Below are 63,907 nucleotides of genomic sequence, written 5' to 3'. Positions count from 1 at the left end.
ATTGCTTCACATATCAATGATGTAAATTTCAAGTTGACTATCAAGCATCATCAAGTCACATGGTGAAAACTCACATAGATAAAACTTGGCAAATTCAATTAACCTTTCCTTATCAAAATGTTGGATTGAATTTTTTTGACCTTCAACTGAACATATTTAAAATTCTGTTGGAATACAAATATCTTCAAAGTTAAACTAAGGGATGAAAAATATTTAGATCAAAGGGTGCAAAACAATAAAACATATGGCCCTTCATTATAATCTTTTCCAAGTCTGGGGGGGCAAATTCAAGGGGTGCATTTGGCCCTGCTAAACTTAGAGTAGTGTCGCCCATGATTCCACATGATTCTAAGTATTCGAGTTAGATAACTAGCTTGTGTAAATAAGGAGAAATAATCAAGTTTGTCAATGTAGAAGATAATTTGAGCTGCCTCAAATAAACTTGGTAAACTTTGAGATTGAGTTAGAAAAAACCACACTTCTCATAATAACCAGGCTTCTTGAACAACTTGGACATGTTTGAAAAATTTGAACCAAAACTATTTGTGTTTGGGCTTGCTCAGATACATGAACTCATGTTTATTTTTTAAAACATTAACAATAAAATGATTCCTTCTAATAAAAAGAGTACTTATAAGCAATGGAAAAATATTAAACTGGTAGAGCTACCTTATTTGAAAAAGGCAAGAAAACCCTTATAGATCATTTGGTTTGATTTTAGCACAAGTCATCTATTCATCCCTAAAATGCCGGTGCCATTCCTAGTCAAGATTGTCTGGCTTGCAAAAGTAAGAAAACTAACTATACAAGTCAGTTGTGCCCCCGCTTGCATGGGAACGAGATATCCCAAGTTAAAGGTGATTACCCTTCTAGTCTTCCACTCTAATTCTTCTTCCTCTCCTATCTCTCATCCTTTACTTTGACGCTTCATCCTCCACCCCTTCTATCACGGTCGATGACTCCAATGTTAAAGCCTCATTAGCTCTCATCCATAAATCATCTCTACTGATACTGTCAAAAATCTCATCAATGTCACTTTTAGCGGTTCACCTCTATCTCCATCCACACTATTCTTCCTTTACCCCTTTCCAATGGTAAAGCCAAGCCAGGCCCTGTATATGGGACAAATTCCTTCTAAAAAATTAATAATTTTAAAAATAATTTGATAATTAGAAGTTCAATTATATAGATTTACTGTTATTGGATTTTGAGTTAAAAAGGCTAGACAATTTATATTCAAATTTAGAGAAAGAATCAAATGCATTTAATGTGCAAAATATGAAAAAGATAGGGTATAAAATATGAAAAGTAAGGAAGTGAAAAATCCAAGGGAATGTTTATTTTCTGTTTTTAAAAATTATTTTTTGTTTTGAAAAGCAAAAAAAAATTGTTTTTCATTTAATTATTTTCAAAACTATTTTCTTTTTTTTGTTTTTTAAAAACAAAAAATAGAAACAACTTCAAGCTAGTTCCATTTTTTTTTCTTATTTTCAAAATACCCTACATTTTATTATTGAAACTATGGCCACCTTAACCAATTTTTATTACTCATCATCATTATTAACTGCTTAAAAACATCTTTATTAGTCCATTTTTTAATTTTAAAAATGTTTTTAATTGAATAATCAAGTAAATTTTTATTTTATTTTGTTTTGAAAAATAATTTTAAAAACTATATTGCAAGACAAATTTAAAAAATAAAAAATGAGAATAAAAACCAAACATATCCTAAAATTCTATACCTATCATGTGTATTTTTTCCAAACAAGGGTGGGCATGTGCCTAGCCACACCTGTACGTGGCCTTACCATCACTGCATCCATCATAGTCAACACATCTCTGCTAAACTAGTTGCTAGCCCCTTTACAATTTTTCATTTGCCTTGCCCAGTCCATGTCGTTTGAACACCTGTGGTGGCTTTCTTTCTCGTTTCTTCTCTTTCTCCCCTGTTGGGATACAGGGTAAGGGAACAAAATTCATGTTTCCCCTTCTAACAAAATATACAGTAAAAGATATCTAAATATATGAATACTTTATTGCCCCGTGTGTTTTCACATTCCATTAAGACGTGATGAGAATTCTCAACTTTCAATAATACCTCCTCTATAATTATTTATTTATTTTGATCCCATCTTAATTTACTAATTTGCATTTATTAATTATTTATTCATTTGAAGAGAAAAACCAAGAAAATTTAAAAAAAAATAAAATAATGGTCATCTAAAATCACACCCCATCACCTCTAATCCAAGTGGACAGCCAGCAATACACACATACAGTGCACATGATATTTTTATTTTTATACAATATTATACAATAGTTTTATATTTGCACAGTCATTAAACACTAATGTTTGTATGAATATATTATATAATTGAGATATTAAAACTTTCCAATTATTACTAACTAGGGCTGCGTAAATGACTGGATAAGACTGGACAAGACTGAACTTTGGCCTAACTCAAAGTCTAGTCTCTTTTATGAAAAGGACTGGGTTAGCCAACTTATAATCCAGTCTGCTCCAATTATAACTCAAAGATTAATAAGACCGGATTTAATTCATAGGATTATGAGACTAGCTCTAGTAGTCCAATACTTAGCTTTTTTTTTTCCTATATGATAGGTAACAATTCATTTCATCCTAACAAGCTCAATTAAAATGATAAAAATATTTATAATCATAAAAAATTCATAAACAACAACAATAAAAAAATATTTCAATTACAATCGAAATGATTTAAATTCATAACTTCAACAACAGCAATGACAATATTCAATAAACTTTAGCAATATATCTATTATACATTACAGTAACAATTTAACGACAAATTAAATTAAATAGAAGGGTAAAATGTGAATGAAGGAAACACTGCGTTTCAACTTCAAATGATTCAAATATATTAAAAATAATTTAAATTATATTAAAATAATTTCACAGTACTGAACTAGGCCAAGTGGTCTGAGGGCTTGATCTCCTACATTGTCCAGCTCAAGAAGTTAATTTGGTCTTTTTAGTCCTTCAAACCAATTTTTTTATTAGATCTGACTGGACCAAACTTGTTTGGGTTAGATTAGGTTGGACAGGATGACCAGGCTTTTGCACAGCCTTAGGCATTACTCCTAGTGGATAGGTCATATAGCCATTTAAATGTGAGGTGCCGACTTCAAGTGTGCATGGATGCATAAGACATCTTTGGAAGAGTAATCCCCAATTAGGCTCGACAATACTTGAATTTGACTCAATCATATAGCCATATAAAAAACTTATCAATTGTCACTTACTATCATCAATTTACAATACAACATGTATAAGCACGTTGAAATGTATCTCCCACCTACCATAATTATTTTATCCTTTTAAATTAAAGTCCAATATTAAGTATAGTGCCTACTTGACATGAATAGTGGTGTGGATAGTAAGGATATTTAAGGGACGAGATTGTTTCAATTCTATCTTGTGTCCAATCATGAAAAATTATAAGGAGTGAATTTTTATCTCATATCCCTGTCTCTCCCGTTTGGGATCCAAATAGAATTGGAAAATCCATAAAAAATGGAAATAGTTAAATTTAAAGAAACGATGGAAAGACTCTAGAGATTTTCAATTCATTTTACAGTGTATATAATTTCTGTCAACTCATCTTACTTATTAACAAGATTTTTTATCAACTAAATTGACCGTGCCCTATGTGCTTCATCATTAATTACATCCATATAATTTAATTTAATATAAAAGTATGGATCTTCTTAATTAAAAAAAATATCTAAAACAATGCACTCAAACATATGTGCAATCTCTGCGTACAAAATGAATTAAGTGTGTGTTTACTTTTCCGTTGGATAAAAGTCAGTTTGTCAAAAGTTTATTTGACGAAAGTTAGTTTAGTAAAAGTTAAGTATTATAATGAAATTTGTGTTTGGATATATTTTTTTAAAAATTAGTTTAGTAAACTAAAAGTTGTTTGGATTATGTGCAGTGGAATGTGCTTTTGAATATATAATTACCAATAAAGACATTAACTTATGATAATTTGTATTTTTTATTATACAAATATAATGTATTAGAAATGTTTAAAAAATATGATAAAAATTTTAAATAACACAACATTTTATATGTTGAATAATAAAAAGTAGAAATTAATATAAAGTTTGATATATTGAAAAAAATATATATATATATATATATATAATGTTCATTTAAATAAAAAATTTAAAAAGTAACTTTTTTTAATGGTACTATGTGAAACTAAAAAGATACAATAGAAGAAATTGAAAAAAAAAAAAGGAAGTTCCTGTTTGAATTTTAAATCTCAAAACTACTGATCGTATAATGAAAATGAGAATATTATAGGTAAAATTTTAAAAACGTTTTGAAAAGGACTTTGAAAAGCTACTCTTTTTTATTTTTGGAAAAGCACATTTAATAGGAGTTTAAAAAGTATATTTGAAATGGACTTTTTAAAAAAAATTTATAACCAAACAACATTTGAGTTCAAATTACATTTGAAAAGGACTTCTTAAATGGTGAAAGTGAAAACCAAACGGGCCCTAAATTTCAAGAGATTAATTAATATTTAGTATAAATATGTTATATATCTTGGCCATATTTTTTCTTAGGTCTAGTGAAAAAAAATCAATCTTCCTAAACTCAACTTTAAAAATTTTCAAGCTTATTTAAATCGGGAGTTGGATTCCACTAATATTATCCCTAAGAATATTATCATTTAGGTGTGCCATTGATTTTTCCTATGTCAATATTAGTGAGATAGTATCATATAATAAATGCTCATTATAACGCATTTAATGCAATGACATTATAAATTACCAAATACAACTTATTTTTCTAATTAAGTATGTAGTAGTTTAATCATTTATTTCATTTTAAATTTTAACTGTCTTAAACTATAAACAATGTAAACCATTCAGGAAAAATATTTATATATAGTTTCATTTACAAATTAAATAATATTATTTTATTTTAATTCTTTTTATGAGCCAAATTCAATTTTTATCTAAAAAATTAAAATTTTTCAAGAAACATAACACTATAACAAACCTTTTTTCTATCATTATTAAAATGAGACCAAGCATTGAAAGAATAATAAGAATGAAAGCATGTGAAGTAAGATCTTGTGTTTATTTTGTCCTTAGTATTTTTAAAAAATATTTAAAATAAATAATTATTCTAACATTAATACTTCATTCAGGACTATGAAACGTGCGAATTTAATGTCTAAGAGAGTATCTAAATCTAATCTAAATGTCAAGTAAAAGTTGAAATAAAAGTTTATTTTATTTTATTACAAATTTAAAAAATAATTACAGTATTCAAGTTAAGTTCATTTGAGTTCGGCTTAAATAAGCTCAAAGTAAAGTAAATTTTCTAAACTCTCAATTTCAATCTTAAAACTTTTTAGGTTTATTTAAACTAATTCATCAAGTTTGGTCCAAATTACCAACTATAACTAACAACACTTGATCAATGTTCTCCTGTGTAAATTTTCATATATTTATTTAAAATTAATTATGAAACTTTAATTACTTAATGATGTCAAAGCATATAATGAAGGCAAGTTTTTTATCTCTCATACTATTTTATTTTTAGTGAACCCCTTAAAAATTATCATAGAAACAAATATTCTTAAATTTTTAAAATTTGAGATTTATTACTTTCTAAGTATTATATAATAAAATATTTAATAACCGTTTGATTAAATTGAACAATTGTTATACTGTAACACCCTAAATTTTAACACTCATTTTTTGCAAATTAATAGTTTGATAAACTATTTTAATAATTTTAAACTCAAACTGTGGTAAAAAAAAGGGTTATAAAAATATTTTACAAATAGTCTACCATGATAAAAAAGGTCTATCATGATAGAAAGATTTAAACATAATAAATTTACTTTACCATGGTCATTGAGAAAAGTAATTATTAAATACTTCAAGTGTATACCCTGTTATAATTTCAAAGTGATGGTCAATTGAGCAACACTTCACAAATCATGCTTTTACTATGGGTACCCAACTTGGGTCCAATTACACCTTTTCAAAGACTGATTACCATGCAAAATTATCAAATAATGGCATACTTGATTGAAATTTTACTTCACAAATACTCAAGGTTATGAGAGACAAACAAAATTCTCTTGGCATATAAAGTATAATAATAAATAAAATCTACATGCTCAATATATTTGTATTTATGTATATATACAATATCCCCATCTTAGGTTGGTATAATATACATCATTAATAAAAATAAAGAGGTTGAAATAGAATACGGTGTCTAATACATCAAATTACACTCAGGCACTTCTTCAACTGAACTCACTCCTAACAAATTAATAACTATGGGAAATGAGACTTAAAAGTGTAAGTAACTAAATATTAATACGTAATAATGTACATGAGGTAGTTAATCATGCGATTGCTAAGTGGAAAAAAAAATAACAATCCAAACAATTATTTAATTAGCATGACTACACTTTATATCCCTCCTTATGCCATGCTTGGATGCTAAGTCACCTGGCCAAAGGTGAGTTGAATCAAGTTACAAGCCATACATTAGTTCAAATGAGAGCTTACCATGTGATAACTCAACCAAACAAAAATTCCTACCGAACAATTTTTAATATATTCCGACTAGTCATACATTTATAACAGCCAAAAAAAATTATTTAACACATTTTTTATATTAATTAGACAATTTTTCTCATGTTTTCAACAGTACCAATATTCACAAAATATTTATAATTAAAAATTCAACCTACTTGACAATTATTTCTAAATAAAAATATACATATATATTATTTCTCAACAAAATCAAGATTTCTCGAATAACAAAACAAACGCACAATTAATCATACACACATATACTACTACACATTAATAATGGTTATACCATGTATTGGATAACATGTTTTCCTATACAACACCTCTTTCACCACTCTCCTGGACAATACAATCTACATAATCATTTAATAATATGTATAATATTAATTTCATAATACTAAATATTAATTTTATATTGAATTAATAAATAATTTTAATTTAAAGAGTTAAAAAGTTTAGGCATAATTTAGATATTAACACTAATTAAAAGTTAGTGTCTCAATTAATTTTTAATTTTTTTTAAAATTCTCACACCTCAATAGATTATATCTAAGTCTTAAATCAATCATGATATCAAATTTTCATCAATTTTTTTTTCAAAAATTTATCCAAAAATAAATTAAAAATTTAAAAATTTAAAAATTACCCTCAATTCTTAAATTATCATTTCATAGCCTCTAAAACATTTATTCATACTCAAATAAATATCTAATAATTAAAAACCTATCGTAACATCTCATATCTAATATAAATTTAATCATATAGGTTTAGAGTTTAACTCAAAAATTTTCAAATATGAGTTTTAACCCTAAAGAAATATTTTATTACATCTATTATACCTCCAACAACTCCAACCTTTATTTTTGAATTATCATAATCTGATATTGCCTATCTTACAGAAAAATCTTGATCAAAAATTTTCTCTATTCATCAAATTAATGTTACTATTAGATAGCTCTTCATGAGTGAAAAATATTTATGAAAAGATATTAAAAAATAAAAGTCATTTTGTACACCTAAACGATATAAAAACTTAGAACTTGACCTGAATAAAATGAACAACATTACGTAAAAGTTCAGATGGAAAGAAAAAAAAGGAGAAGAAAACTGTGTGAAAACATGAGAAGAGGAGGAGGGTATTTATAATAAGACATAAGTCTGACAATCATTTATTAATTGTTATTATTTATCATCATCATTATCATCATCATTTTTCAAACTAAGGGAGCAAAAGTGCCAACCACTTTTTAGTGGTTTGGACTTCCCCCCTTTATATATATAATCATAACTAAGTTAATAAATATCTTTTATATAACCTTGAGTTTAAATTTAATCCATATTTGAATATCTAAATATGTAATTAACTCTAATTAACCTCAAGTATGAATTTATTTATTATAAATCTTAAAACAATATGAATTATTAATTTTGAATCCTCAACAAAAATTTAAATTTTATAATTTATTTATTATTTAAAAATTAAGATGTTACATATATCATGTCACATAAAATACTTTTGAGTTAGTGGTCTCAAGTCAATCATCGAATTTAAATCTTTCAAGCAATTGACCCATTTCACTTGGCCTAAATTACCATTTCTTGGAAGCATAATTTATTTTCAATGTATCATGAGACTACACACACATGTGTTTGTGTGAATCGAACTAACTAAAAAGGGGAAATCTTTAGGACAAAACACATTAATTGAATCTTTTTAATAACGGTACACATGGGTAGCGCTACATGGAAGCCAAGGGGGACAACTGCGCCCTTGGGTTTGGAAAAAATTACAAAAATGTCCATATATTATAATATTTTGCACTCTTTGATCTAAATATTTTGCACCCCTGAGCTTAATTTTAAAGATTTTAGACTCAATTTTTTTAATTATTTTAAAATTATTAATTTTAAAAATGTTGTACCCCATAGTTCAGGATCCTAACACCACCACTAATGTTACGATTAAAATTGACTCAATCAAGTCATCAAAAGTTATGTTAGCAATATTGAGAAAATAATTTTATCATGAATTAATGCAAGAGGTCAATAATATATTGCAATTTAATTTATGATATATTGCAATTTTTTTTGTCAGAAAAAAATGCATTTTACTTCCCAGGAAACTATTTTCAGGATAGTTGCACTAATATGTCTAAAATAATCATTAAGGATCCAAAAACAATTTACTTGGTATATTTATAGTTTATTAAAAAAATTAAGATTATTTTTTCAATATAGATATTTTCAATTTAATCATAAATTTTAAATTTAGATCCACTATTAATAAATTTTATTTAAAAAATATTGTTGTAATTTAAAATCAATGTGATTGATCTTTATGCGTTGATTATTTTTTGGTTCTTATAAATTGAAGGAGAAATCAATAAAATTTATTTTCCATGACATTTGCATTATATTCACAAAATAAAATAATCATTAAATTTATTAAAATTTAAACCAGCATTAGATCTTATCAATATTTACTTAAAAAATATTGGTGTAATAAAATCAATTAATGCATGCATGCATGCATTGTGGATTGATTATAGTTTTTTGAAATCTTGCAAATTGAAGGAGTACTCAATGCCCAAGTTTGACATTATCAAAGAATAATGGGTTGGTTGTCCACATGTCAAGATGGAAGGAAAAGGTATAGCTGACGTGTCTTGCTAATATGATGGCCCACCTAATTTTATACATGCATACAACATGCATACATGTATATAACAATATTTTTTTTGCCAATATGTATATCAATACACTCAAACATATATATGTAATTCCTGAGTACGAAATAGCAAAATTTTAAAAGATTAAATAATATTTAATATGCATGTGTTATATATCTTAGCCAAACTTTTTTTGAGTTGGTGAAAAAGAATTCAATCTTTTTAAGTTCAACCTTAAAATTTTTTAAATTTATTTGAGTTGAGATTTGAATTGCACTTATAATATCCCAAAGAATTTTATCCTTTAGGCATGCTATTAATTTTTTCTATATTAGTGTGGTAGTATTGTATAATAAATGCTTATAATGCATTTAATGTAATGGCACTATAAATTATTATATACTACTTATTTGCTAATTAAGTACATAGTTGTTTAATTATTTTATTTCATTTTTAACCTACTCTATAAACAATGTAAGCCATTATGAAAAAATATTTATATATAATTTCATTAACAAATTAATTAACATTGTTTTAAAATCATTGTGATTGATCTTTATGCGTTGATTATTTTTTGTTTTGTAAATTGAAGGAGAAATCAATAAAATTTATTTGCTAGGAAATTTGCATTATATTCACAAAATAAAATAGTTATTAAATTTGTTAAAATTTAAATCTTTGTCCAATTGTATTAATATTTTCTTAAAAAATATTGGTGTAATAAACTCAATTAATGCATGCATTATGTATTGATTTTTTTGAAATCTTGCAAATTGAAGGAAAAATTAGTGAAAGAAATTAAGGGAGTAATCAATGCCTAAAGTTTGATATTATTGAAAAATAACAAGTTAGTCATATGCCGAGATGAGAGGAAAAGGTGCGACTAACATGTCTTGCTAATACAATGGTGCGTATAGGTAGATGATTTATGTCACTTAATTTTGCATATCAAATCGATTCAAAACATACACATCTAAATTTAAAAGTAGACCTGATGTATCATGTCATCTATATTTTGTCTAATAAAACATTCTATGTTAATACCTATTCAATGAAATAAAATTTTTTGTGTTATTATTTTTAATGACTTTAATTTTGAAATTCTTTTATTGTCACTCCTCTCTCCATTTCGTCTAATAAAACATTCCATGTTAATACCAATTCAATGAAATAAAATTTTTTGTGTTATTATTTTAATGACTTTAATTTTGAAATTTCTTTTATTGTCACTCCTCTCTCCATCATCATCAATAATAGAATAAAATTATATTTACAACCATTTGACATAATATGTTCTTATTAGATAGATCATAAATGACACAGTGTATTGGATTCATGTACAAATTTTTCATAAATTTTTTACCAATCAAAATGATAGATCAACATTTTATATATAAATTAAATACACCAATATGATCATAAATATAAATAATTTAATATTGGGCCTAATCTTAATAATCATTATTCACTTTAAATAGTTGATAAGATGAAATGGGGCCAATCAATTTATGCCATTTTATTGTGCCCAATAACAATTGTCTTCTTGTCCTTGAAAATGGAGAACTGGCCATTTCAAATGAATCACAAATATTAAAATAATTCAAACACAACAATTTAGATTCTTGATTTGAAATGTAAAATGAATTATTTTTCCTATGTTGGAGAATTAACATGCCCAGCAACAAAATTTTCAAAGCCTTGATTTGAAATGCAATCACCGATGTTAAAAATGGATGCACTTTTGATGACTTAATTAATTTTTCAATGATGGAGAATTAATTTGTTTTGAATTGTTGAGAGGAGAATTAATGCATACATACACTATAATAACAAAATGAAATTAATACATATAAAATACTATATTCAAGATTGGATAAGACATCTTGACACTGAAACTGTCCTGATTTACATAGTCCTATCCTGAATATAATAATATATTTATGAGATCCTATTAAATTATAATTTCAAAGTGATAATATCTCCTGCATTTACAATATGATTGCCAATAGCAATAACGTTGGACCTAAAAAATTTTATTTTTACAATTTTATTTTTACATTGCCCACTTAATATCTCATGGAAAAGGAGAATTGCACCATATCACCCTTGAGAATAGTGAATGCCTCGTATCTTAACTTTAGAGCACTATGATTTATCACGCTAATTCCACGATAAAAAAAATGAACAATCAAGTATAGACATGAAAATTGAAAACACTATCTCAATGGCTTTTGCTAGATAATATTTACACACACATAAAATCAAAATATGACAACTAATGAATAAATAGCCTTCACAAGTACATCACACTTCACGGCAAAGTAATCCACACCTATATGGGTTTCACCTTGCTCTCGACATTTATTTTGCATGAGCTATAAAACGACCCCTTACTAGTTTCAAAATCTTATTATTGTCGCAAAAGAAAGGCACCTATATTCTCATAATCAAATTGCATTGCAACAGGTAAAAAACAATAGATATTCAAATATTACTTATTTAATTGTATTGCTTAAAGTACCAAGGCATATGTAAATACGTAAGTAAGGTAATAAATACTATCAATATAGATTACTTAGAGTACCAAAGACACATGCAGAAATGTAAACAAAGTAATGAATATCAAGAATATCAATGTAGATGTGATGATTACTAGGCCTTGAAAACAACACCGTTAAGTACTTCTAAATAAAGGCAATCTCCATGGTATGTGCACTCTAATGCACCAATTTTCTTTGAGTGGGTTAATGTCTTGAACAACATTAAAACATAAGGCCATTGCAAAATTAACTAAAAGACATGGAAGAACATGATTCCCACTAAAAGTGACCTATATACATAGAGGACCTACCATTAGCAAAAGGGATATTGAATTTTGAATCATACAATTATGCAAATTACTGGAAGACATGACACCAACGCGGTTAATTGTTAGGTTTATATTACAATACCTTAAATTTTTTTCCCAAACAATTAACTCAATCATGATAGAAAAATATTTATCGTATCAAACAAAAGTTAACCATTCCTTTTATTAATAACTCTTAAAGTTGAAATACTAACATAGTAAAAAGAATAAAGAATAGTTTAAAAAATGTTTCACCTACTAAAATGACTATTATGGTAGAAAGAATGAGCTAAATACATAAATACTACCACAATAAATAAATTTAAACTCCTTAAATTGTCATTTTCAAGTTTTGGAATCCTAAGCACTTAGAAACAAAATTAAGTGCAAAAGGCACATATGATCCCATGTAAACAATTGAAACACAACAAAACAAAATGGAATAAGAAATTAGAAATAATTATGCATTTTAAAATCTTACAACTATCTAGCAAACTTTCCCAATAACACAACAATTTTCTTGCTACTCATATACATCTACAACTATAGTTGTGCTACAATCATCCAACTTAATTTATATACATAAAATTGATAAAGAAATGTTTGATATTTGGTTTGGGTTTGCATGACATGATATAACAAATAAGTTTTATTCTCTTACATGCCAAAAGACAAGTATCTTTTTTTTTTCGTAACCTTATACTCCCCAACAATGCAAACCAATTCCTATTAACAAAATAAACAGTTTAAACCATTTTCAAAACAAGCCAGACATCTAGCCATATAATTATGTCATTCAAAGCTATAGTCATACAAAATGTACTAAAAGTAAAAATAGTTTAAGGGCAATGTCACATTAATACATTCATCTAATTTTCAATAAACAAAAGGCCCTAACATTAGTAATAATACATTATTATAATTATAAATTAAAATACTCAAAAAAAGATAGTGGATCTACACTATTAAGCCTCGAAGGCTTCTTCATGCACTACTTATACTTTTTTCTTGAAAATTGTTAATCACATGATGAAATTCTAAAGTTTTAGTAATTAATGCTAGTTTATAATAACGTATGTAAATAGTTATATGTGCGCTTGTTAAGTAGGGACACGATGACATTTTAATTCAAACAAAAAGAATAAGAGATATTGTAATGCATGCCAAGTAAATATCCTTATCTCACTCCATTAACCTTAAGCTGTAGCCATCACAAAGTGTGCTAAATCATCTGGTCAAATGTAGGCTGGCATGAGCTCTTACAAGCCACCTGTTAAGTCCCCAACAAGAACATATTGCGTAGCACAAAAATACAATAAGAAATCTCCCAACACCTTTCACAAGAGTCAAGTGATTACATATCAACAATATGCAAATATACAACCTTACAATCTACATAATTTTCTCATTTCCAACAATATTACAACATAACATCTCACTGAACAAAAATATTTCAAAGTATATATTACAATTTTTCATAAACTTAACAAAATAACTTCTCAACCACAATTCATTATTTTTTTAATAACCACACAAATAATAATAGGCAACATTAACAACAAATTAAAACATGGTTATCTTACGACTTTATTAATAAATTGCCCCTGACGAATTGTATGCCCACCATGATCTTTACCAACAATACAATCAACAATAATGTATTATTATATAAATATGATTTTCAATTATTGAAACCACAAAAACAAATCTAATCAAAGTTAGAAAGTATAACATAATTTCCTAATCTCGTTATTGATACTAATTTAGGGTTAGTACCCTTAAGTAAAAATTTAAACTTTTCTATCAATAATTAATAAACACTAATAAGCTAAAATCAGCTTTCAAACTCTTTTTTATTATCAAAAAATTCTTTTTTTATTATATAAATTTGCACAAAAAATACTTAAAAATTGCACACTTGGTCTTGAGCTTAGAATCATTATTTTTATAGTCATAATAACCTGTTCCTCATTTCAAATGATCATCTAATATTCACAAATCAACTTATATTTTTTTAGATTAAATGAAGACCTACCAATTCATCTCCTTTCAAACTCTGGATTTTGCACACTATACAAAAAATCAAATTCTAAATGATAGATAACTGAAAAAAAAAACACTTATAAAATCTTGAAAAGCTTCAAACAACTCCTAAATATGATGCTATAAAACCTCACCTCTAAAAAGAGCTCTCACACTATCAATGTTCTCCTCTCACTCTCGCACCGTGTTTCGTGTCACGCAGATTAAAAAAAGAAAGAAAGAAAGACAAGGTGGGAAAATAATTGTTTTGTGTGTGTGTATGCATTTTTTTTAGAGGGGAGGGCCTAAGCTCAAATTACAGAATATTAAACAATTGGGGAATCAAATCCCAAACTTTCTTCATGCACTAGGACCCTCAAGAAAGGAGGGGTCGTGTCATATGACCGTGAGACTTGTAAACCTTCCCTTGCAAGCTTATCAACAACCTTGTTCTTCTCTCTTGCAATCTAATGTCAATGTAGGTTTCGCTGAAATGTCAACATACTTCTAATTTGCTGTAATACCATACTTCCTCGTTGGAATAATGCCTCATCCTCATGTAATTGTCTATTATCAATTTTGAATCTAATTCTAAAATCACATTCTCGAACCCCATATCCCACACAATTGAAGCCCCTTCAAGATAGCCCATTCTTTACCTCATGGACACTACAAATTCTCAATTTTTGTGAAGAACTAGCAATCCAAGTGCCACACTTATATAATATATATATATATAATCAGGACTTCAAAGCATACATGCTGACATTACTACGAAGCCACGTCAGCTCTATATTTTCCTCCTGTGATGACATGCGGATGCAAGCTCATTATTTTTTCAATAATATTTGATTATATCTTCCAAAATATAAGCTCCAATTACCCTATTAATTTCTCCTTCAATCTCTTTTTAACAATTTTTCTTTCAATTTGAAAGATTTCAAAAAATAATCAACTTGCCATGATGCATGCATCAATTGATTTTTAAACTCATCAATTTTTTAATTAAATTTTAATAAGATTGGATGCTGATTTAAATTTTATTTTGTGAATTTAATATAAATATCTTGGCAGTTTAAATTTATTGATTTCTCTTACAATTTGTAATAACAAAAAACAATCAATGTATAGGAAGCCCAAGCTGCAGCACTGTGGTCTGAAATGAATCTATATATAGGAAGTCTGGAAGTGGTAAGAAGGGATTGTATAGGAGGTTGATGTTTGAAATTCAATGTTGATAGAGCTTTTGTTGCCACTTTTGGCAACTAGCTCTTCTGCTTGTTGGGGTGTTATACATTTGCAAATATGAGGTAGTAGTTTCAATTAGCTTTGAAAGGATCTTCCTTTAGCTGTAATCACCTATGTAGATGTCTACTTGGTCAAGTATTATCTGATCAACAATGTAAAGAAACATGGTATGATAATGATCACATTTTTATTTGCCTAAGCATGAGGATTTACGGATGTGAGGTAAATTTGGTTTGATAAATGTGTAGGATTCAAGAAGCCATTTGTGACATGCTGTGGATATGTTGAGAAGTACAACTACGGTGAGAATGTGTGTAACATCCTAATTTTAATCCCCTGATTACATAAATTTAATTATGGTAATTAAGTAATTGTAGTTGTGTGTGGTTAGGAAGGCTAATAATTGATTTGAGTTGTGTTTTGGCCTTATTTTTGAGTTTGGTGTAGAGTTCAAGCCAACCGGACATCGAAAGGAGGAGAAATAGAGAGATGAGTATGTGCCACGTACCATAGTGTGAATCATATCCACTGTAGAACATAGACACCACTGATGCGAGAAAGGGACCTCTCTTGGTTTAAAAATGCCTTATATTTTTGAAGGAGGAGGGAATATAAGTTATGGTGTGACTTTTAAAATAATATTTAAAAAATATTTATGGTGTGACTTTTAAAATAATATTTAAAAAAAATATTTTAAAACTATCTTATAAGAGATAAAAAGTAACATAACATCATTTTTTAGACTTGTTACATTGAGATATATTTAAATTTTTCTCACTTTTATTCCTTTTTTTTGCATTGATATTAATAAAGTTAGTATAAATGACTTATAAAGAGGGCCGAAGGAGTGCTTATTTAAATTAAAAGCTTTTAAATTTTTAAAATTTACTATAATCTAAAGTAGCGATTTGATATTAAATTTTTAAGAGAAATAATAAAATTATGCCTCATTTAAATAAATATTAGAACTTTCATACTTTATTTGTTCATTACCTTCACTGGTTAATTTACTTACTTTTGTTGTTTAAATCATTTTAAGATAATTTGTTGACTCATATACTATATGTCATTTATTTACAATTGAATTGTTATTAATTACCCCACTTTGCTTATTCATTGTCTTATTTTACTCGTTCATTGCTAAACTTTTAGTTGATTTCATTATAGGAAAATAAATAAGTAGAGTAAGACAATTAACAACATTTCATAAATAAATGAATAAGTGAAATAAGATAGTTTTAATATTAATTTAAATGAAGGATAATTTTATTATTTTTTTATAAATTCACTATTAAATTATTATTTCTAAACTGCAGTAAAATTTTAAATATTTAAAGATCTTGAATTTAAAGAAGTTTAGTTCAAGGGATTTTATTGGATAATTCTACCAAGTTGTGTTTCACAACCTTACCCGCCACCATTTGGCGGCTTGCCGGTTGAACCCGCATTGCCATCTCTTACTGCAATATTGACATATAAGGGCAATTATGCCATAATGACCCAATATTTTATCATCTTTGCCGAGGAAAAAAAAGCGCGGGAAAATATCCTTGCTCCTACCTTAACCTGCCGCTCACTGCCTGAACCTGATAGATCACTGGAGTTCTGAAAAAATAGCTTAATTTGTATTTGTGAAGACCCTGCTGGCAGAAAATCCTTGATCTACTAACTAGCAATGATTAGCGATAGCCGAAGATGGGACCGCAAAGACTCCCGCAGAGCCAAGAAGCAGAAGCTAATCCGCAACACTGAAGAAGAACTCGAGGCTAAATTAGGGTTCGATCTTTTCTCAGAGGGCGAAAAAACGACTTGGATGGTTGCTGAATTTTTCTTCCGTAAGCCATTTCCCACTCCTACGGTCTCATCTCAATAAATATATTTTATATTCATTAAAATTTTTGGTGTTTCTAGAAGCGTGATGTATATACGAAGTTATGAACTCATTCTCTATATTGAGCTTCCCTGCTTCATTCTGCGATATTATATATTATATAATGTCTACGAGTTATGCTGTTATGGCATTGTATTCACGAAAGGGATATTTTAATCTCATTGCTAGTGGTCGCAATTTACCATGGTTTTTGTACACCATGACGACTGCGTTTAATGATGCCGTCATTATAGCTCCAGGTTACAAAGTGATCGTTAACTTCACGGAAACTTGCTGCCTTCAGAAAAATAGAAAATGTTGACAGATCAGAAATCAAACTCATCATGTCATTCGCATTTCCTGGCGAACTACCAATGCCATCTTCAACTTTCCTTCTAGTTTGTCTCCACTGCACCATATCTTTCTTGCATTATTTATATACTATGTACTGATTGCTCTTCTGATTTTTGCTGCCTCCACCAGCGGCCATCACCAGTGATTGTGCTGTTTGCTACTCAGATGTAGTCTGCCAGCACATTCAAACTTTAACCATCATCATTTGTATAATTCATTTTTTGAGTGTCTTTCCACAACCAGTTATTTTGTGTGAGATCAATGTACCATCATAACAAGTCAGTTTGTTCTTTAAGCCCATTATAAAATACAGATCTTCTTTGATCGTGTAACAAATGTCTCTTAAAATACGGATGAATTCATGTCATGTATGATTCCAAGTGATTTACATATGCTTTTTGTTTGTTGCAGTCATCTTGGGAGGATGAAGATACACACAAAGTCCATAGTTGTGTAGATCTTTATTTTGTGACGCAGGTATATAATTCTGCTGGAGTGCTTCTCCAGAAAATTAACTTTCACTAGTTTTCTACCATAAGAGAAATCGTTTCGTAATTAGTTAACTGTTTGGAGTTTTGCTACAGGATGGTTCTATGTTCAAGTCAAGTACAGATTTCAACCTTATTTCTACGTGGCTACAAAGGTAAGCATGCAAATAGACGCATACACAGCAGGGGAGGCAACACATTTGTGCTTATATGTGTGCCCGTGTGTGTCCATGCAATCATATAAATGCGTGCTTTTGTTGATTTATTCATTTTATGAAACCAACCTCGATGTCAGTTTCAATGATGGCCATGTGAATTCAATAGGATAAAATGGAGATGGAAGTTGAAGCATATCTGAGACGGCGTTATGAACGTCAGATTGCAGATATTGAAATTAAAGAGAAGGAAGACCTTGATCTTGTAAGCAATATATGCCTGTTTATATCTGCTTAACTCTAGATGATACGTGAAGTAGTATCTTATTTTAGTGCTTTACAAATGCTCCATTACGCTTCCAGAAACTCTTGTAGTACTAATCTTCACGGTTAGATAATTACATCCATAATTTGAGAAGGTCAAATCACTATTCTGTACGATATATTGAGCATTAAATTCTTGCATATGTTTGCAGGTTTTATAAGATCACTCTGGAACTGATACATAACATTTTTATATACCTGCATTTTATTAACGATTTTTGCTTTTGTCATTAATAACCAACAACACCATGGCTGTGCATGCTTTTTATCACATGAATTCATTTTGATTTTGTCATGTTGTTCTCAACAGAAAAATCATTTGTCTGGATTGCAAAAATCATATTTAAAGCTATGCTTTGACACTGTTCAACAATTGATGAATGTGAAGAGTGATCTGATGCATGTTGTTGAAAGAAATCAGGCAAAATCTGATGCAGCAGAAGCTTACGAATCCATATTAACTGGAAGAAGGTAGGTGTCTTTCATCTACATTTAGTTTTGTTTCGTGGAACAAGATATTGAAGTGTTACATTTTATTTCCTCATGGTGGCCCAATGCTTTTCATAGCAGGTTTAATTTAATTTGAACATAACATTAATTGTTCCATCTGATGCTATCCTGCTTCTTGCTTTGTAGGGAGCAAAAACCTCAAGATTTTCTAGATTATATAATCGATCTTCGTGAATATGATGTTCCTTATCATGTTCGCTTTGCCATTGATAATGGTACCTCTTGATACTTTCTTCGTGCTTTTGATAATTATCTTACTGTTCTTACATGCTATCTTCCAATCTATATCTATCATGATGCTCTGAATCACATGTGACTCAGACATTCGATGTGGCCAATGGTATGATGTTTGTGTGTCCAATACTGGGGTTACACTTGAGAAGAGGACAGATCTTCTGCAGCGTGCTGAAGTTCGTATTTGTGCTTTTGATATAGAGACCACAAAACTTCCATTGAAGTTCCCTGATGCTGAATATGACTTAATTATGATGATTTCATACATGGTAGATGGGCAAGGGTATTTGCTCATAAATAGAGAGGTAATAAAGCTGGTTAATGCTTGACACTATTTACTGTGTATTCCCTCCCAGTCATTAGTTTTTGTGGGGACTCTTTTTACCGAATGCCTCATAATTGAAATCCACTGAAGACGATATCCATTTGATTTCTGATTCTCTTCATAAGAGGTCAATATAATTCAGATTTCACCACCTTCTCTTGGGTTCACATGATGTTGGTTCATTTGCGTTAAGCTATTGTATATAGTATGAACCCCCCCTTGATTGTGAATCTGAGATATACAATCGTGTTAATGGCAATGAAGTATGAAGCATGGCCTAAAGGATCATCCAAAATCTGTATTTTAGATAAGAAAATATAAATTGACTATTGCACATCAATCTAGTTTTTATCCTAAAGTTGTTAGTTTAGTGCATGTATTATAAGGCTTTTTAATCCTAGGTTGATGCTGTTGAGTAATCAAATTATTTTTGTTGCTTTGACTTTTAGTGTGTTGGGGACAACATAGAGGATTTGGAATACACTCCAAAACCAGAGTTCGAAGGATGTTTTAAGGTGACAAATGTTCAAAATGAGGTAATGTGAATCTGCAAAGAGAATGTATTAGTTACCTGATGAAAAATCTGTTCCCTTAGGCTGTTGTGCTGTGATGGTTTCTGATTTATTTAGGTTTGCTGTTGTCTTTTGCTAAGAATTTGGGATTACTTGCAGGTTGAACTTCTTAGATTGTGGTTTTCTCATATGCAAGAGGTGAAACCTGGTATATATGTTACATACAACGGTGATTTCTTTGATTGGCCATTTGTGGAAAGAAGGGCAGCTCATCATGGGTTCAAAATGCGTGATGTATGTTGGTAACCATTTTATTTCTACTAGAAAGTCACCCTATTTACAAGTCATAAATTGTGTGGCTTCCTTTGGGTTCCATCTAACCATTTTTTATCCTTTCAACTTTATCCAAGTCATGAGACTTTGTGCAACTTTTTTTTTAATTCCTTTAATATTTCACCACATAATTTAATAGGACTTAAGTGTCAAAAAAATGAGTACAGTATTTGAGAACTTTTAAGTTATCATGTCTACCATGTGTTGCATGGGGAAAAATATCTGGTTGATATGCAAAAGTGGTCTGTATAATTCTTTTTCTCTACATAGATCTCACGACATTTGTCTCCTGTTTCAACTTTATTCCTTAGTTGGAAGAACATTCCACACTTAATGATTTCCTTTCTCGTTTTTTGATTGATAATGGTTATTCCTTTTGTTTTATCTTTTTGGTTATTTAAACTTGCAGGAGTTGGGTTTTCAATGTGACAATAGTCAAGGGGAATGTCGAGCTAAATTTGCCTGCCATCTAGATTGTTTTGCTTGGGTTAAACGTGACAGTTATCTTCCTCAGGGGAGCCAAGGCCTAAAGGTACAAATTTCCACCTTTCATTCCTTAATTCATTTTCAAATCAATTTGGGTTGACTTCTCTTCAGAGATTAACTGTAAACTTGATTTATGGAGGAGGATATTAGAGTCAAGGTTTTGCTTGAGTAGGAGTAAGGCGGAATATTTGCATTGTAATTTTGATAAGATGTCAGTTAGTAGTAATTTGGAAGTGAAATTGGGAGATTTAGATTATACTTTAAGTGAAAAAGTTTAAATATTTGGGAGCTATTATTCAACATAATAGGGAAATTGATGGGGATATTGCACATAAGATATAAGTTGGGTGGTTTAATTGGAAAAAAGCGAAATGAGTTATTTGCGATTGTAAGGTACCCAATAAATTTAGAGGGAAGTTTTATTGAATTGCTATAAGACCAATTATGTTATGTTCATATAATGCATATATCCAATCTCACCTAGTGGAATAGGGTTTGTTATTGTTGTTGGGTTGACTTCTCTTTCTTACTATTATTCTCCTCATTGTATGCAACAAGACAATGTTTTATGAATTAATTGTGAATTATTTTTTCTTCAGAAAGAAAACCCTGTATTCCGATTGTAAGAGTTGTTCACCAATATATGATATAGCCAAATGTAGCTTTTACAGATTTTTCAATGTGCTGCTTTCAAGTTCCTGTATGTATATGATATATAATATTATATAATGCATTGATGAGACAAACCGTTTGTAAAAAAATTGATTAGATCAGTTGAATTTTATACATGTGATTATTCCCCTTAATATATGATAAACATGACATGACAGAAAGAGGCAAGCTTCCGAAATGCTCATACTTTTCAATGAGCTAACTTCCTTTTCATGGAGAACTAAATTTGACATTGAACCAACAGCTGGATTTGTCATGACTACATTTAACCAAAAATTTTTAATTTCATCATGAAATCAGATGATGGATATGATCTGTATCTTATGCCTAAATATATCTTTTTATCCACTCTCCCTTTGGTTTTATATTGTCTAGGTCATGCTAGAAGTCTGAGCACATATCTATAGGAGGATGCACTATGTGCATGTAATTATATCCATTTTATCTGCTGTCACTAGTTGACAACATAATTACTCTAATATGAAAGGATATTTAGAACTTAATGTTCGTTAAATTTGGAATAAGTTGTTTTTGAGGATTAATCTGAATTCTTTTCTTACATCTTATGCCTTGTGTTTATTAATTTCAGGTTCAACTGAGCTTATCTTATCCCTTGCGTTTATTAATTTCTGGTTTAACTGAATGTTTTTTCTTTTATTTTTTTTTTTAGGCTGTTACAAAAGCAAAGTTGGGTTATGATCCCCTAGAGGTGAACCCTGAGGACATGGTTCGCTTTGCAAAGGAAAAACCTCAGGTATGAGTGAATCGAATTAATAAATTAATTGGACATGGAAGGTATGCTAGAGATATATTAGATAAAACATTTTCGTTCTTTGAAAATTGGTCAAGTAAATGGTTTTTCTATTTGCTTGTGTGATCTTCATGATTGTGCTCAAAGTGGGTGATGGAACACTTGGTTTTTGGGTGAACAATCAACCCTCTCCCCCCAAGTTCTTCCTTTGGATGTTCTATACTTTCTTGCAGGAAATTGTCATGCTAAGCTTCTAATTGGCCACAAGATGTCTTAATCAGTTTCTTTTTTCTCTTTGATTTTGAATTGTTATTACAGATGATGGCCTCTTATTCCGTTTCTGATGCTGTGGCAACTTATTACTTGTATACAACCTATGTTCATCCCTTTATTTTTTCTCTTGCAACAATTATACCCATGTCACCAGATGAGGTTTTGCGTAAAGGTAGTGGGACCCTCTGTGAAATGTTGCTCATGGTTCAGGTGGGTTCTTAGGCATATTTTTCTGAAATTAAAATGATTTGTGCTTAGTCATTTACTTCAGGTTCTCTACTTTCCCTCATGATTATATTTGCATCTGTTACAGGCATACAAGGCTAATGTGATCTGCCCTAACAAACACCAGTCTGATCGAGAGAAATTTTACAACAATCACCTTCTTGAGAGTGAGACATACATTGGTGGCCATGTGGAATGCCTTGAAAGTGGTGTATTTAGATCTGATCTTCCAACTAGTTTTACACTTGAACCTTCAGCATATGAGGTCTGTCATTCCATTTCCAAGCACTACTGATTATGCAATCATTTTAACAAGGAATGCTATGTCCTGATCTTCTCCTCAGAAAAGAAAATTTGGGGAGGGGCTACCTCCTATGTACATGCATTTTTTATTTGACATATTTTCTGAGAAATGAATATGATATTGCATTTTGAACATGTGCAAAAATGCTTCACTGACCCTGGAGTGGTTTGGATTCCAGCAATTGATCAACAACCTTGATCGAGACCTGCAATATGCTATAAGAGTAGAGGGTAAGATGGACTTGGATTCCATCTCTAATTATGATGAAGTTAAGAATGCTATCATGGAAAAGGTATGGGTTATGATTCTTATCTGGCACAAATTTTTTGTGCTTCAATACTTTCCCATCTTAATGTTTAGATCTTTATGATAAACATTTTAATTTTATTTGTTACAAAGCTTTTGTTTTTAATTTTTCATATGTCATTGCAGCTATAAGATGTATATTTTCTCAACATGCTGTAAAACTGTGACAATTACATCATGCATTCACTTAGAAAAATCCTGACTCATTTCTCCTTAAATGCAGCTTATAAAATTGCGAGACAAGCCAATATGTGAAGAATGCCCCCTCATTTATCATTTGGATGTAGCTGCTATGTATCCAAACATCATCTTAACAAACCGGCTTCAGGTGTGATGATCAATAAACAGTTCTCAAGTCATGTCAGAAATTTTTTGTTTTGAAAAGTCTTTCTGTTTATATTTTACTTTTGCTTTGCGGCAGGATAAACATGCATACAATGAGATATTGAATTATAGAAAAATTTGAGGATAACAAAGAAAAATGAAAATAATTGCATTTGTTTCCCTATCTGTCATTCCTCCTTCCACATCTACACTATTCTTGTATGTCTGATTAATTTTGGTATGAATTCTTTTCTGTACCAATGCCATTCTTTAACTTTGTTTGGCTGCATTTGTAACAAAAGTATCAATTATGTTATGTTTGATACGTCTTTTCTTTTTTTCCTGTGTTGTTGAGAGTTATTATTTTGATAAATATGTATATTATTCCTCCTCCCCTGAAGGAGGGATGGCTGTCAGACTCGTGCTGATTAAAGATTCCCGTGTAATTGCAGCCACCTTCAATAGTTACAGATGAGGTCTGCACTGCATGTGATTTCAACCGTCCTGGAAAGACTTGCCTTCGAAAACTTGAGTGGGTTTGGCGTGGAGAAATTTTCATGGCAAAGAAAAGGTGTGCTTTTCTTTTTGGTTTATATTTGTTGTGAAAATTAGCAGATCTCATCATAGGAGCATATCTCCACAAAATCTAATGATTAACTAGGGTTTTATTTGAACAATTTCAGTGATTATTATCATTTAAAGAAGCAGATTGAGTCTGAGTTTGTTGAAAGTGCTGATAGGCAGTCATCTAAATCATTTCTTGACTTGCCCAAGCCAGAGCAGCAATCTAGGCTTAAAGAACGTCTAAAGAAATACTGCCAGAAGGTTATGAATCTTTTGTTCAACTTGTTTGTTTAAATTATGAATGACATACTAAGTCTTAGTGGCTTGCTCAGGCATATAAACGGGTACTTGATAAGCCAGTAACTGAACTTCGCGAAGCGGGGATCTGCATGCGTGAAAATCCATTTTATGTTGACACTGTTCGCAGGTGAGTTAACATCACCATATATCCATTTTGAATACTTATTGTTACTGTTATTATGCTTTGTAAGGAATAATTATCGGAAAGCATGCACACTTATGTTTATAGTCCATTGAAATTGGAATGTAATTTTTTTACGGCTCATAACTTTAACATTCAAAGTGTTTTTTGCTATATTTTTCATTGGTTGTTACACTAAGCTCTGTTTTTGTTCAACCTTGTTCTAGTTTTCGGGATAGAAGATATGAATACAAAGGTCTTAATAAGGTTTGGAAGGGAAAGTTGTCAGAAGCCAAGGCCAGTGGAAATTCTATTAAGATCCAAGAGGCACAAGTATGAATTGTATTATTTAACATGATGGTTATTGCACGATACCACTGAAGTTGCTATAATGATATGTTGCTGTTTATGGACTTGAGTTAATGTGGTGATTTTCTCTCCAGGACATGGTTGTGCTTTATGATTCATTGCAACTTGCACACAAGTGCATACTGAATTCCTTTTATGGATATGTCATGCGCAAGTAAGTGAAGTGATCTTTGTTGATGTTAAGTTGAATTAAAAAAAAAATAATAATAATAAAAGTAAACTGATCTCCATGCATCCTTGAAATTTCTTTTTTTTTTTCTTACTGACATTTGTTCCTATACTTAATTTGTTATTTATCTCACAGGGGAGCAAGATGGTATTCCATGGAAATGGCTGGGGTTGTTACATATACTGGTGCAAAAATCATTCAGAATGCTCGCTTGCTTGTAGAGAAAATAGGAAAGCCACTTGAATTAGACACGGATGGTATTTGGTGTGCACTTCCCGGCTCTTTTCCAGAAAATTTCACTTTTAAAACAAGGTATGATCTGTTCTTTATTTGGTTATATTTATATGATTAGAGCAGCTTATCATATTTTATTCACCATTTAATTTATTTTAGTAGTGTGAATGTGGTCTACTCTAGAATATCTTTACTTTGTTCTGTTTATAAGTCTATAGTTATAAGTCTAAAGATGCTGACTTATGTTTTATACATTTTAGAGACACAAAGAGGAAATTGACTATTTCATACCCTTGTGTCATGCTTAATGTTGATGTGGCAAGGAATAACACAAATGATCAGTACCAGGTCAGCCTAGAATTTTATTTCTGAATTATTTAAATTGCAATCAATTGCAAGTGTTTCTACTTCTGAGTTTTATAATTTGTACTTATTGGAGCGTAACTACTTGGCTTATGTATGGAGTTCATTCTTTCTAATTCTGAGTTTTTTGACAGACGCTCACTGATCCAGTTAGGAAAGCTTATACCACTCACAGCGAATGCTCTATTGAATTTGAAGTTGATGGACCATACAAGGTATTGTAAAACTGTATTTCAAGGCATTTAATTATATTGCTTTGCGTTATCATGCATGGGTATGATTTGTATGTATTCTTTGATATAGGCAATGATCCTTCCAGCTTCCAAAGAAGAAGGAATTCTAATTAAGAAGCGTTATGCTGTTTTTAATGATGATGGAACTCTAGCAGAGTTGAAAGGTTTTGAGATCAAGCGGAGAGGTGAACTGAAGCTAATAAAAGTTTTCCAGGTATACTGATAAGGACCATTACTGCAAGCACAGAGCCATATGAAAAGATCTGACAATTATGAGGCTACGTATTATATTACACATGATGTGATGTCTCTGACATTAGTCAATGATATAATTGTCATTGCTTACTTTAGACTGGTGTAAAAGGAAATATGCATATTTAGATCTTTTACAGTGGGAGAGGCTTTGCTTATTAGCAGCTAGCAGTTAAGATCTCCCCCCCCCCACAAAAAAAAAATAAAAAAAAATATAAAACAGCTGTTATGAAACATTCGTTCCCATGAATGTAGATATAAAAGTTTTTGAAACTAGTGGATGCCATTGCACTCGATGTGTGTAATAGATCAAAAAAATTTTCTGAATTATTTATATATATACCTTGCTAAGAAGCATATCATGGACAAACACACACTGCAGCACATCCAAGATTTGATCTGTCCCGAAATCTTATGAAGTGTTGTTAGTATCCAGCATGGCTTGACTTTTATTTTGAAGTTTGGACATAATAGCTATCTTATCGTTAATTTGAACATAAATTTTGCAGTATAGCAGGTTTTTCGCTATATATATATATATATTGTTCTCTTGTACTATAAGATGATTCTATTTTGAAACTTGAACTAGCAAATTCAGAATCTGCATATTTGAGTTTCTTTCTTTCATTCATTTGTTGTTAATTTGAAATGTATTTCCTTCTTGCAGGCAGAACTTTTTGACAAGTTTCTTCATGGGTCAACCATAGAGGAATGCTATTCAGCTGTTGCTACTGTGGCAAACCGGTGGCTTGATCTTCTTGATGTATGCTAAAGATTCATGTTTTAGTGTCTATGGCATAAGTGATGTTTTAGGAACTTTGATCTTTGTTCACCAAATGTGCTTTCTTGTGTTCTTTTATCAAATTTGTTGTACTAGTTTGAGGAAGACACTGAGGGTCATGTCCTGATATAACTTTCTACATTCTTATCATGTCTATTTTTGTCTTAGAACCAAGGAAGGGATATTGCAGATAGTGAGTTACTTGATTATATATCAGAATCAAGTACCATGAGCAAGTCTTTAGCTGATTATGGTGAGCAGAAGTCTTGTGCTGTTACCACTGCTAGACGGCTTGCTGACTTTCTTGGTGATGCCATGGTCAAAGATAAAGGTCTCCGATGTCAGTACGTAGTAGCATGTGAACCTAAGGTTTGACTCATCTTAATGAGGAAAATGCATGAACTAAAATTATTTTCCATTCACAAACAACAAATTTTCATCTTTAGCATTGTTTGGTAGCATGGAAGAGTTTTAAATGGAAGTGGAAGAGAAGTGGAAGAGGAAGAGGAAATGGGGTTTTAAAACATAATTATGTACATGGAAGTGGGTCATTTTTATGAAGGACGTGAGGGATGAAGTGGTTCCATGGGCATGAAGGTGGAATTGAGTTCCACAAATTTGGATGGAACAGGATTCTTCAGAGAAGTGAGATCCATTGTACCAAAACAACCTATTTTTCAGTTTCACTTCCGCTTCTCCAATCCCCATTCCATGCTACCAAACAGTTATGTAATGCATGTGTTGAACTTGCACAATAATACGTTTCATTAATAATGAAAATATGATAAAAAAATATTAATCATTTGGAAGAATTGTTGGACTTTGACATCATTTGAAGTTTTAATATGTTATGGTTTGACAATTTAAGTACTGAAGAAACATGATCGCCCTCTTCATTGTTCATTTACTATAATATTCTGAGAGTTTAACTGTAAAATAAACTCCAGGTGATAAAAGATAATTACAACACATTGACAGTATTAAATTAAACTTTCACTCGATCTGTAAAGACTTATCTTTAAAATATTTGGCAACTTTCTTGGGAGGACCAGATGATAGTTGGGTGGTCAACATAACCAAGAAGAATACGGGATTTAAAATTAAGAAATCTTTCACATAAGCAATTACATGGATTAGTGTACATAACTATGTATGTCATTAGAGCATATGCATTGTTATTTCTTATTTCATTTTTAAATTCTTTTTCCTCACGATTGCATTTTCATCTTCAAATTCTTATCTGCTTTTTCATTGCTTAGTCAGTAGTGTCTTACAAATATTTGTCTGAGCAGGGAACACCTGTAAGTGAGCGTGCTGTTCCTGTGGCAATATTTGAAACTGATGCTGGTAAATTTTGCTCTTATTTTTGGTAGCATAAACTCTTTTGGACATTCTAAAGAGGTACATGCCTAAAATTTGCAGAAGTAATGAAGTTCTATGTCCGAAAATGGTGCAAGGTCTCAGCTGATGTTGGCATTCGATCCATAGTTGATTGGTCCTATTATAGGCAACGGCTGAGCTCTGCAATTCAAAAAATTATCACCATTCCTGCGGCAATGCAGAAGGTTTATCAAAATATTGCTTTTTTTTTAAATTACTTTGGCATGTTGCAACTATAAAATTCTCTTTTTTTAAAGGCTGAAAGGGAGTTGTATTCCTTCAGGTTGCAAATCCTGTCCCAAGGGTGGTTCATCCTGATTGGTTGCATAAGAAGGTTCGGGAGAAGCAGGACAAATTTCGCCAACGAAAATTGGTTGATGTCTTTTATTGTATGAACAGGGATGAACTCTCTAAAAAGCAAAGTAATTCTGGTAGTGTCTGCCATGTTATGGATGGAGAAGCTATTAATGACTTGGAGGATTTTGGTAACAAGACCAGGAATAATATTAGCGGACCTAGACCAATTATGCGGCATTATGAAGCTAATAATGAACAGCACTCGGTGAAGCCTTATGGCATAGAAGATTCTGAGCAAAAATGTAATGATCATGGTAGTGAGCATCAGCTACCAGCACAGTTAGAACCCAATGGATTGTCATCTGAAAATGTTGACAAAACAGCAGATTATCAAGGATGGCTCCAGACGAAGAAGAGAAAGTGGAAAAATATAATAGCTAAAAGAAAGAAGCAAAGGTAAAAATTATTCATGGCTACAAACATTTAAAGGTTCATACTAATCAATATCTATGAAGTTATTTGGATCTGGTCTTTCTCGAGGGAGTCTCCAGAGATAATCTTTTATGTTGGTTGAATGAGTAAAAAAATTGGCAATATAGGAAATGATTAAGTTTTGTTATATTACGCCCTTAGTTATATTAGTAACTGTACGGGATCATGTCATGCCCAGTATTATATTATGCCCAGAACATTGCTAGTCTTTTCCTAGACAAATTCCTGCTCGAGTAATAGTACTTGAACCTACAACTTTTCCTACAATGTTCTCACCCTTGTTTCTGAGTAATTTTTGTACTGTTTAAAAGGATTAGTCTTGGTCTGAGTTTTTCCTTCACTGTTCAACAATAACTCATTATTTTCGTATCATGTTTTTGGCTTTTAATTAATTTGGTGGCGTGCCACAAATTTTTCAGCAAACCTTCTATAATGGCCATCACACAGTTTTCTGTCTTTTCATCTTGATATCATTGTTGTAAGCTGGTGCGCAACATGCTGGATCTATTCATCAACTTCCTTTGACTCTTCTAATCCCTTATGAAAACAAAACTTTAATTGAAGGTAGAGGTGTTATGGCAAGTATCCTTTCACGTACTCATAAAATGCGTTACTCAGATCAATGAGAAAAGACAATCAATAACATGTGCTTGTATAAACCCCTTGGCTACATGTGTGGTATTGTGGCAATTGATACTGCCATCTGGTTTGTATTTTGCTGTAAAAATATATTCGTGAACTACAGTAGGCTTCTCAAGTAAAAGTTCAACAATATTCCATGTCTTGTTTTTCATTAGAGCATCTAATGATTGTCTCTGTGATGAAGGACTTATCTTTGCGTATTTTCAATCTAATCTGCGATGAAAGACTTATCTTTGTGTATTTACAATCTAATTATTCAGATATCTAAAACTTGAGATATATGCAGATAGGCCTTTTTTTTAGGCCAACGCAAATAGGCTGATTTAAAATCTCAATGTCTGACTTTAATGGAACCTGTGGTGCCAGTAAATGGGCATTTGTGAATGGTTATATTATATGATTGGCATTGTTGAGGACCTATTGCTTTTTTGGTTAAGTTTCAAGTTTGGAAGTGGACAAAGATCCTACAATCATTATGGATGCTTAAATGTTCATAGTTTTGGTTTGAACTCCTAACTCATTTGAATCCTCAGATATTATTGCTTGGCATGCTACTAAGAAAGAAGTTTGATTTTGTTAGATTGGAGAATTCAAAGAAATCAGACTGTGCTGATGGCACTCTTGAAAGACTGAGAAATAAGATAGATCATAAAGCTACAGGAAGAAGTAATGTTGATTCATATTTCAAAAGGCAGGAGGTAGTACTGACGCGTTCCCATTGGCAGGTGAGGGAGTTGAACTTTAGAATTAGGTGGTCAATTGTCAATTTCAAAATATGAATTGAATGATTTTTTAATTCTTTTTCCTAATCTTTCTGTTGTTCAGATAATACAGCTAATTCACAGTTCACAGATGGGTCAATTTTTTGCTTGGGTTGTTGTCGATGGGGTTATGCTAAAGATTCCAGTTTCACTTCCTAGGGTCTTTTACCTCAATTCTAGGTCACCAATTACTGAGCAGTTTATGGGTAAACGTGTCAATAAGGCTCTTCCACATGGAAGGCATAGCTATAACCTGTATGAGGTACCTACCTTTTTTTTTTTTTTGCTTTTATGGATCTTATTCTTTATTTATTTATATTTTTCTCATTGGAAGGGCATAATAGAGGTGTTGGAATTTCATAGGTTACAATTAATGAAGTTCAATTTAAAGAAACGAGCAGAAAGCTTGCAGCTCTTCTGGCAGATCCTGACATTGAGGTATGCATATTCATTATCATCAAAAATCATATTTCCTTTTTTGTTTGTTACATGTGGAGATTACTGCTATTTCACTCGTCATTTCTTTGATGATATGCTGTATTTTCAAGTCAAGATATAATTGGTTGTTACATTTGAGTGAAAGAGAATTTGTTGAATTTTTGTGTTGCATGTCATCTGTTGTTTAGGGTCGAATTTGTTGCTTCTTTTTTCTCAGACAGAGAGAGAGAGAGAGAGAGAATTCGTTACTTGTTTTAACTTTTACCTCCATTACTACCATAAAGTGGGAAAAGGAATTCTTGTACTTGGCTAATTATGGTCTAGAGCTTATTTTACCTGTTTAAAATGTACCATGCCGATTATTTATGATTAGTAAAGTTATACTGAATTAAAGTTGAAGGATACAATTCTATTGTCAGGGAATATATGAAACAAAAGTGCCACTAGAGTTTAATGCCATAGTCCAGCTTGGCTGTGTATGCAAGGTGGACAAAACTGCTAAAAAGCGTAATCTTCAGGAATCATGGAATCTGAGTGAATTGCACATGAAGACCACTACAGAATGCTCTTATCTTGAACAATCCATATCCTTCTTTTACTTGTATCATAGGTAAGTAGTGCTCCAATAACAACAGAGGCATTGTTCTATTACATTCACTCGTGGCACCATAATGATTGTTTTGTTTTGCTTCAAGCAGTCAAAGATGAATGGGTTTTAATGCTAAATTAGAAAGCATATTATTTCATTGTCTCTTATTTTACCGAAGCATAAATATGCTCAATGTGCAGTCATGTTACGTTAATGATGAAAGTTCTTTTGGCATTGAACATATTGGGTAGTGGGATTATTTTGGTGAGATGGATCTTCTGGGCAATACTATAGCAATGGTGATTGAAATAACAAAAGAAGTCGGACAGTCAGTGTGGGCCCAGTAATTCTGGAGAAATAATGCTGTACGAGTTGTCTCTGTTATGCCCATATGCTGTTCATATGAGTAGTATGTTGGTCATATAGCTGGAGCTCTTATTCTCTCGAAAGTTTTCTACTTATTATTCTTTTCCCTCCACTATCTATAAAGGGTGCTTCTTCGTATTTGTATTGCATAATCCTGTACTTTGGGAATATTTCCCATGCCCTTCTTGTGCTTTGCACTTTATCTTTGGAGGCAACTAGTCACTCTCTCTCTCTCTCTCTCTAAACATCAGCATGTCTGAGGGGCGGGCTATATACGTTGGATATTTTCCTGCATCAAAAGCAATATCTGTTGTGGTAGTTAATCCGTACCAAAACAAAGACTTATCTCCGGTATTTCTTGAAAGACAATTCCGTGATGCTTGTGAAGCTTTGTCTACTGAGGCGCCTCCCAAAAATGGTATCAGATTTAAGGTAAGCTGCAACACACCTACTATATTTAGTCTTCATCGTTGCAGTTGATCTTACCTCTTGGTATTTTATCAATTTTATTTCTCCATGTATCTATTTACTTATCCTACTTCGTATTTACAAATATATGTTACTTTTAGGTGGACTATGTTTTGCATGTCAAGGATGCTGAAACGATGATGCAAAGATTGATAAATGATCAAAGGTTTTATTTCACATTGATCTCAGTTTACAGTTGTTCTTTTTTTTTTTGGGAGGAAAATACATTTTTTTGTTTGTCACTATCTTCCTTGTAACTTGTAAGCTTTCAGGGTGTGACGTTCAAGAAACTAATCACAAAATAAGTTTTCTTTAAATACATTAGACGGTTATTCGTCAATGTGCACAGAATCCTCTGGCTAGTTAATGCAATAGAGTATTCACCTTGGTTATTACCTCAGGGGTTATAATATTATAGATCTGTATAAAAGAGAACATATCATCATAGTGTTATATTCAAATTAAACACGTGCAGAAGCAAGAGGCAAGCAAGATTCTGAATCTGTAGTATATTAGTCGACACCCTGTTCTTATAGCTTAACTCAGTTCAGATAGGATGCCCCAGATAAAATACGTTTCACACTCTAGCGCATTACAACATCAGCATTGGTACAACATCACAGTATCACAACTACTGAGCTTCCTGCTTATCACAACCACACAGCACAAGACTCTAGAACTTGACAAAACACAAGACTAAGGGTAAAAGACATGTCCTGGGTTTTGAGAGGCTCGCTCTCTCCCAACTTTACTCCAATAATATTTTCCAACTATTTCCATTATTTGAAGATTTTTGAATATTTTTCTCAATTGTATTCATCTCAATGGAGGAGGAGAAATATATATATAGCAAATACAATCAGGCCCATTAACAAGAGGCCGAAAAAATAGGGATACACGAGAAGAAAAAAGGAAACAAATAAATGACTAATCTGCCCTATTAAATTCTAATAATTACAGAATATTATTATAATTATTGCCAAATTCCTATACTTCCCCTCAAGTTGGATCATAGATGTTAATCATGTCTAACTTGCCAACAAAATACTCAAATTTATCCCCAGGTAGTCCTTTGGTGAGAATATCTGTTGTTTGTTCCTTGGAAGGAACATAGGTAATACTAATTATGCCATTATCAATGTTTTCTCTTATGAAGTGCTGATCAATTTCAACATGTTTAGTTCTATCATGTTGAACAAGGTTATGAGAGATGTTAATAGCAACCATGTTGCCAGAGTGAAGCTTGATAGGTAGGTTCACACTCTTCTTTAACTCTTCAAGCACTCACTTCAGCCATGTACCTTCACATATTCCAAGTACAACTACTTTAAATTCAGCCTCCGCACTACTCCTTGCTACTATACTTTGTTTCTTACTTCTCCATGTGAGTAGATTCCCCCAGACAAATGTATAGTATCCAGAGGTGGATTTTCTATCCTCTTGATCACCTGCCCAGTCTACATTAGTAAAAATTTCCACATTTCATTTTTCAAACTTGAATAAAAGCCCATGACCTAGAGATCCTTTCAAGTATATGAGAATCCTGTATACTTCATTCAAGTGTTTTTGTTTTGGATCATGAGTGTTGGCTGACCACACTAATTGCAAAGGCAATATTTGGTCAAATGTGAGATAAATATATTGGCTTCCCAACCATGTGTTGATATCGCCCCATGTCTACTGACTTGCCCAAGTCCTCTTCATCATTGATTTTTTCCACTCTAATAGGAGTGTCACTAGGCTTGCATCCTAACATGCCAGTCTCTTTTAGGAGATCTAAAATGTACTTCCTTTGAGAGATGTAAATCCCTTTCTTCGATTGAGCAACCTCCATCCCAAGAAAATATCTCATCTCCTTGAGATCTTTTATTTTGAATTCTTGAGCAAGAGCGGCCTTGATATGTTCAATCTCCTCTAGGTTGTCTCCTGTAAGTACTATGTCATCAACATAAATTGCTAAAACTGTTACATTACATTTTTTATGTTTGAAGAACAAGGTATGATCACTTTGTCCTTGAGCATATCCTTGTTTTTTCAAGATGCGTGTGAATCTTTCAAACCATGCCCGAGGAGATTATTTTAGCCCATATAGTGACTTTTTCAACTTGCACACTTGATTCGGTTTCTTCCCAGGGAACCTTGGAGGCAATTTCATGCAAACCTCTTCCTTGAGTTTTCCATTGAGGAAGGCATTCTTCACATCTAGTTGGTGTAGAGGCCAATCCAGATTAATTGCTAGAGAAAATAGAATTCTCACTATATTGAGCTTAGCTACTGGTGCAAAGGTCTCAGTATAGTCTGCCTCAAACTTGAGAGAACCCATTGGCCATAAGTCTAACTTTGTATTTATCAAGACTCCCATTTGCATTGTATTTTGAAGTAAACACCCATTTACAACTGACTGGTTTTTCTCCTTTAGGAAGATCACCAATGACCCAGGTGTCATTCCTTTCCAGGGCCTCCATTTTCTCCATCACTTCTTGTCGCCACTTAAGTACAGGCATAGCCTTATCAATATTGCTTGGTACCCAGACACTATCAAGGTGAGTAACAAAAGCACAATACTTAGAGGAAAGGGCTTGGTAGGAAACCAACCTTTTTATAGGATGCCGTGTACAAGATCTAAGTTTCTTCCTTATCACAATAGGAATATCCAATTTGTCTGCCATATCTCCTTCTTGCTCAATCATCTTCCCATCACTATCTATATTGGCTCTATTCTCCATTGGATCTACTGCTGATTCAGATTCTTGATGAGTGCTAGGAGCCTCGAACACATTACTTGTCTTGTGTTTTTGAGTGTAGACCTTAACAGATGGTTCAATGACTCCCCTTGGATTAGATTTTTTCATGGGGCTAGTTTTATCATGCGGAGTTATAGACTCAGTCTCAATGTTCAGAGTAGGTGGCTCAGGTTCAAATATAGGTGGTTCAGGTTCAAGAATCGCATTGTTAGGGATGATGGTGGTCTGAAATTCACTCTAACTCTCCCCCTAAATTGAAGATGAAGTGTAGTATAGGACATCTTCATGGAAGGTAACATCACGTGACATAAAGACGTTTCGTAGTGGGATCAAAACATTTGTATCCCTTTTGAGAGGCAGAGTAGCCAAGAAATATGCAGCAGACAACCTTACGGTCAAGCTTAGTTCTATGATGAAGATAAACATATGTTGTGCAACTAAAGACTCTCAAGGGTAAAGTATTCTCTAGGTAAGCAATAGTATAGGTAGAGTGAAGAACTTGTAAAGGTGTTTTGGAGGACAAGGTTTTGCTGGGTAAGCGATTGATAAGAAAAATACTTATAAGAATAGCATCATCCCAATGATACTTTGGAACGTTATTGCTGAACATGAGAGCACGTGTAGTTTCAAGAATGTGCCTATTTTTTCGTTCTACAATTCCATTTTGTTGTGGACTATGAGGGTAGGTGCTTTTATGGATGATGCCATGACTAGTGAGAAAGTTGGATAGGGATTTGTTGAAGCACTCAGTACCATTGTCAGTAAGTAGAATTTTAATGTTCGTTTGAAATTGAGTTTGGATCATGTGATAAAAATCAATGAAAGTTTGGTAAACATCAATTTTATCTTTCAGTAAGAATATGCTACTTACACATGTATGGTCGTCAATGAAGGTTATGAACCATTTGGAGTGTGTTCGGTTGGGAGTGCGAGAGGGTCCCCACAAGTCACTGTGTATGAGATTAAAGGGTTGTGATGCATAGTACTCAATGCAAGGAAAAGACTTTATGATGTTTGGCAAGTTCATAAGATTCGCAATGAAATTGTGAGCAATCTTTATTTAAACAAATTGAAGGAAACATTTGAGACATAGAATGAAAATTAGGATGTCCCAAGTGTTTGTGCCATAGCTCCAATTCACTAGTCCTAGGGAGGGATACTTTATTACAAGTTCTGTTTTGTCTAACACCACTTTCATCTAGGTAGTAAAGTCCATCAAACTCTTTAGCACTACCAATCGTCATCTCCGTCAGCAGATCCTGAAAAAGATAGTGTGTGAAAAAGAAGTTAGCATAACATCTTTCTTCTTGGGCTAACTGACTTACTAATTGTAAACTACACTTCAAATTCGGAACATGAAGCACATAATTGAGTGTGAGAGTGGGTGACAACTTAATACTACCAGTACCAGCAACCACAAAGTCAGTAGCATCTGCAATGGTTACAACAATTCTTTTCTTACAAGTAGTATAAGAGGTAAATAATGTAATGTCATCAGTGATGTGATCGGAAGCACCGGAATCAACAATCCAACAATGTTCGGAACTCATACCTTTAATAATATCCAGTGCCTTTGAAAAATTACCTCTCTTAACAACAAAAGCAACAGGCTGGTGATGTGGTTGTTGATTGCCCTACAATGCTGTTAGCATATCCAATAGTTTACTAATTTGATTGTCTTGCAGTGAATTTGTCGGACTTGGTTCCTCATTTTTTAATGCTTCAGCAACATATCCCGACCTTTGCCTTTCTTAGGCTTCCAGTCTGGTGGTTTACCTTGAAGGTCCCAACAAGTGTCTTTAGTGTGGCCTATTTTCTTACAATGTTCACAGATTGGTCTCCCCTTGTTATTTTTCTGATTTGTGACACGAACAGCAAGTGCAAATGACTCAGTTGTATTTGTTCGAGGAAGAGAATCATCTTTCAGCATGCCTTGAAGCTTCCCTTTTGACAATAGTGAATGCTTTACAGACTGAAGGTAAGGGTTCCAGACTTAGAATTCGACCACGTACATCATCAAGATCAGAATTCAGACCTGCAAGGAATTCGAACAAGTGTTCTTTCTCAACTCGTTTGTGACATTGAGCATTATCATCAGCACATCTCCACTCTTCATCAGTATTCAAATCAAGTTTTTACCAAAGATATACTTTCTCGAGATAATAGTCACTTAGACTTCGTGACCCCTGTTTCAACTCCAAAGCTTTGTTTTGATTTCAAACACTTGTGATGCATTTTACCCATCATAGTAAGCTTCACGGACGGCCTCCAATATTTCATGAGCTGTGGGAGGAACATGAAGCTCTTCTTGATTGCAGGAAGCATGGTGTTAACGAGCCAAGATGAAACCATGGAGTTTTTTGATTTCTAGAGTTTCATGGCTATCATATAGAGAACTCGTTGGAGATGTACCCACGCTTACCTCAACCTTCAATCGCCAACTTCATTGACTGGGCCCATTCACGGTAGTTTTCTCCATTGAGTTTCTCCAGTATAATCATCTGACTCAAGACTGTCGGACCTTCAAGATTGGGTGCCGTGACGTGACCCAAAGTAGACTTGGACGATTCCTCTGGTTCTAGGTGCGGCATCTCCATCGTTGTGGAAGGACTTGATCGCAGCGGCTAATGGAAGATGAGCCAACGATTTGAAGTCATTGATTCAGCGCCATAGTTGTTTCGAACCATAGCTTGGATACCATGAAGATTTTTTAATATTTTTCTCAATTGTATTCATCTCAATGGAGAAGGAGAAATATATACAGCAAAATACAATCAGGCCCATTAATAAGAGGCCAAAAAAATAGGATACACAAGAAGAAAAAAGGAAACAACTAAATGACTAATATGCCCTATTAAATTCTAATAATTACAGAATATTATTATAATTATTGCCAAATTCCTACATTTTTCCTCATGAAATCTCCCTCCCTTGTGCCCATCTTCATCTGTCCATTTCAGGTGTATACCCTCGCACATTCTGCTTGACCAACATGCCCAATTCCATCACTCTGTTTCCTGCTATATGTTTTGGTGGCAGTGGTGGGTTGAGCAAACCTTTCAAGTTCATTTATGAATATGGTTAGAACCAGATGCCAACCAATAGGCTCCATACCTGACACCATTATGTATAACGAAAGGTCATCCTATGGCTTTTCATGGATGTCAGTGTTTAGAAAACTGAGCTGGTTGTTTGCTTTGGTGTTTGTGCGAGCCTGGTCGAACCATAGATTTTCTATTTTTTGCTAATTTTGAATTGTTTTTATGGGTTATTGACCAATTTTCTTTTTAGTTGCTTCACTCCATAATATAGATCAAACCAAGGACCAATTTTCTAGTTGAGCCAGTTGGTTTGATTTTCATAACCTTGATTTATATTAACCTACAACTCTTTTGGGCATAATATTATATTTTCCAACTCTATTCTTTTTCAAATTTCTATATAAGCTTTCCAGATATCAAATCTTATTTAGCTGTGATAGTTCCTTTAGATTAGACTACTTTGCTCCTCTAATATTCTTGGTTATAGGAATGAGCATCATGGGCCTATGGTTGCTGTCATTGAATGTCCAAATCCCCAGCTAATGAAATTGGCTATCCGAGCTCTAGATGATTTTCCATGCCTGAACATCCCTTCTAATGCACGTGATAGTCAGTACCAGGTAAAATGCTCCATAGCTCTGATCCTTCTCGTGCGTATTAGCATATGCAGACTCTTTTATGTTTCTTTGTATGTCATTTTTCTTATTACAATTATTACTTCATCGTTGTCTGGGCTGCACGTTAGGGTTGACACATTAGTACTTTCTGCACATGGCATAATCCCAGCGTATAAATTCTGTTGTTTGATTTTGGCTCCTTTTAGATTCTTGGATGGCAACAAGTTGCTGCAAAAACTGGAATACATCGCTGCGCTGCTTCAGTCCAGTGGCTCAATGAGAGAATTTCTCTCTCAAGATATGCTCATGTATGCATTTCAAATCTTTAACAGCACATATCTTTTTGTTGTCTTCATAGTCAATGTATTTCCTAACTTTTCTGTTACAGGTACCGTTAGGGAATTTTGAACTTGACTGGCTCATATTTACAGCAGACGTCTTCTTTTCCAGAGCATTGAGGGATAATCAACAGGTTGTCATTTTCCTTCGAAGTTCTATGTTTTACCTTGTCTTAGATTATAATGTTTCCTCTGCCCTGAAATAGATGATTTTTCTTAGTCATGTTTAAAGTTCATTCCTATAGGTACTTTGGATATCCGATGATGGGCTTCCTGATTTAGGCGGAGTTAATGAAGAAGAGACATGTTTTGCTGATGAGGTCTGTCTTAGATATTTAACTTAGTTTTATTGTGGTCCAATTTCTGTTGAGCTCTATTGTTTGCTTCTCTTGACTTTTTCCTCGAACCATAGTAGTGGAGCAAGTGAAATTTGTTCTTCATTTCTTAAGCATGCACTATTTATAATATTAGTAGTTGTAGTAGTAGTAATAATTGATTTCTCAGCATGCATTTTTTTTTTTTTGAAACTGAATGCTGTGCCTTCTGGGAATAGGTCCCCCAACCTGTTCTTACCTACCCTGGAGCTTACAGAAAAGTTACAGTAGAGCTAAAGGTTTGTATGTCTATCTTTACTTGATTTCACCAATTGAACCAAGTTTGTAAAAGTTAGCAAGGATATAATTTTCTGCAGATTCACCACCTGGCCGTAGATGCTCTTCTGAAAAGCAACCAAGTCAATGAGTTTGAAGGAGGTGCTTTGTTAGGATTTGATCATGAAATAAACTCTGGACCGTTTGCCATAAATGATCAGAATGGCATTGATGAGGCTACCTCATGTGCACGTGCTTTTCGAGTCTTAAAGCAGTTAATCCAACGGTGCGTTGCAGATGCAGTTACATCTGGAAATGTATATGCTGATGCAATACTACAGCATCTATATCGATGGCTATGCAGGTTCAAGTTTATTTATTTATTTATTTATTTATTTCCCATTGTCATCTGTTTGGCTTAATCACTTCTTTCCTTCTCAAATTCCAGTCCTCAATCAAAACTTCACGACCCAGCTCTTCACCAATTACTCCACAAGGTAAAGCTATTATACATTAAAAGGTGCTGTATGATGCACGCAACACTAACACATGATGAATTTTATTTACTTTTTCCTTTCCTTTTCTTAAATTCGTTCACTTTCTCCACCAAAATGTGATGGTAAATTCAAAATTGCAAATTGACTTGAATCATTTAGGTTTTTCTAAGATGTTAAAGCTTTTCCTTATTGTTAATTGTCCCCCCACCCCCTCTAATTTTAGCATGTTTAAATCATGGCATTTGTGAATTATGTATGTGGGATAAAATCTTTATTTTTTCCTGTGAATTGCATCGATATTTATAGGTCATGCAGAAGGTTTTTGCATTGCTGTTGGCGGAGCTCCGTAAATTGGGTGCATCAATTGTTTTTGCAAACTTTTCAAAAATAATTGTAGACACGGGAAAATATGATCTGTCTGCAGCCAAAGCTTACTGTGATAGCTTGTTACGAACTCTACAATCTAGGTTTGTCTCCTCATTGCCATAGAAATTATGACAGTTATCTATGATATTATCAGATTCTTTTATCCAAGATAACAAAAATGCACAGTAAAGGCAACAAAAGTTGAACAGTTTCCTGATGAGCCTCTTTTCTTGTGGAATAAGAATAACCACTTGGGCCGGGGGGGTGTTTGGGCAAAATGATCTCTTTTTATCCTCACTAATCCATTGGTGATTGATAGTTCATACCCTTTCTAACCTTTGGTATTGCCTATTCTGTAGAGATTTATTTGAGTGGATTGAACTTGAACCACTTCAGTTCTGGAGCTCATTGCTATTCATGGATCAGGTTTGGTCAGCCTTTTTGTCCTCTGTTGTTTAGCCTGCACTATACATGTGTTTTGGGTGCAAGAGTTTCTACGTTCCTTCTTTTTACAAATTGTTGATGAAGCAATCATACATAGCCTAGGGGATTCTTTGCTAGTTTGAACTGAGGTGCTTTGTGAGTTAAAACTGGCCTGCCACGCATATTTTATTACTGTAACTGTTTTGACTTCACTGGAATTCTATGTTGATGCCTTATGCTGTCTCGGGACTATCGGTTTTACTTCTTTTCTACAAAATCTTGATGTCAAACATGGCTCAAAAGTTATGTTGGATTGAAGTTGTACTGCTGATATTATAATATTTATACACAGGAGCTAATGCTTGGGCGGAAAATTTGTAGCATAACTGAATCACACAAGTTTAAGAATGCAAGGTCACTTTCTTCCAATATTAGAAAGAAATTCAGTAACATGTAATATTGACATTTTTAGTGTACTCTAGTCTATTTCTGTCATGTAGGGCAACGTTTTGAATTTTATGCCATAATGGTGCTAAAGGTTCTTCGGAGTGTCCTTTTAAAAAGGAAAAAATTTTCTTGATTGATGAAGCTAGTACCAGATTTGTTAATCGCTTAGACGATTTTACTTCATCAGTCAAATATTCATATCACGCTTTACATTTATTGAGCGAGGATATGCAAATTTGACATGATGTGGAATGCCTATTGATGACCAAATGATGAACGCATCTTATACTTGTGATTTTCTTTATCTTTATGTACTTTGAATTGGATCTAGTTTTGCTGTCTTGTCATCATTTCATTTTTCCATTGTTTACTACAATTCAAACTAGCATATAATTTATACTGACAGAGTCATTCTGCTTTACCTTTTGTAGTATAACTATGGTGGAATTCCAGCAAAATCTGATGAGGCTATAAATGACGAATATCGAGTTGACATTATATCGAGTTGGAACATTGCCGAATACTTACCAAAGAAAATCCAGGTACATTCATAGGATGAATTGTGGTATGAATATAAAAAGTTAATACAGGAAAATAACCCTTAACATGATATTAGGTTGTTAGTCGGTTATCCTTTTAACATGAGAGTTGATTGTTTTTTTGGATTCCTGTTTTCCGGAATTCTTCTGGCTTTCTACAGGACCATTTTGTTTGCATTGTTTCTGAATTCATGTACATTCCCTGGAAGTATATGGCTTCATCACAAAATGGCGACTCCTGCACCCCATCAATCACTGCTGGGCCTGCAGAGAAATTCGAATCACTTGTGACAGAATATATTAAAGGGCAGGTATAGTAGTGAAATTTATTTACGGTGTGTGACTTTTTTGTTTCCACATATTGGTTCTCATTCTATTCTGCAGATCAGCTCTAACTTCACAGACAAACTTCTGGGAATTGTTCGCGATATTATGCATCATATGAAGGAGATAAGACTAGGAAAAGACCAGAATGCATCGTCTGGCAACCCTCAACTTGCAGCTGATTTCCACAAAGGGGATGCAGCCTTGGAATTTATCAAGCATGTCTGTGCCGTCCTGGCCCTGGACCAGAGCGTGCAGCATGATGTTCTGGTAATATCTAACGAATAATTCCTCATCATGAAATAATAAATAAATTAACTATTCTAAGTCAACTGCTGCATAATAGGCCAATAATGGGAAGATGATGGTAAGTTAGGGGTTGGGTAGTATTATCTACTCTCCAATCAAGACAAAAATAGAAGTTAAACAGCAGTGTTCATAACCATAAATGTTGATTTCTTGCCTAAATAACTTGAACTGGATTAACTTATTTGGCAGCAAATCTTCTTGTTCCTACACCATGGTTAGCAAAGTAACGATTCTGTTTGTCCTTTGCTTGGTAGGTCATGAGAAAGAATTTGTTGAGATTTGTTCGTGTCAGGGAGTTCGCACCAGAAGCTGAGTTTCGTGATCTGAGTCATTCGTTCATATTACCCAATGTCATCTGCAGGTAACAAGGTTATATACTTATATATTAGTATTGTTAATTAATTAATAAACAATTATACTTAAAAGTTCGCTGGTCCTCGCAGTATCTTCTAAAAATCAACCACATAATAGGCATGCATATTTTTTCTTCGTATGGTTTAGTTGAGAGTCAGGTAAAGTAGCAGCTTGCCTTCGTTGAATATGGGTATTATCAGCTATTTGTTTGCCAATTATATCGATTTGAATTTTCTGAGAAAAGTGCACCAAATTCCTATTGGGTATTGTTATTATTTGTGCTTTAAAATTCATTAGAAGAGATTAAATAAGAGTAAGAGGGAGTAAAAGAATCAAATTCATTTCCCCAATTTGTTTCATTCTTGGACCTTCATCCCTGGCAACTGGTGGCAAAATCTTTTTGAGTCTCCCTTGTTTTTCACTCAAAATATAGTCTACACCCACCCGTTACAGCTCAAACTCTACCTCTCATCATTGCCCATCCAAACTCAGTCGATCATCGTTGCCTAATGGTTGGTCAACCATGGCCAAAGAGAGAGAGAAACAGAGAAAAAGAGACTTGTTTTCCCATTATTAACATGACTTTCCAATCTTTTTTGGACAGCTATTGCAATGATTGCAGAGACTTGGATTTGTGCCGTGACTCAGCTTTACTGAGTCAGGAGTGGCATTGCGGCGTGCCGCAGTGTGGGCAGCCATACGATCGTGAAGTGATGGAAAATGCACTTCTCCAGATTGTACGGCAGAGAGAACGACTATACCACTTGCAAGATCTGGTGTGTGTTAGATGTCACCAGGTGAAAGCTGCTCATTTAGCTGAGCAGTGTGCTTGCGCAGGGTCATACATGTGCAAGGAAGATAGAGCTGAATTCCGTAAAAAGATGCAAATTTTCTACAACATCGCTGCTCGCCAAAAATTCCAACTCCTTAAAGAATGCACCTCATGGATTCTAGAATTGAGATAGGTCTTGGTCCTAACATTTAATTGCCCAGGGTCACTGCAGGGATCGTAAAAGAAATTCCTGGGCATTAACATGCGTCAAATTGCCTTGCAGAGGAGAGGAAAACATGAGTCAAAATTCAAACGGGTGCTTGGTTGGCCTACTTAATATGTATATAAATTATTTATACATATACTCTTTTACTCGGCTAGCCATTGAGGTATAGAAAATATGTATATAAATTATTTATACAGATTAATGTGTTGTGGCATTCCGAAAACTATCCTTTCTCTAATAAGGTGGAAAGGAGGCAGAATGACAAATAAATCTCCTTAAAATGAACAAATGGCAAAATAATACCACGAAATAAGGTAATTATTTTGAAAATTTCTAGGGACTCATAAATTTGCTGCAAAATTGTAATTTTCTGACTAAAAATAATAAAATGTGTAGTTGTTAAAACAAATAAATGTTGTAAATATAAATAAATGTAATTATTAATACATGATTAAATTGAAGTTATGACTAATTGAAACTATATTGTTAATACTTAAATGGTTAATATAGCAAATATACTTATCGTATAACTAAATTAACTACATATTTTATATTAACTTTATCTTTGTCATTAACAATTATATATTAATTATATTTTTCATTATTTTACTTAGAGTCAAAAATATAATCTCAGGAAAAAAATTATGTTAGGTAAGTTTCTAAGGATTTAAAAATAATTACCGCATTTTGTGATATTTATATGTCATTTATCTATTTTGATAGGATTTGGCCAAAAAAAAGGATAGGATTTATTTGTCATTCTCCCTTAAAAAAAAACTAGAAAAGTAATTTAAAATCATCAAGCTTGTTTGATTGTTTATTTTTTTGTTTTTAAAAACTAATTTTTTAAATTAATTTGTAAAGTAAAATAAAAGAAAAACATGTTTAATTACATTAATTTCAAAACAATTGAGTTAAAAAGAATCTTTTTTTAATAAAAAGTCAAATATGTATAATAAAATGATAAAGAGAAAAAGTCAGACAATAACTTGTATTTAAAGAAAAAAAAGTAGTGAAAAAGTCCGATGAACATGTGTAGTGACATCAAGAGATAGACTTCTCATTGAAAGGTTGCAAAAGATATGCAATGTCATGAGTCCAAGATTCCGGCAAAAGACTCCCAACTTCATCCTTTAACCTAGTTCCAAATTAGAGAAAGTGAATCCTCCCAAGGTCATCCAAATTTCAATTCTAACCTTTGTAATATTGGTGAATCCAATAAAGTAAACTACGAATATGTGCAATGAGAAATCCTTGTGACTTCAAAAAAGGAGGGGGGAAAATCTGTTTGAAAAGAAAGTCTTTCATCATCAAGCTTATCACTGGCTATCATTGATCATTGCCACCTGCCACCATCAATCTTTTGTCACCTCCAGTAACCATTGCTCGCCAACCACCACAATAGTGGTTGGTGTTGTCAACCTATTGTATTTGTTAGCCATAGCTAAATAGTGGCTACTAACCAGGATGGTTGATGGTGGCCAACGACAAGAGGGAGCAATGGTTCATAGTGGCTGGCAAGGTGGAGCCACATTAACTTGAGGGGCATAAATGCACCTTCTAATTTTGGAAAAAATTATAAATGGGATATGTAGATTTTGCAATTTCGCATCTTCTACTTTTGATATTTTATACCCACTAAACCAAATAAAAAATATTTAGGCTTTAAAGATTTATTAGACATATAATATTTTTAATAATCTAGATAAAATATGAAAAATATATTTATAATAAAAGACATCAACATGTTCAATATAATTTTTTAAAATAAAAAATGATAATTAATCTATTTATATTATTACAATTTTAGTCTTAGCAAAACTATTATTTTAAAAAAAATTAATTTTTTTTTATTAAAATATTCTGCATCCCTGGTTATGAGTCCTGGCTCTGCCATGGGTGGTTAGGGTGGTTGTGGTGGTCATTGGCAATGATTAATGGTGATGCCTAGTGAGGGCTAACGATGATGGAGATTGGTGAAGATGGGTGATGGTCAATGCCTCAGTGGTGGCCAATGGCGAAGGCAAGTGGTGGCGATGACGGAGATCGACAATGATGAGCAACGGGAGGTAATGGCAGTGAAAGTTGGTGGTGATAGCTTCCAGTGACTAAACCTAGTGTGTTTTAAAAACCCAAAAAGGGGGGGGGGGGGCGGGAGGAAAAATACTCTAAAATGCATCCATTTCTTATTTAAAAAACAGCAAAAAATGAGAACAATTTTTGTTTTTGTTTTTGGAAACAGCTTTTAAAAATTGAAATCAAGCAGACCCATCATTTCCAACATCTTCGAAATGTCCGAACATATATCTATTGCTATTCTACGTAGCAACCCCCTTCAAATGGTGAAAGAAATACATGGTAGGGAAACCTCTGAACTAATTAAGCCGGCAATACCTGCAGCTTCACCTGAAGAACCATCTTTTGGAAGTTGAAACACCCGCAGGCTCATCCTTCTTTCTCCCATCTATGCCCTTCTTTAAAGACTCCAATCTTCTCCTGCATGAAATTTTTAGGTTAAAGTTAATCAGTGGAGTATTTTGAAGTATAGAAAAATATTTGCATTATTATCAGTGGTCAAACAACTGAATATAAAACAATACGAACTTATCTATTGAAAATAAGAATTAGTACCAAGTACGTGTAAGCTCATCAATCACCTATTCAATCACATGTTTGGCTACGCTAATTGATAATGGCACATCCAAATTATTTCATATTCTGATAACTCTAATATGGTAGGCAGCTATCATTTAAAGCAAAAGGAACTCAACCATATCCATAGATAGCCTATAACAATATTTAACAACTAATATGCTATATCTATAAAAAAACATGGAAACTAGTCATGAATATCCATGAGAGGGAATAAAAATTGTAGAAATCATGTTGCCATCCATGATGCGCTTCACAGAAATTACTTGGCATCAGTAAGGCGACCATGCAAGCTCCATCGTTGGCGGAATCCTTCCACACCCTCCATCCCACTAGCAAGAATCATCCGCCTGTAAATTGTACCACGCAAGATACATAACAGTATTCAATAAGTGAAAACTTTTGCATTGTATAACCATGAATTTTACATGAAAGACATTATGTCACAATGACACATTGACTTGTTTGGTACTTGGAATAGTATGGAATGAAAAAAATATATCATAGAAAAAGTGATTGTGTCGATTGACAAAGTACTTTGTACTCCTGAAAGGGAAAAATAATAATAGAAAAACATAGTTGCTGTTAAGTAACGATAATAAGGCCATAACATATATTATACATATATTACATCTCATTTTTAATGCAATGGAAAAGGAATCCTTTAACATCCTTACCAAATGCCGAGCAGAAAGAATGAAAACCATAGGGAAATTAAAGGGCACCTTTTGTAGTTTCCAGGGATATATACATGATACATTAAAAGCATCTGCATTATGCAAACTCATGACAAACCTCAAAAATGTAAACCCCTTAGATTTGTTGCTGGTGTGGGAAAAAAAAATCAACATGATTCCTGAATTCTGAATTTGATTTATAATCTTCAGTCCAATTGGGCAACAATACGCACTACTAGAAAAGAAAAAAGTGGCATGGGGCCTTTATAGTGAAAAGCAAAACATTTCAATAAGCTGATAAACATTAACAGCCACCACCACCATCATGTTAACGGAAGCCACTCCCAAATTTTGTTATTTGAAATAATAACAAAGGCTTTCTCAAGTTATTCATAATATAAGCCTAGTTTGTGTTTCCTTAGTAAAATGCTACTTCCTCCATCCCAAATTATAAGATAACTTTGGAGGAAATTCGCTATCCCACAATATAAGATAATTTGATAAAAATAAAGTTTTATTAATAATTCTTTTCCAGTATTATCCTTTAAGAGAGAGAATTGAAATGATATTGTAGTATAACAATTAAGTGTGTAGGGCATTTTTGAAAGTTTACAGTTTTGTTTTGAAAAAGTTTGTAAAATGTCATCATTGTGTTTTATTGGTATGCATAATCTTATCTCAAATTGTCATATAATTTAGGATGAAGGGAGTACTTGAATATACCTTTCCAATGATGTAACTTCTAATTCAAGCTGAGCAGCCCTTTCCTTTGCATCATCTAAAGGCATGGATGAACCCAATTTACATTCACTATCTAGAAGACGTTTTCTTATCTCCTTATCCTGCATATAATTTTTACCAAATGAAAAAAAAAATGGAACAGCATATCATACAAACTTATTTTCCCTTTACACCTCCATTTCCAAGCCACTAGTGAAAAAAATACCGCAAACATGTTCAAGTGATGTAAAAGGAAGTGGAGGTGGCTTTAAATAAGAGAGAGCACAGTAAAATGGAAGATGAAGCCATTGAGAGAGTGAAGCGTATCTGTCACGGTTATCTCACCCTTCTTTCAGCGCATTGGCGATACAGAGCAATCTCATCTTGACAGAATGGTTCAATGTCATTTATTTGCAAGCCTACAAAATTTAAATGAAGTCAGTAGAATTTTCCCAAATAAATAACGAAAGAAAACTCATACTAATTGACACTGATTTTCAAATATTTAAATTCTTAAGGAGGTTAAGGCATTTGTTTGTTCAGGCTATTTGGAGGGCACTCAATGTGTACAATTTGGGGCTACAATGGAGAATAAGGTGCTTTGGGAGTCCTATTTTTGGTTGGCATCTGGTGTACAAAGCCTGAACAAAAATAGAATTCTAGCTCAAAGTTTTTTCAAACACTTGTATTGGACATGGTCGTTCCCTGCCTCTAAGTGTGTCTCTGCATGATGTTTTCAACTGAGTCAATTTGCCAATCATGCTCAGGGACTGGTTGCCCTTTTGATCTGTTCTTTATTAGTTTTTTTTTTTTTCCCTGCTTTAGGATGATTTCTAATTCTTTGCATTTGTGCTTCTTTTCTCTCTCAATGAACTTTAACCTATAAAATGTTCAAGACATTATTGGTCAGTAAAATATATAAGAGCCAAGTAGCCTCCACTCTTTTCTACCCCAGCTGAAAATTACAACCAGAGCTGGAGAGAAATAATTTATAGATATCTGATCTGCTCCAGAACAACCAGGAGTGAAACAATGGTCACCCTCCCAGGTTTTACCCCTACTAGCAACTGGGTTTTACAACAGGAAGTAATTTTCTATAGAAAGAGCTGCACCTTCTAACAAAGGAAACACCAGTACTTACACAAAAACAGATTCCTCAGGATTCCATCACACAACTCAACCTTCAAGCACATGGGAGGCTATTTCTGGCGGGACTAGAGGTGATGGAGGCCCCATCATTAGATCATCGCCAACCAATATTGTCTCTTCCATAGTTGGTTGTGAATCAACTGAAGCACACAGAAAGTTTTAAACATATTGATCAGGTTCAGATCATTAATAGTAAAAACTTAAACCTTTCTAAACAGCAGGATGATATTCTACACATGGAAGGTTATCAAAATATTTATAAACAGTTCATTAATAGTAAAAAACAAAACCTTGATAAACCAAAGGATGAAATTCTATTGCCATTTTACTTGTGTGAGAGATTAAATTATTTAGTAATTCTATTAAAGGCTGTGCTTGAGTTGGTATTTGGTAATGCATTTTTCAACAAATATATCTTCAAAATAAATTCAACACAACAATCAAATGCTGTAGCCAATGAAAAATAATAATTGAAAACCAATCGAAAGTATTCATGGTTCCCTAGCTAGGTCCATAAGGATATTGGTTGTGACACAAGACTCAAACTCAGTTGATGAATATCGTACAAACTTCCTAAGAATCAAGACATGTTCACAAAGTGGGGGAAAAAACAAGTTTTGAATTTCAGTAGATGCTGAAAATTTCATCTAAAAACAATTGTTAAAGTGAAACACATCTATGAAGGTGATAAAAACTGGAATTTAATACAGTTTTTTTAGCACATCTACGAGCGTGCCCATACACATGACAACTTCACATGGTACAGCTCAGACATTTAAAACTTTACATGGTTATATGATATTCCTCTCCTACATTACGGAACTTATCCGTGACATGAACAGCATCTTTAACAGAAGAATCGGATGTATCGTCTAATCGTGAAGATGAAGAATCCTTAAATCAAATGCACAGTCAGCGTCAAACAAAATGCGGAAACAAGCCGCAGCTCTAATCTCTAAGAACGCCGAAGTAAAATTCAATAACAGAGTTCCTGAATTCACGTACCATCCATGGTTGCTTTATGGTAAGTCTTCAGCGCAGAAATTCAAGAGGTACCTATATCCTACATCGAAAATGGAGTATGAAATTAAATAATAAAATGGAATATGCAAATCCTTAGTGCAGCATTTCATCAAACATATGGTCAACTAAAGAGGCGATCAAGCAACCAAAATTTCATAGAAATGTAAGAGACAGACGAGTTTTTACAGAGACAATACAGTGGAAGCAGGCCAAGCGTCTGAAAAGGAGAGTGAGAGACAGATAAATCGGAAAAAAAACGACGGGAAGTAGATCAAGTGAAGAAGATACCTGGTGCAGCAGCACTGCAGCTTAAGAGGATTCGCCAATGTATGTGTGTTCGTCAGAGACTCTTTTCTTGCTCTTTCATTTCAGCTCTACAATTTCAGCCCTCACCTTGAAGTCGCGGCGCCCCCTCTCCTCCTTCACTGGCCACTAATATTTTCAATTGTTGAAACTAGAGTCACCAAGATATATTAATTTAAAATTAATTAAAGTATACTTTTAATTTCTAAAGTTATATAAAATTTTAATTTAATGTTTTAATTTTATAAAATATCTTTTAAATTTTTTAACTCTAATATTGTTAGTTTTAAATGATTATTTTCTATCAATTATTATTATTTTAAAATAATTAAAATCTAAAAATATTTTGTTAATATTTTAAAGTTTATATGTAAAAAATTGTTGGGATAAAACTAACAATATTAAAGTTAAAGGACTAAAAAAATATTTTATAAAGTTAAGTAACTAAAATAAAATGTTATATGAAGATAAAGAACTAAATATACACTTTATCCTTCAAAATTTGAAAATTGAATAATCCATTAAAACTCAAAACTATACTGAATTATAATAAATGAAAATTATATGAATCAAATAATTAATTTTTTTATTTTTATATTATATAGATTGGCTAAAGACAAATACAAACAAAGATGGTGATGATGAAAAAGAATTAATAGCCTGTTTGTAGAGGTGAAATAGGTTGAGCCGAATTAGGCTTTAATCAAATATGTTTAAATCTATGTAGTAGGTTAGAAGTCTGAGCCTAATCTAAAACCTATATCAAACTTTTTTTAAAGCTTAGGCCTAACCCTACCCAAAGCTTTATTGGCCTAAACCTGTTTAAAATCATATTTAAAGGTAAGTTTTTAAAATAGGCTTATATAATAAACTTTAAAAGTCTCGTATAAGTTATAAAATTATTAAAGGTTGCATACGTACGTGATTTGCCAATTAAAATACATAATAAGCAAAAAAACTTAGCAACTACAACACCAACAAAATTGAAATCAATACATGCATAAATTTAATTTAATTGAAAACATAACTGATAAACTAAAAATGAGAAAGAATATATTGACTTAAAAAAAAAGGTAAAACCAGTATATTATAAATTTATTATACAAAATATAGTAAACAAGAAAACAGTTAAGGAAGAACTATCTAATGCTTTTGAATTTTGATCTAGAAAAAATTGAGAAGGAGCTGGAGAAAGGGGGTATGGTTTATTATATTAAAAATTTTAAATTAAATATTATATATTACATATTATAAATACATAATATAATATAATAATATCCATGTAAATAGACTAGTCTATAAGGCTTGTAGGCCATGTCTTGTAAAAATAGGTCTGACTTGTTTACCTAAATAGGTCTAATTAAATGCTTAAACTTGGCCTGGCCTATTTAGTAAATAGGCTTGGCCAGTCCTAAAGTAGGCCAACTTGTAACCTCCTGATAATGATTTGGCTTACTTCTACCTTACTTGTTTGGATGGGACTAATAATTGATTTTTTTAGGCCAAAACCAATTTCTGAGTGAAACTTATCCAAATAGCATGTAAAGCAAATAATCAATTATTGAGGTAAAAATCACGTTTTGAGCAAAGCTTCTTCTACTAGCTTATCTAAATTAATTTTACCGTTAGAATAATTAATAAGTTGTCACAAGAATTCCACTGCCCATGTTACCCTCTCCTTTTATGTCTTCAAGTCATGAAAGGGAAGATCAAATATAGTATGAGAATCAAGAGGATCATCACATTGATGAATATTCACCCATACCATTATCCATAACATCTTCATTAGATATGAGTCATATCCATGATGTCATTAGAAATCAACTTGTATATTATCATCTCCATTAGTTATTGTAAAATTGATCTTTGCTATTTAAGAATTAAACAATTCTCTTTTATTATTTATTTGAACTAAGAGATATTATGTTATTTATTTATGTAAATTAAAAGGTTAACATTAATATAATTTAGATTTTTATAATTAATCAGATACAAATTTATTAATAATTTAATTTTAAAAAACAATGTCCTTCATGGTAATTTGTACAGCTAAAATTGATTCTAACTAAATTATTCAAACATCTTTAACTCTATTAAAATTAATTTTAAAAAAATAGCATCCAAATAGATTGCGTTATAACATAATTAATTATAATTAAAATCAATCATATTAACTAATTATTTTCATAATCAATTATATTCAACTAAAATCCAAATGGGCTCTAACAACAACAAAAACAACATTAAAGTTTGCATGAAGAATTGGCTACATATTTAATATAAAATTCAATTAAAAAATAAGTCAATTAATGATGTCCTTTAATTCTTAATAATGTAACTAGTTGGATTTGTCACTTTGTTTTGGTTTTTTTTTTTGGTGGGGTTTTTTGTAGGGGTTGGGACTCAATGGACTTGATTTAGGCTATATTTAGTTCAAAGGAGGGGAGGAAAGGAGGGGTAGTATTTTAAAGTTATCATATATGGTTTTATTAAGGAAAATGAGTTTTTAATGATCCATTGTTTGAATTATAGGGGGATGAGAAGAGAGATATTAATTAATTCACCATTATATTTTTATATATTAGTTTAATTTTTTTATTTGTTTATTGTATAAAGTAATTTTACACTTCAATTGGTACAGTATAATTTATAAAAATTTACTCACACCATAACATGGTTAAATCATATGGTTAAGATTTAATTTTACCCTTATACTTATTTTTTAAGAGTGTTGAGCACCTTAAGTGGGGCAATTTATTTTTGAAGTATTTTTTCAAGGTCTAAAACCACCTTTCTATTAGAAAGTTGTTAACTTTGCCTTTTTTGCTGATGTAGCACTTGCTTAGGACTTACGTATAGTGACATACAAGACTTTAACCAAGTTTTTTTGTGCCGGGGAATAACCATTTTTTTGTGTTAATTTACGCCTAAATTCTTTTTTAAGAATGTTGAACATCCTAAAGTCTTTTTCTAGAAGCATTAGATACCTTAAAGTCTTATTAAAATAAAATTTAATAAATATTTTTATATTTAATAATTTAAATATTATTATTAATAAATATTCATTTAAAATTTATAAATTACTTTTTAAATATTAACAATTCAAACTAGCATTTTATAAATTTATATATGATTTTTTATATATCAATATTTGATTTCTCTCTGACATAATGCCCAAATCATTTTGCCTTTATACATGTTAAAACTTACTTATATTTTAAAAATTGGTTAAGTTTCTTAAATTTTTAAATCATTTTTTGTAATTTTTTGGATCAACTAATGACCTTTCTCCAAAATATTATACTACCCAAATTTAATACTCTCTGTACAATGCAGTATTAGAAGTAAAATCGAAAACATAATAAATCAAGACCAATGATGTGCCAACAAAAATATTTATTTGAAAGATATCATTTATTCCATTCATGTGTTGTAAAAAGTTATTTAATAAGAAAAAAAAGGAAAGATAAGAAGAAGAAATTCCTTCTTTAATTTGGACGTTCATTTCCTTTGTTTTTAATATAAAATTACAAAGTATCAAAATATTAATTTAGCTGGTGTAATATTTTAAATAATAATATTTAAACTATTAAGTATTAATTTAGGTGGTGTAATATTTTAAATAATAATATTTAAATTATTAAGTAAAATATTTAATATTTTAATATTATTTATTAAATTTTATTTTAACAAAACTTTTGAATGTTTAGCATTTTTTGAAAGAGATTTTAGGATGTTTAATACTTTTAGTAGAAGAAACAAATTAATATAAAAGAACATGATTATAGTCTTACACATCAAAGGACCTAACACACATGTCATGTTAACATAAAATAAAAAAAAATAATGATTGACTAATAAAAAGATTTTTGGCTCTTAAAAAAATAATTTAAAAATAAATTACCTACTTAAGAGTGTATAGTGTCCAACGTGATTGAAAAATAAATACAAAAATAAAATTATACCTTAATTTTAAATTGTATAATAGCAACCATTTTTTTAAACCCTGTAATAAAATAAGAGGCACTGTAATTATATTAAAAACTACCCGTTAAACCTCTTTAAAAGTTATAAATAAAATATATAATTTAGGCTTCAAATCCAAAATAATATCTTTTCCTTCCAGAGAAGAAACTGAACCTTCCTTCGTTTCATACAGTAAGCCCAGACAATGAAAGGAAAGGAGGGAATGAGATCAAGCTTTGAGAAGAATTCCAAACTCAAAAGTTTCAATGGAGGGTACGTTTTAATGGTCAAATTCTCAAGAAAGTCCCTAGCATGATCCACAAGCTCCTGGATTTGATCATCACGAGCAGCAACATCTTCCAGAGATTTTAGCTAGGGTTGACGAGGCCTCGTCGATTGAAGCGCCGAAGCCTTCGAGAGTGACGTCGTCGTCATGATCGAAGCCAAAGTTGAGGACTGGAAGGGAAGTCCAGACATTTTGCCACGCCTTTGAAGAAGGTGACAGTGATACTGCATCTCCGACAGGTAAGAGAAGACGATGTACCATAGGATTTCCTCCGGCAATTAGAGTATCCCATTCCCATCGGAGCTGCCATCGAGCCAGTGAGGTTTTTTGCGCAGTTTGATTTTCTGTTGGCCGTGGTTTGATTCTCGGAGCATCTTATTCATGTTAGAAATCTGAGCTCGAAGGGGAGCGCTGGTGCCACGGGAATGAGATCCAATTTTCCAGTTCACACTCACGAATGCTGGCGCCAATCTAGGTCAATCAGGGGAGGTTGGAGAAGAAGGGGAGTGTTTTTCACCATTGCCATTTACGAGATATTATTGAAAGATGAAGGATAAATTTGTTAGAAAATTTTGCTCCCTTCAAAGGACTGCAAATTGGAGGGGAGCAATGTGAGGAGAGGAAGTCCTTCCTTTTCAAATTTTCTTAATCAAAGAGGGTAGAAGCCCTTCTCCTTACCTTCCAAACCCCCCAACCAAATAAACTTTAATAAACAACAAAACTGAAGCCGCTTATGGTAGTATCAATCAGGAAAATAAAGGTAGCTGGATTAAGGACTTAGCCAAAAAACTTAAATACTTGTCAATCGCACTTACCAAGCTTCATAGGAATTTTGGAGGGTCTTAAATTCAATTAAGACCAAGGCTACATGATGATCATCATGTGCAGTGATTCAAAGGAAGCGTTGAATCTTATTGCGATAAAATTCTCAATTAACCATCATTGGATTAATGAGATAAGAGTTCTTGATATGCTATTGTACTGGTTCAATGAGCATGTCTTTGAAAAACACCATGGTTAGATGGATTAGTTAGCTCATCAAACTCATGATATTGATGTAAAATTCAAGATGATTGACTCCCCCTCCCATGGTTGTGGAAATCTACTGTGTTTCGATGTTAACCTTGGCTAGGTTGCTTAATCTTTACGTTTGCACAACTTCATGTCACGACCTTGTATTAGAAAAAAAAATGAAGATCACACATATATTTAACAAAATTTTTATTAATATTTAAACAAAATAAAAATGAAAAACACTCGTCAATATTGTTATGAAACGAGCATATTTTATTATATTACAATATAGCATTGTTTAATTGATGTAATGAATGTAGGAGGAATTAAACCAGAGCTCCCATCATATGTCATCAGGGCATGCATGAGAGAAATAGGCAAGAAAGCAAAATGTATCGGGAGACTAAACCGTCCACGGAAGAGAGACTAACCGTTCACCGAAGACTTGAGATTTATCATTATTTTTTAAATGACCGATATATTCCTTCTTCTTGTTTTCCCCCCCAATAAAATAGAAGTACAGGACAACAGGTTAAACCTGGAATTACAGCAGAGAGGCATGGTTATCTGCCTCGAGGCAGGGGATAACATCTTATGCTTCTGCTTTATGAACAGGCTTCTCGTTTTTCATCAGCTCAACGGGCTTTTCGTTTTATTCCGTAACCTGAAGAGTTCTTCGGACCCGTTCACTCAAGGATGAACTCATTACTACGGACATTGAATTTTCATCCTCTTTGTTTTCCTTTTTGACGGGGCGAATTTGGTCACTCTCCTCCAGTCCTCCTTATGTTGTTTCTGCCCCATTTAATATGTTATCTATCATTACTAGTGCCCTTTGTTAATTTATATATTATTATTGCCTAGTTTATGAAAGCATCAAGTACTAATTCCTCTATTGACACACTTGAACGTTAGTGGGATACATTTTTCTGTGCATTACACAGAAACAAGACGAAAGTCGCATAGAGCTATAGCTATTATATTTTATGTATATTATATTTTTTCCCTTTTCCTTTCTCTTCGATGTGATTTGAATACATAGACCTGGTTGTGGTTGATGTGCCAAGTGATCATGCACGCCTGTATTCATCTCCACAATCACCAATCACTTTAAGCAGATCTTTTCCTTTCCCTGAGGCTTCTTTTAAGCTGTTGACGTCCTCCTCATCAAGAACAAGCGAAAAGATGGCATTCGTGTCTTGAATATGTTCAGACAGGCCAAGTCTGACACCAATCATTGATCCTGCTACAGTGGGCTGAAAGTTTGAACAAAACCAGAATGAAAAGGATATTCATATGCGCTCGTCTAACGTCCCCTGACATTTCAAAATGATATGCAACTTTCTGACACTAAAATGAATAGGCTTTACCTGATCAAGTATGTACTTGACAGCAACAGTTGGAATCGTAACCCCATGCTTCGAAGCCACTTGTTTCAGTGTCCGAAGTAGACCCTGGAACAAATTCCATCCTCCCCAAGCATCTACCATCTGTTACATATGCAAAATAGTGAAACACATGAATATGATGAAGATACAAGGACAAAAATTTAAAGCCCACTTCTCCTGCTGGTCTCATACAGACAGAAAGCCAATTAGTATTGTTGTCCTCTCGCCTGCACTAGGCCAAACTTTTATCCTTTTGCTTGTCTACTTAACAAAGTTTTCAGTACAATGAAATCAGACGTAGAAGAAAATTCAATAGATTAAGTTTCTTAAACCAACTCCTGATAATTAATGGAGGACATGAATTCATACCCTTTTGTACTTCTGGAGGGAGGGAGTGTCTAATGGAGGACCAGCAAAAGGAATGGTTACGTTGGTGTCAAGGAACTTCTCAGACAATAGGCCCCCCAATACAGTTCCATACCTGCAACAGAAAATGATATATTCAGGAAGAAATCTTAACTTTTGTTGGCTAACTGGTGATGGTTTGCTGCTAAAAACGCAGATCCCTAGCACTCTATGGCAAGAATACAACAAATTGTTATTCCAGCCGAGAAATTTAAAATTCAAATAAATTTAGGGTATAAGCTTGTTGGGGTTTCGAAATTTCCAGCCACATTCCCTTCATACTGGTGAACATCAACCATGGACTATTTCAAAGAAAAAGAAACAGTGGGTGCAAATTTGATGGTGTGTGTCACACGCACACGCAGAGAGAGAGAGAGAGAGAGAGAGAGAGAGACGTTATAAGTTTGACTCCAGTAAGCTGACAAAGCTCTGCCATTTTCTGTTGGGGACGCATGTCAACAATTGAATGTTGTACCTGACGATAAAAAAGTTCCAATGGAACTCAGTTTTCAGTCACTGTGAAGAAAACATCAGTAATGCTAATAACAATTGAATATTTAACAAGCAAAACTAGAGGACGTGGATTTACCTGATTGCTCACAACCGGAATCTCGTTTTCAAGAATTATTTGCAGTCTTTCAGTATCAAAATTTGTCAAGGCGACAGTCTTGATTTTACCTGCATATAATTACGTTAAGCTGTTCAATCAAATCAAGAGGTTAGGACTTGCATGTGAATTCGATGCAATTATTCCGAAATAACACTAACCTTCTTCTTTTAAATCTGTGAGGTGTTTTAGTGCATCTAGGTAGCCAGGATTTGAATAATCCCACCTATATCAATCAGAGAGTAAATTTTCTCAAACAAAAGAAAATAGACTCAAGAGGGATCAAAATTAACTGCCAAAGTAGTTCAGCCAGATGAATTAAGTCAAACACTCATTTGAGAAGCACACTCGAGCTGAATAAACAGCTTGTTCGGCAATGGCGAACAATATGGATGATATTATTCTAAATATTGATCATTAATCTGAGTTAGAAACCAATTAAACAGTTGACACGTTGACAGGAATTACCAATTAGTGTGATTTCACCCTCTAACAGCCAGAAGACATCAAACAACCACAAAAGTGAAGGGAAGATTAAAGGGGGAATTACAATCAAGTCCCAAATGAAGAAATTAATTATTTTTTCAGTCTAAGTTAAACTTCTATATTTACATGTTAAACTTCAGCATTTACAAGTGAACAAGAGTTGTAAGTAATTACATTTCTTATATGTGACCTACATGTAATTCTCCCAAGATTAAAATTACCAATGAAACTGAAGCATGTCCAAGGAAGCAACATCCATTCTCCTCCGTGAAACATCAATGCTGTCTCTTACAAAGCTACTGGTCATCTTAACTGGCGGTGGCACCCACTTGGTGAGACTGTATTACATGACACAATAGGAAAGAAAATAACTTCCCTAACTTGCTTAGAAATCTAAAAGTTTCTACAAAGCATGATTGGTGGATAAGCTTGTAAACTCCTTGAAATTTGCTTCGATCAGTGAAAAAGTAATCAAGTCACATAATCAACTCACCCTCTGACCTTTTCCAAGAATTCAGGTGGGCGCTCGCGACGAACTCGATTGATGAAAATGCCATACAGGTCTTCAGCAGGTCCATCTGCAAAGTTCAAAAAAGGCTACCATACGTTGCACAATTCACATTTATTTCAGCGAACTTACAAAGAGCAGCTTACGTTAAAAATAAACATAAACAACATCCTACAATCACAAAGGCTGCCCAACTCGTTAGTTATTTAAGAGTCTATAGAAAAATTTCAATTGCCATAAAAGATAAGCTGGCTCAATCTTTTTCCTTCGCGAACAAAGAGGCAAGTAAAAGTAAGTTCAATCGATTGAGTTCCATACATATATCAGCCATATCAAAAGTGGTGAGCCCAGCATCAGCATATTTAAGCATAGCATCAACAGCATTATCTCTATCAATTCTGCCCCACCCACCACTCGTTTGCCACATCCCATTCACAGCCCGGCAAATTTCTAATGAATCGTTCCCACTCTTGAATACAATGCGCCGGCTATCCTCTGTTTGCACGCATTGAGATGGCCTCAGATGCTTACATTTTCGTGCTGTAACACCCCTCCTAGTTAGTATTTCATCAGGATTGAAAGTGAATTTACTCAACGGATGACGCACTAACACTGCCATTTCCAAACACGAGTGCCTACTAACGTTCAGTGCTTAGATAACTTCAGCAGTTTCTTTCGTTCTAATAACCAAGTAAAATAGAGACACGTGGACAGCAGTGTCACTGTTCTATCCTAGATCGACTTCTCTGCTCACTCTCCAGTATCCACCTTTAATTTTCTCCCTTTAAAAAAAATTTATTTGGTATTCGTTTTTCGGTAATTAACTACAGACGCAGCCAGGGGCCCCTTAGACACGTAAGAAGAAGTTATCTGACATGGCGCAAAACGTTAATAGGACGCGTGGAGAGCGTCTGAGAACTTTTCTATACGTACAGTGGTCGGCCATGTCGAAGGTGGATAAGCCTGCGTCGGCATATTGGAGCATCGCTTCGACGGCGGCGTCTCGGTCGATTCGGCCCCAGCCACCGCTGGTTTGCCACATGCCATTAAGAACTCGGCAGATTTCTAAGGAATCGTTCTTATTAGTCAATGTCACTTGGCGATTCTCACTCAAAACTCCATAGGAGCACCGAACCGAGCTTACGCAGAGCCCACGCGTTTCCAGACCTGTACCGGCTCCTGTTCTGGTGCACTTGAAGCGCGTAAGGTTGGGGAGTAGGTGGAGATGAGTAACTATGGCAGCCATTTCTAGGACTGGGGCAAAAAGAGCGCGGAAAGATAAGATTTCCTTCTCTTAACTGACGGACTTGGCTTCCTCTTCCCACCCTCCTCCGAACCACAGTTAAATTTGTTGATTTAATGACGATCCAAGTTAAATATTTTTATTTTTATTTTTATTTTATATTTATTAAAATAAAAAATTTATAAATTTTTTATAAATATATTTATAGTCAATCTGAACAGTACTACTTAATTTGAGAGGTTCAATTTAATGTTTTAATTTTTATAAATTAATTATCTAAATATACTTTGAATTATCTAAGTTAAATATTAATTTTAATAAATATAAGATTAAAATAAAAAATAAAAATTTTAAATCTAGATCTTGTTGGCAAAAACTTAATATTAAATCTGAAATGTCCATTTAAATAGTTAATTTATAAAAATTATAACATTAAATTAAACTACTCAAATTAAATCAATAGATGATAAATATATTTTTTAAAAAAATTATAAATTTTTATTTTTATAAAATAAAAATTGAAATTGAAATTAAAAAAATTTAGGCTATTTGAATGGCCCATATTTCTTGCTAGGTGATGAGCACTTTGATGCTCAACAAACTATTAAGCACTGAAAACAGACTAGTACGGGTTAGGGTTAAGTTAGGGTTAGTATGAATCATCATCTGTACCATAATAAAATATTAAAGGAAGGAAATAATGTGAGGCTAAATTCCATGAATTTTTTTGAATCTTTTTAATAATTTAATTCTTTAAAATAGTAGATTTCATAAAATTTATAAATTCTCAATTTCATGTGAATCATTCTCAATGTTAAATTCTGTTCATTTTTATATAAAATAGTTTTATTTGTCTCTCTTGAAATTTTAGGAAAAGTATAACTATTAGTTCTTATAGTTTTAATGTGTTTTGGTATAAGTTTCAGTATTTTTTTTTTTGGTTACTCTAGATCTCTTTAGTTTATTTTATTTACATCGTTAATCACTCTATTTTTTTTTAAATATGCCAAGAAAGATAACAAGATGATAATAACAGTATTAAATATATTGACATGTAACTAACATTGTTAATGTATACTAGAGTGGAATTATAACTCAATAAATTAACAGTATTGTCTAATATGCTTTGTTTGGTGTTTCATATGTCAATATGTCGAGTCATAATGCAACCTTGAGTCCTCAACATAAATTAATGTGTTAGCTACAAATTAACATATTTAACATTGTTAGTATCATTTTGTCATTTTGTTATACATACTCAAAAATAGAGAAACTGACATAGCAAATGAGATAAATTAGAGGAACTTGAAATAATAAAAAAAAAACTATAGAAACCTAGATCAAAAAATACTAAAACTACATAGACCAATAATTATGTTTTTCTTTATACTATACTACTCCCGGTCCTAATTCTAGGGCACTTTTAACATTTTTACTTAAATTAAAAAATTTTTAAACCTCATTATTGTATCTTAAAATTGAATAATTTTTCGCCTCTATCTCCTAATAAAAACAAAAGTAATTATTTTTAATAATTTTTTCAAGCATTTAAAAAAGTTAAAAGATATATATATATATATACACATGTGGATATAAAAATAGTAAAATGCTTATAAGTATAAAAAAATTAATCTTTTTTTTGTCTCATAAATAGGATCAAAAGAGTATTAGTCAAATTCTCATTCTCATGCCATAACATCCCATTGTTATGTTTTACTTTATTATTTTTAAGAAAAATTAATCTACAAATCCTTCTAGTTCTCAATAATTTTGAATTAGGTTCTTATAATTTATTTTATTTTAATCAAGCTTTTATAGTTTGATTAATTAAATACACTAGTCCTTAAAAATTAAAATTGTTAATGAATGATTAATTTTTTCAAAATAAAAAATAATTTTAAAATTTATAGTAAATTTGATTAAATACTTTTGGTCAAAAAAGAAAAAAAATAAAATTTGATTTAATACAATGTTTAATTTTTCATTAATTTTTTTATGAAAAATCTATACATACCTTTATACATAATTTATTTAGGAAACATAAACTAATTATATAATTGTTGAGTTATAAAAATTATTTATTTATTTCTAAAATTATTAATATTTTAATGAAAATATAAAAAAAATTCAAGAATTTTAATTTTAGGGATTAACATAGTTAACTGATCAAATAATAAGGATTTTATTAAAATAAAATAAATTATAAAAAATTAATTTAAAATTGAGAAAAATTAGAAGGACCTATAAATTAATTTTTCTTTATTTTTTTAATCATTTCAAACGCGGATACTAAATCCAAAATCCGCATGGGTTAATGAAAACCAAGATCATGGGCTAAGGGGGAAAACGCCATAGATTTACCAACGGCTTCAATTTGGATAAGATTCTTTATTTGTAAAATAAATCATCAGCTAAGTGAAAGCTTTGCCCATAGATTTGGACTGCTAATTAAAGCTTAGGTAGGAGCTTAGATTAATTTTGATATACTCCAATCTTTAAAAAAATATAAGACATTTTTTAAAAAATTAATTATTTAAAAATATAAAGTATTTTTAATATTTTAAAGTATAATTAATGTAATTTTTTTTTTCAAAAGTACTCATAATAAATAAATCACATTATATGTATTTTAAAATACAATACCTTATTAAATAAGAATAAATATAAGAAGATAATATTAATTTGATAATAAATAATTATTTTATTGAAGATAAGATTTGATAAAAAAAATATTTTACATTTTTTCACAAAGAAAGTACGTGTGTGTGTGTGTATAACCTACAAAACTGACATCCAAAAACAAAATTAAAAGGGCTTCTTCCGTTTGGACCCAAGTCCCACATGGGCCGGCCCATACATAAAAACACAAGTTACAGACAATTACAAGTCTGTTTTAATTTCAGTCCAAAGTCCAACCCACCTATTCGAGAACAGATGATCTTGACAGTTCACAAAAAAGGAATAGTATTTAAAAACGCCTTATATGTTTTAACGGAGGAAGAGTGTGTGTGTATGTGTAACCTACTAATCTGACATGGGCCAGCCCATAAATAAAAACAGCAAGTGATAGACAATTACGATTACATTACAAGTTTGTTTCAATTTTAGTCCAAAGTCCAACCTACCTATTCGAGGACAGGTAATTAGTATTTAAATTATCTTCAGTGAAAGCTAATAGAAAGAAGAAAAGAAAGAGGAGGGTGGAGCTCATGTATATGGGACC

General features: G+C 32.3%; 2 protein-coding genes and 1 pseudogene across 3 annotated transcripts; 1 reads left to right on the top strand and 2 right to left on the bottom strand.

Annotated features, from left to right (window-relative positions):
* The first annotated feature begins 16,869 nt into the window (after positions 1-16,869).
* On the top strand, positions 16,870-44,645 carry LOC129315716 (DNA polymerase epsilon catalytic subunit A-like). Its single transcript, XM_054959691.1, is given in 51 exon segments — positions 16,870-17,206; positions 17,208-17,240; positions 18,041-18,106; positions 18,214-18,229; positions 18,232-18,272; positions 18,442-18,537; positions 18,907-19,067; positions 19,233-19,321; positions 19,428-19,645; positions 20,115-20,201; positions 20,337-20,471; positions 20,920-21,042; positions 22,339-22,422; positions 22,738-22,902; positions 23,006-23,182; positions 23,400-23,513; positions 23,751-23,855; positions 24,304-24,422; positions 24,535-24,676; positions 24,748-24,842; positions 25,064-25,169; positions 25,280-25,359; positions 25,510-25,686; positions 25,869-25,956; positions 26,106-26,186; positions 26,275-26,418; positions 27,124-27,219; positions 27,406-27,606; positions 28,530-28,584; positions 28,660-28,802; positions 28,901-29,370; positions 30,629-30,773; positions 30,874-31,071; positions 31,173-31,247; positions 31,667-31,857; positions 32,454-32,634; positions 32,772-32,836; positions 38,943-39,075; positions 39,279-39,380; positions 39,461-39,544; positions 39,656-39,730; positions 39,964-40,023; positions 40,102-40,364; positions 40,449-40,497; positions 40,804-40,964; positions 41,223-41,289; positions 42,165-42,275; positions 42,434-42,583; positions 42,657-42,866; positions 43,160-43,266; positions 43,864-44,645. Coding segments are annotated over 51 exon segments (6,621 nt in total). The 5' UTR covers positions 16,870-17,080; the 3' UTR covers positions 44,225-44,645.
* Positions 44,646-46,421: 1,776 nt separating this feature from the next.
* Positions 46,422-50,904, bottom strand: LOC129315718 (uncharacterized; annotated as a pseudogene).
* A 6,007-nt stretch (positions 50,905-56,911) lies between these two features.
* On the bottom strand, positions 56,912-60,780 carry LOC129315717 (perakine reductase). 2 transcript variants are annotated; one of them, XM_054959692.1, is made up of 9 exons: positions 60,375-60,780; positions 59,427-59,511; positions 59,155-59,271; positions 58,609-58,673; positions 58,430-58,518; positions 58,236-58,315; positions 57,805-57,916; positions 57,418-57,537; positions 56,912-57,303 (listed from the first exon to the last, which is right to left on the bottom strand). In XM_054959692.1, the coding sequence occupies exons 1-9, from the start codon at positions 60,685-60,687 to the stop codon at positions 57,118-57,120; spliced, it is 1,167 nt and encodes a 388-aa protein (XP_054815667.1). In that variant the 5' UTR covers positions 60,688-60,780; the 3' UTR covers positions 56,912-57,117. The 2 variants fall into 2 exon arrangements, with proteins under 2 accessions (XP_054815667.1, XP_054815668.1); XM_054959693.1 differs by lacking the exon at positions 60,375-60,780 and adding an exon at positions 59,760-60,281.
* Positions 60,781-63,907: the final 3,127 nt, after the last annotated feature.

The sequence above is a fragment of the Prosopis cineraria genome, unplaced genomic scaffold, assembly GCF_029017545.1.
Source record: "Prosopis cineraria cultivar Desert tree isolate PC_DT_omini unplaced genomic scaffold, ASM2901754v1 PC7, whole genome shotgun sequence".
In the NCBI taxonomy this organism is placed as follows: Eukaryota; Viridiplantae; Streptophyta; class Magnoliopsida; order Fabales; family Fabaceae; genus Prosopis; species Prosopis cineraria.
Note: the sequence above shows the minus strand (reverse complement) of the source record. Positions and strands in the feature narration are given on the sequence as shown.

Bases quoted from the DNA above. Each gene is read 5' to 3' on its own strand.
- LOC129315717 (XM_054959692.1), bottom strand. From the start codon at position 60,687: ATGGCTGCCATAGTTACTCATCTCCACCTACTCCCCAACCTTACGCGC. The intron at 57,917-58,235 runs GTCTCTCTCTCT...TTTCTGTTGCAG, and splicing joins ACTGGAGTCAAACTTATAAC to GTATGGAACTGTATTGGGGG. The intron at 57,304-57,417 runs GTAAAGCCTATT...TCAAACTTTCAG, and splicing joins TCAAGTACATACTTGATCAG to CCCACTGTAGCAGGATCAAT.